Here is a 72,089-nt window from a genome sequence, read left to right as displayed (position 1 = left end):
CAGCATTTGTCTTTTGCTGAATCTTTATAAATAAGATGAATGAGTGATATTGTCATTATTACACTTCAACATGTTGGATAGTTGTTTCCGGAACTGGGAGGATCCAAAGTAGTAGAGCAGGGGATCCAGGAGGCAGTTCAGACTTCCCAAACACAGAAACACCAGATAGAGTGCGTAAGAGCCATCAGGTGCCTCCTGGCTCTTCTCTGTGTTAAGTTGCAGGTAGTGTGCGAGCAGCAGGCAGTTTGTAGGCACGAAACACAGCAAAAATATCACCAGCACAGTCAATATCATCACCACTGCTCTTCTTCTCCTCTGTGATGTTTCTGGAACATCATATTGGAGTCTGCTTAGCGAGCAGATGACTCCAGTGTAGGACACCAATGTGATGAGGAGAGGTAGGAAGAAGAGGAGGGAGCAGAGAGTAACGAAGTATGTCTTTAACCAGATGATCTTATCTGTGGAGTGGACATCATGGCAGGTGGTGATATTCAACTTAGTTAGGTTAAAAGTCTGGTCAAAGGAAACAAGAGGCACAGAGCCAGCAAAGGATAACACCCACATGGTTATGCAGGCTATGACTGTGGTCCGTGAGCTCCTCCAAGCCAGAGAGTCAATGGGATAAACTACAGCAAGCAGACGGTCCACACTGATGCAAGCTATGAGAAGAACAGAACAATACATGTTCCAGTAAAAGGCAGCAGTAACTATACTGCACATGGACGGGCCAAATTTCCAGTTGTTGCCTTCAAAGTGGTAGGAGATCTTGAAGGGGAGCATCAGTGCAAAGAGCAGATCGGCTAAGGCCAGGTTCAGCATATAAATTGCAGCTGGCGTCTTGGGACGGATCCAACAATTGAAGACCATTATGGCAAAGATGTTAATTGGCACACTGATGAAACAGACCAGGGTGTAGAAGGAAGGTAAAAGGATGGTGGACACAGTGCCATTTAGAAACTTCAGTGCCTCTTCTGAAGTAACTCTTTCTTTTGATGATGGTAGGACAGCAAATCCTGCTCCAGTTGGTGTCTTTGTTTTATATTTTTGAGTGCCTAAAAGGAGAAAAAAACACTGTCACTGTGAGCTAAGATATAGATATGGGAGTAGAAGGAACATTAAATCTTATAATAAAGGAGGAACTCCAAAAACTAAATGGGTAAAACACAGAAACATGAATAAAGCAAACACAGAAGACATGGCACAGAAGGAAGAAAGACTAAAGGAGGGATTAAACTAAAGAAACTGAGAGCTATAGAAAATACGCCAAGAATACACAAAACAAATATGCTGAAAATATTAAACAAATCAGAATAGAACATTTAAATCAACAAAACTTGAAATTTAATAATGACCCAGTGCCTTGACAGCATTTTACTGAAAAGTTAGTATCTTGGCTGTTATTCTGAAGTGCCACACTAGCTTGTAACATGAGCCATTACTTTTTGACACTTTTTAGCCTTAGACATTCATGATAGTTATAAGACGTGATCTACAGGCAACTGAAACTCAGCAGGTTGAATGAATGAATTCTTAAAAAATAAACCTGTCGCTAGAATAGACTACTTTCATGTTAATATTTTAAAACATTAGGCACATCCTGAGATTCCTCTCTTTTGTGCACCGACCCCAAATAGGCTGTTGTGGCTGTGTAGGATTATTCCACCCTGAAGTACTGGATTGTTAAAAGAAGATTGGCAGTTAAACAATTTATTCTTTTAACAATGTGTGTTTTTACTTTGACAAATGACATTAAAGAAGAGCAGCATATGCTGTTCACCATCAGCATGAGTACAACCCACATACTCAACTCTGTTGCTCAACCTAAAAATGCATTTTCCTTACAAATGTGGCATTATTTATGTCAGGGGGTTGTGTCATTAACCTTTGGCTGTACGAGTGCGAGTGCGAGTTTCCCTTTGTTTATCGTCACGTCGTCTGGTCTTCTCATGTCACGATCCAAGTTCCCATGTTCAGGTTTTGTTATGTCCTAGTTTCGTGTTCTATGTCCTTAGCATTTAGTATTTGAGTTCTCCCTGTTTAGTTCTCGTTAGTTTTGTCTTACTGTTTTCCTGCCTTTTGTTTTGTATGTTTCACCAGCCTTATTAAGTGACTCACTTTTTGTTAAGAATTTTTGCTTCCATGCATCTGCAGCTGTGGACTACGACAGTTTAGGGGGACAGAAAGAAGTTTTCCAACAGAAATAATATTTATTGGCAAGGAGCATAGTCATCATCAAGAAATAATGAACCAACCACAAATATCTTTATTTTTTCTGCTAAGGTATTATTTTGTGATTGAAATGTGTTGCAGGTAGCTTGACTCTAGATAATTGCATAAATATCTTTAATAAATAAATAAATAAAAAATACTGACTCTGTGTAGGATACTGAGTTTAAAATATTAATAACAACAGGTAACAAAATCTTATTAATATATTAATATTCCCTCTGTATATGAGTAGAGGGCAGAGACTGAACAGTTCAAGACAAAACAGTGTTTTCAAGCTTACCTGAGGTATTTGAGACAGAAATCCAGCAGAAATTAATGAGAAGGAACAACAAGAAATGTGGTGAAGCCATGTCTGTAGCTCTCTTGTTGGGAAATTCTTTGGCTTCCTTAAAGGTTTCCGTCTCCTTAAAATGCCAGCTTCAATGAACACACCCTTAAAAGACACGTTTGTGCTTGCTGTTTGCGTCATATCTGCCTTTGTGATCTGGTTCAGGTTTTTTCTGAGCTCCATTTACTTAGTGGGAAAAAAATTCTCAGTAGCCAGATACATTAAGAACACATACTGAAGAACATTTTACACACTCATGTATGTATCTTATCATGCTGTCAGTGGCAAAAAATAGTGCTTTTATTTTGTTCATAACTAACATAAAACTCTTATTTTCAGTCTCAGTAAATTTGGCATTACTTTCTACATCCAGGAAGAAAAACAATATTCTAAATAAACAAACAGACGATTAATTCAACATGTATTCTGAAGGAAAATTGACACATGCAGCATAATATACCTGTGAGAAAAAAAAACATAAAAAGCTTCTGTTACTGCACGAACTGGTCTAGATAACTAAGAAGAAATATTCCCACCATAAAAGATAAAAGTAGAATTTACTGAAAACATAAGTAATGCTTATAACCTGGGCAAGACTGCTCCTGAACTACTATGAGTTTTTGGGTTGGTGTTAGAGCCCCCTTGTGTTTCTTTTTATTTCTGTGTTTTGTTTTATAAACACTTAAAATGGTTGCCCTGGAACAGAATGGTGACTTGCCCAGGGTTTACCTTGCCACTTGGCAGCTGGGATAGGCTGCAAGAAGGAGACGGTATTCACTTTTAGGACTTCCTGAGCTTTTACAGGTCCAATTGACTGCACAAAGTTGCACAGTGGTGAGACTAGCCTTCAGTGTATCTGATGCTGCATGTGACAAAATGGGTGAGAGTACCACTGGTCCATATTCTTAGTTAACATTCTTGTTTTGATTTAACCATATTTCATTCAAGGGGGAGAATCCTTGTAATTTAATAAAGTTGATTTTAGAGTGTTAGTAGAGAAATTGATTTGTTGTAATATGTATTGACTATACCTTAGAGTTTTATTGCTAGGAAGAGTAGCAGTACAGGTTGGAGTATAGAAATGTTTGCCTTACCTACCTTAATCGATTAGTCCAGGGGTGAATGAACTATTTAAGCAGATGAACGCAGGTGTTCAGGGAGGAAGGATCAGGTCAGTGTAGCTGTGTGCAGTTTGACCTTAATTTCCGTCGATTTAAGTTCAGTTATGTTTATTTGAACTGAGTTAATTATGGAGTTGAGGTTTTTTTTTAAATTTATTTGTGTAAATATTGGTCACAAAATTGGTGAATAAATCACTTGCTCACTGGACAGTATCTGTCTCCTGCACTTCTTTGGCCGCTTAAGTCAAGTCCTACCACACTGCACTATCATATAAATATTTGAAAAATTCTTTTTTTACATTTTGAGAGCTCAAAATTATGTTTGGGTTTTTTTTCTAGTGCTTTCAACACTATCGTAGACATAAATTTGAAAGACAAGCTGGAGTGCATCTCACCACATGGATCCTGGACTATCTTACCAACCGCCCTCAGTGTAAGGATCCAGACCGTGTGTCTAGTAGAGTAGAGTCTCTACCTACACCACTGAACCTAGGTGTTCACATGACTTGACTGGACACACCCTCTTGACCCAGTGGAGGTAGCCAGTTATAGGGGAATGGTGGTCAAACTGTCATCCCTGCTGGAGAACACCTCCCACCCCCAGACAGATCACCCGGACAGCACTGAGCAGTTCCTTCAGTGGCAGGTTGCTGCACTGAGCAGTGAATGTACAGATGTGAAAACACACCACATATGCACAGACTGTGGTCTGTACATATCTTAGTGTGCAATACACAATACCTGCAGCTAATAACAGCCAACCACTGCATTGTGGCACGATCCGTTTTCCTGCTACTAGTAAACCGTATCATTTTATCATATACACAAAAACACATTTAATGTTTATGTACATATATTTAAATTATATTTCTTATACCCTGTATAGTGTATATTTTATTCTATTTTTGCAATTTATTATTGTTGTTAGGTAAGTTGCATCTATTTATTCCTGTCTACTTTGCTGTTGTAAGAACTTCCCCATGTCTTGAGCTTGGGCTATCTTTTATCTCATCTTGTCACTGATAAATTAGTATCACTGGGTTTGGTACTGTTGACTGAGCCAGATGAGTTATTTTGAGGCATAACACTGGGGTGTCTTTTCATTTCTCTCTGAGACATTTTAGCCTGAAACATTGATCATAATGCTAAAAATCATCCACAGGGAACTAAAACCACAACACTGGGTTAAAAATAACTGTTAAAATATATATCCACAATTCTAAAAGAAAATATAAAAATTATGACCCACTGTAAAATGTAAATAACATTAGAATTAAGTCATTTGCAAATCTCATAAACCCATAGTTTATTCACATTGAACAGATATCAAATGTTTAAAATGAGAAAACGTATCTTTGTAAGAAAAAAAAGTCATGTTGAGTTTGACGATAATTCAATTTAATTTTATTTATATATCAGTTTTTCTTTTTTAGCTTCCTTAAAGCCAACAGTGTCTGAAATGTCTGCTAACAGACTTGAAGAACACACCCTAAACCTACCTGTTTGTACTTGCTGTTTCAGGCTTCCTGCCTGGCCTGGTCCCAGGTTTCTTTGGAACACTGTTAACAACAACTCTACTCTAAATAAACAAACATACGACCTAAATTCAACATGCATTCTAAAGAGCATTCCAGGAAGTCTTTAGCAAGCATGATTGTTCTAAACTGAAAAATCCTGTGTGTGAAGAGAGATAGGTTACAATGCACACAACAGTGGGGATTACAAATCCCAGAGATCCCACAATCAGGAAGCAGACTGCTACAGTTTTTTTTATTAGCGGGCCTGGTGACATCATGTGCACAGGCGAGTTTACATCCATATAGTATCATCCATAAAAAGAAGTATAGAGATATTAGGAATTGCTCTGACATCTGCTTTCTCTGTTATATTTTACTTCCTGATTACAAGGGGTCACGACAGCAGGTAACCCCACATGTGGCGACTAAATTTAAAATTTAAATTTAAAAAACAAAACAAGAAACTTCTGATTAGAAACGGTTTATTATGAATAGTACAGATCCCACATATTTATCTAATCAACCTAAATGGTGGCACTTTAATATTACTGCATTAATATTACTGTTGATGATGATAACCCTTTATTTCAGACATATAAAAGTTCAACCAAAGACATGCAAACATGAAACACATAAAGGTTGAGGGAAACTTAAATACAGGGGAAGAAAACACAAGGGGAATCTAATAAAGAAATGAAATTAGCTAACTTAATGAACTTAAACATAAACATCAAAATAAACTAAAACTTAAACGCTGTGTCAACAGACCCAGGAATGTGACATTCTGTTGATTTACCTTATTCATCATTACCTCCACTTCCCCTCAGCACTGGCATACGCTTGTCACAAAGAAAAAAAAAAGAAAGGAAAATCTATCTATAAATGTAGATATAATGATAAATATAATTCAGATCAAAATTAGCAAATGGAACTATGAGGGAAGATGTCTGAGGCTTATTTTTATATGCAGTAGAAAAATCATGTTTATTTTTACGATATGTCCTAGATCTGGATCCGTTTTTAACATATACCAGTTCAAAGGGTTTTTTTACTTAATCTGCACTAACTGGTCTAGATAATTAAAAATAAATATTCATATCTTAAAAGATACAAGTAGAATTTATTGAACACATAAAAACACATCTCACCCGGGTAAGCCTGACTGCTCCTGAACCATCATGAGTTCTCCTATTGAGGATTGGTGTCAGTGTCCCTTTTGGCATCTGTGACTGATCATGTGTGTCTATGAAACAAAGATTTAAAGCTGTTTCTGGTGAGATAGCTGTGGAAGGTATTCCGATCATGAAGAAAGATATGCCCAGAACTCTAAACGCTCCTGCTAGCTACATGCTCATGTTCACAGCTACTGAAATTTCATGACAAATCACTGATGTTATTTCATAACTTTAACAGCTAAGAGTCATTTAAAATATCAGCTCAGAGGAGTAGTGATTTCTTCTTTTGGCTTCTGAGGCTTGATTGAAAAGAACCCCCTCTGGTGGAGATGTTTCTTCCAGACCTGAATCTCCATGAAGAAGTTGATATCTTTGCTCTGTGTAATGCTCTTACACTTGACCATGTTGGATAGTCGTTTCTGGCACTGGGAGGATCCAAAGTAGTAGAACAGAGGAACCAGGAGGCAGTGCAGACTTCCCAAACACAGAAACACCAGATAGAGTGCGTAAGAGCCATCAGGTGCCTCCTGGCTCTTCTCGGTGTTAAATTGCAGGTAGTGTGCAAGCAGCAGACAGTTTGTGGGCATGAAACACAGCAAAAATATCACCAGCACAGTCAATATCATCACCACTGCTCTTCTTCTCCTCTGTGATGTTCCTGGAACATCATGTTGGACTCTGCTCAATGACCAGATTATCTGAGCGTAGGACACCACTGTGATGAGGAGAGGCAGGAAGAAGAGGACACAGCAGATGGTGAGGAAGTATGTCTTTAACCAGATGATCTTATCTGTAAAGTGGACATCGTGGCAGGTAGTGATATTCAACTCACTGACGTAAAATGTCTGGTGGATGGTAAAAAGGGGAATCGAGCCAGCGAAGGATAACATCCACATGATTATGCAGGCTATGACTGCAGCCTGTGGGCTCCTCTAAGTAAGAGACTGCATAGGGTAAACTATAGCAAGTAGACGGTCCACACCAATGCAAGCTATGAGAAGAACAGAACAATACATGTTCCAGTAAAAGGCAGCAGTGACCACGCTGCACATGGACGGGCCAAATTTCCAGTTGTTGCCTTCAAAGTGGTAGGAGATCTTGAAGGGGAGCATCAGTGCAAAGAGCAGATCAGCTAAGGCCAGGTTCACCATATAGATTGCAGCTGGCTTCTTGGGACGGATCCCCCAAGCAAAGACAATCATGGCACAGATGTTAATTGGCACACTGATGAAACAGACCAGGGTGTAGAAGGAAGGTAAAAGGATGGTGGACACAGTGCCATTTAGAAACTTCAGTGCCTCTTCTGAAAGTCCGAAAGATGTTTTATTTGATGAATTATTTGGTGAATTATTATCATTATCATAGTTAAAAACTGCTCCAGATGCTCGAAGCGTTCCTGTTTTAAAAACAAAAAAGACTTGTCAGTGTATTCTAAAAAACAGAAATAAAAGGTTATTTGCTGGATATAAAACTATGATGATAACATTTTCTTAGAGTTTACAAATCAGAAACAAATCTGTTTGTCCGCTGACTTTCCTTTTCAAACAAAAGAATTAAAACACATCTAAAGTCTTCTCTTGTCTAGTTTTGCCCTAAAACTTGCACAAAGCTCAGCGACTGGGATGGTTTTCCAATTAAAGGTCTCTCATCTCAGTTGCCGGCAACTGCAACCAACAAATAAAGCTTATCCATCCATCCATCCATCCATCCATCCAAAATACCATTGATGAGGCTAGTCTTCGGAGGCTGCTGTTTGGTCACAACAACTCAGTCTGACCTTTACGTGTGGACAAATTTGACAGACCCAAGAACATTATCTCAAATATATTTTAAAAGGAAATGCATATCACAGTTTCAATTTCTGAACATGGTGAATATAATCAGATGTAAAATTTGTGTATACCTTTCAACACTAATGTTCCCCTTCAGATGTGCAAGCTGCCAGTGCCATAGCCATCAGTGCAAGACTATACATGCAGGCTTTTGAACTAAGAGCTGATAACATGCCTGATGTTTGCTTTCCTTTTTAGTCTGTACCAAGGTCATTATAGTTAACTAAAACTAAACTAAAATTAAACATGGATGTGAAAAAAAGCATTTTAAATAATTAAGATGAAATAAAAACTACAAATTTGAACAATTATGTGAAGTTGGAAACTAAAATAAAACTAAAACTAAGATAAAATATGGATGAAACATCTTTGCTTTCTGATGATGAATTGATGGAGATGTTTATTCTGATTTTGGATGTTGTGAGATTAGGTTAAAGAACATGACCATCTTCGCAGTATATTTTTCTGGTATGTTAGACAAATGTTCCAGTATATCTTTGGGGATTAAAAGAATGTGACCATCTTTGGGTTCTGTTAGACAGGTGGGCGCCACCATTTATCTGCTGTGAATGTTTTACACTGTTTTCTTGTCATGTCAGACTGCTTAAATCATTTTCTGAGAATGTTGTGTGCAAAGGACCTTGTGCCGATAATAGCAGAAACAGACAACATTCTGTGCCCCCACCCTTGTAGGGGGTAGAACGACAGGGAGCCCGAGGTCATAACTTAGGCGCCATGACAGATAAGAGACTGTGAATGTTTAGGTTTACGACCAGGTGGGGGCCAGTGGAAAGTATAAAAAGCTGTGTAACACATCACCATTTTGAGACTTGCTGTGACCCTCTCATGCATCTCTCCCCATCCGGATGGTTTATGCTCATTGTGTGAAAATTGTATGGAAATAAAGGATTGTTGATTGAGCATTTATACACCGAGTATTGTCCTTCCTTCAGCCTAAAGATTCAAAGAACTGGGAGATTTCAACAACTTGGTGCCGGTGACCCGGATCTTTGGTGTGCTGAGGAGGGGCAGATTTGGCCTGTGGTGAGATCGTGGGGCGAGGCGAACAGAGGACGGTCCAAACATAAAAAGGTAAGCACAGCCTGTTGTATTATAAATACCAAATGTGCATATTGGGCTTTCCAAATTAATCTGTTCGCTGAGTTACACGTATTTTCACATTAAATTGTCGGTGTCTGGTTTTCGGCGCAAGATACTAACAACATAAGTTGAGGCTGAATTCAAGTGTTATAGGAATTTTCTAGCAAGATACTAATAATATTCTATGTTGAGACTAGAAATCAAGTGTGTTATAGGAACTGGCTCTAGCAAGATACTAATCACATTCTACGTTGAGACTAGGGTGCAGCCCACTTTTACCCTAGGGAGACCGGGGATAGTTGTAACGTGGGTCAGTTGTAACACTTCCAATATCTCCAATCAGGGCTAAGTTTCAAATGATGTGACTCATCCTGTGCATGCCCAATTCATTTCTGCTATCACGTGTGAAAAATCAGCACATTTGGTCAAACACAGACAATTTAACATGAAAAAAGTAATTTGTATACCAAAAAGTAAGTTTTTCTACTTTATTTCAATTTCTAATAGCATTATCTGCTTTGCAGTTAAACTCATCAAACTTAAATTATGTTATTTGTATGTCTACCGGGATATATTCTGTGTAGGTCTTTAGTGCTAATGTTTTAGCCGTTGGCTGTAATGTTAGCTAGTTCATGGCTATAGGAGTCTGGGTCAGTTGTAACAGCAACAGTCTGGGTTAGTTGTAACAATAATGCAGATGTTACAACTTACCACACTATTACTTTAACTTATATTAAACAAGTTTGGGCAACGAAATCAGCAGAGAGAGGTTCACTGGTCGCCTTTGTATATGCGGTTAATGCCATTGGCAACACAATTCCTCCACTGTTTGTGTTCCCACACATTCGTTATGCAGACCACTGTGTCAGAGATGGACCAGTAGGAAGTACTGGTAGTGGAAATAAATCAGGATGGGTGCAAGAAACATTTCTCATCTTTCTGAAGCACTTTGCAAACCACACCAAGGTAAGCCATGATAAAAAGTAATGGAATTGCGATGCTGGTGAACAACTACATTTTTTCAGCTTCACTGTTATGTTCATTGGTGCAAGAGTTGTAGGTTATAATGCCCACTGAGCCAATGAGGCCAAACTCAAGGAAGACCAACCAAAATTAATGAAATATTCAGTTGCAGAAAATTCCATAATTTGTCTTTTTTGGGGGGTTGGCATATGTTCAAAAGCTAGATTTCTGCATTCTGTCACACACACACATAGCTACATAAATGGCTCTAAGTGCATTCATGTGTTGAATAAACAAAGATTACATGTTAATGTTTTGTTAGTACCCTTATTTCATTGTGTTACATTTCACCCCAGGATATGTTACAACTAACCCAGACTATGGGGTTAATTGTAACATTTCACTCTTTGTGTTTGAGACCACACCATGCAATGGGTAATTGTGCTGCAGAGAAAATAGCTGCACTATTTAATAGCCGAGACATGTAAATACTTTGCATTACATTTTGAATCCACTACCTTAAAAGAGCTCTAATTTACAGACAGAAATGTCAAAAATGTTACAACTATCCCCGGTCTCCCCTACATAATTAATTTTGTCTATGACTGGCTTCTGTGCAAGAAATGTGGAAAAACTTCCAAAATGCGGCCAAAGTGTAGTATCTGAAATAGAGGTGAAATAGAATCTGGCTTGTGGTGCGCTTGCATTTTCAAAGGTGAGCTCAGAGGTTTCTGTGTGTGTTTCTGCTGGTGAGACGCGCTTGCTGTGTTTCTGTGTATTACTGCTGATGAGACGCGCTTGCTGTGTTTCTGTGTATTACTGCTGATGAGACGCGCTTGCTGTGTTTCTGTGTGAAATATGAACATGGTGACAGTGACGGTTGATGTGTGAATGGGAGGACATTAGTGCAAAGACACATTTTAGGATCAAAGGTTGATGCCTAGTGGACCTGTGGAAATTGGTTTTGTTCATGGTGTGGCAACCCCCCTGCCTGTGGACGCGCAGTCAGGTCCAGCGGCGTCTGGTTTGCTGAGGTGGTGACTTGGGAACTGAGGACTCCCGCATAGCTACAGAATAATACTGAAAACGTTTGTGTAATCACGGGTTTACATTTATTCTGGACTAGAACATAGAACAAGACACATTTTGCGAACAAAGGTTGAGTTCTAAGAATAGTAAGAGAAAAAGGTTAAATAAGGTTAAATAAGGTTAAAAAGGTTGAAAAAGGTTGTATTCCTCGTTTCAGTGGTTGAAATTGTTGTTTGCCTGTCCCCTGACGAGTGTTAAATTAAATAAAGAGGGTATTTGGAGCCACATAGAGATAGACGGGCTAAATTTGGTGTATTACTCTGTGGTGTAAAAAAAAAAAAAAAAAAAAAGGAGAGAGAGAAAGATAGGACGGTGTAGTGTGTGTGAAAGCGCCGTTAGAGTCGGCGTCTCGTCTGAAGTACGGGAGTCAATTAAAGCAACAAAAAGAATTTGTGTCTAAAAGTGTGTTTGTGGTGTGCAGAAATTGCGGCAGGAGGCCGTGTCGCGAATTGTTGCAAACTGTGAAGTCAATTGGGGGGTTTAATTTGGTTTTATTTTTATGGGGAAGAGAAACTGCGGTATCCAGTCCGTGGCGCAGTTTGAATAAATCGTGAGGCAAATGTGGCGCGATCTGAAGATCGTGAGCCTAATTGTCCTAGTTAGGTTAAGGTGTATAAGAGCGGACGGCACCTGCTCTTTGTTCTGATTAGGGCGTTGTCCTGAATCAGTAGAAGTGTCTCGCAGAAAGTTTGTATGGGACTGCGAGAAGTATGAAGTGTGTGTGAGCCAGCCTCGAGGGGCGGGTTCACAGGCGGAACGAACGAAGAGTAAAATGTGCGTGTGTGTGAGAGAGAAAGAAAAGGTGGGGGCGAGTGACCAGCCTGTGAGTGTGTGTGTGAATTCCTTGATAACAAATAGGGAGACAAAGTAGATTAGTTGATTTTCTGTGAAATAATAATAGTCAAGAAATCATAGTGATCAAATAGGAGAAAATGAACTAAAGTAAATAAAGCAAATTAAAAGTGGATTAGCGTTAAAGTAATGAGGAAAACAAAGAAAATAAACGTGTGGAAGTGTGAGTGGGAAATTGTCTCCAACTGGGGGAAGCAGTGACACTACAGGTCACCTTCTTCCCCTGCTGGACACAAAACAAGAATAATTTGGAGTGTTGTGGATGAAAAGAATTAATAACAACATCAAGAAGATTTTTTGTGTTTGCGGTTAAGATCAAATAAAAATTTCATTTTTGGGGTTTGAAGTCAGTAGAGTTCAAACAAAATAAGTAGAGATGTGTTGCTTTAGGAGTGATGAAAACATCTGCAGTCACAGTGAATAATGAAAGTCTCTCAGTCTGTCGTTTACAGGTGGGGAACGGACCTGGATCAATTCTCCACGGGCAGCAGTCGGAAGAAAATTATAGGTTAAAATCATTAGAAAAATAAAATAAAATAGAAACACCCAGCCAGAATTTTTGGCTGAATTGTTTTGCAGCTTCCCGTCCTCATCCTGAACAAGCAAGCTCCAAGGAAGCTAATCTCTCCCTGAAGACACCGAGTGCAGTTCCAGAAAGCACGAGCTTGAACATCAACAGTGGACAGAAGTCCAAGAGACAATACCAGAGTTATGAGCAGAGAGGTCCAGCAGCACTATGGGCAAACGACATCAGAAAGAGAAGATCCACCATCTAGATTGGATGGATGGAGATGCGTTTCCAGCAAGCTGCAACCTCACTGTGTGTGAAGGACTTTTGAGAGGACTGTCTGAGTTTGACATTTGCCATGTTTGGAGCGAGATGGCAATGAAAGAGACAGTGGGACAAAGAGATACACGGGACAAAGCTGAAAAGAACTGACTGCCATTGGACAGAAAAGTGGGAGAGAAGAACGGAGAGAAAGGAGCAGAAGAGAACTGAAGCTGCTGTTTTAGTTTGGGGAATCAAATTGGGTTAAGGAATCCGGGGAGACAAACGACTGCCTGGAAGTGGAGGATTGACATAGTGTCCAGACCACCACAAAAGGGGGAGGAAGACAAGCACTGAGGTATGCAAATGTACTGTTAGAAAAATGAAAAGATAACACCACACATGCACATGATATGCACTAGAGATAACACAAAAGCATACACAAAGTCGCACACATCCAAAGAGGGTACTTTTAGAAGGGGTTAACAACACACAGTGTGGTTGCCGATGGTAACCTGCAAGCATTTGGGGTTTAGCTGTGCCTGACTATGACAGAGTTTTTCATTTAGATGTTTCTGAAACAAAATTTGGAGTGAACAGAGTTTTGTTTCAGAAAAAAGGGGGAAGGTACATAAAAGGATACATAGAAATAGAAAATGTATTAACCCGACTAACATAAACACACACACACACACACACGTAATGAAGCTCATTAGGATCAAAAACAATTTTAAGTAGGTAATACTGTTATTATCATCCTGTCTGGTTTATTGAGTGGGTTGAGAAATGATACATAGACGACTTAATTAGTATTATTTTGGGGAACATGATAGCAGGGGTGAACAGAATCCTGCTGCCAGAGTTTAAAAGAGTGAAACTAGCAGATTTTTTTCTTTTTCTTTTTGTTTTTGTTTTGTTTTTGTTTCTGAAGTATGGGGAACCAAGTTTTAGATTTGGTGTTTTCTCACCTATAAGAGAAAGAAAGAATATTCCATGACAAGTCCTAAGACCGGGCTTCTGTATTTTTATTTACTTTTGTTTTTCAGTTTTATCTGTTATTTTTCATTTTATTTTTATTTTTTAGAACAGTGCACTGATTTTTGTTTGTGAATTTCTTTTCTTTAAGCAGATCTGCACGTCGGGAATTAAAAGAGCTACACGTCGTCGAGAAAATTGTTGCAAGTGAGTTTCTCCACATTAAAATGGGCTCTGGAGAAAGCCACTTATTTGGGACAATTAGAAAATGAGAGTCCCTTCCTAAAAAGGATTCAGCGAGGTAATCCGACCTAAAGTTCTTATTTTTCTTTTTGAAATGACGTCATTTTGCTGAGGGTGGAAATCAAATGCGGCGATGGTTTCCACTATCAGCAAAGAAAGAAAGAATGGATGAATGAATGAATGAATGGAAATAAAAACAAACTGACTGACTGGTAAAAGCTGACAAGACTTGACCACGACTCAAAGTTAACCTCCACCTAGACAGGCCAAAAGGGTGGATGAATTTATATGTTTCTTTTTACAGGAGCAGAAAGATGACAGCAACATCTGAGGTTGCATGACGATTTAACTTGTAAACGCCACTTTCTGTGTTTGTGAATCTACCAGGGGTGTGTTATTCATGGGCTTGTGTTGCTCACAGAGATTACTGTGAGAAAGGGTGTATACATCTGCGCAGCGCTAACATTTGCATTTTCTTTTCTACAGCATTACAGTTCTTCATGTGATTTGATGATGTGATTTATAACAGAACAATTGGTTGATGTTTGCTTCTCTACTACAGGATTGATGATGCTGTTACACTGTGTTGTTGGGAAAATGTTGAAGGTTACTTTGACGATGTGAATAACGTGAGAAATTTCCTGTGTTGAAACCAGTGTCATTCCTTTTACAGCAGGCTTAATTTTATGGCCTTTTACGGCACCTCTGGAACCTATCGACCTGCGCCTGACCACCAGGATTGTCTATGTGTGCTCCTAATGTTTGTTTTTCTTTAAGAGTGGATGTAGAGGATTCAGCAGAAAACAGACAAGTGACATGAGGAAACAAATAAGATGCAGTGTTTATGGAATAGTTGAATATGAACTTATTAGCTAGCCACTACTGAGCTCATAGTGATAAAATGGGTGGAGTGACATTGTTTAAGGGAAGTCACAGATTAAATTGTGGAATAAATTGGGATGATTCATGATTTGGGACAAATTATGGTAACAATAGTGATTTAATGATTGGAGAAAACCTGCACATGATACTTGTCTTTTATGCTGAATACTTTATCACTCTTATGATCTACAGTTGGTTGCAAATGTGAAGTTTGATTTAACCGATTTGTCTTCCAGGATACAGGCTCCAGGTGGAGCTGGGAGTTGAATAAGCTGAACATGTAACTGCTGATTAATGTTTTTACACAGGGTTACAGGTTGGAGTATGGCTGCTCCAAGTGGGAAACCCTGGAGATTGTTTTAAAGAGAATGTGCAACATTCTTGTACATGTCTCATTGGGGAGTTGACACATGGTGGAAGCCATGTGGGGAGAGGAGTGTTATTTTTTAATCTGTAGATGTCGTGAGGTGCCATGACGAGAAGGAGTGGCTGAGAGGATCGTCCACAAGATGGGAGCTGAGGCCAGGAGAGAGGCTTCAGGAGGATCAGAGATCATCTTCAGCACAGCAGACATCACACAGAGAGCTGTGCTGCTGAGCTTCCAGGAGATTGAGAGGAGACTTCCCACAGCAGGATTTTAAATAAAATGAGAGATTCATCGTTGACATTGAGGAAGACAACTAAGGTGTACGACGTGCTCTGCCTTAAATCTTCAGCAGCGTTGGACGTAACAACTCGAGGGATGGAGAGAGCATGCCAAGCTCTAAAAGTGACAGCGCAGAGGAAATGCAGCGATGGAATTGTGTTTCTGTGTGAAGCACAAATACTAGGAGACTGGGAAAGAGTTGACACCACATTGCAACCCTAGAATGTATGTTGTAAGTGATCTCTCTAAAGAGAGATCAAAGGGGGAATTGTGAGATTAGGTTAAAGAACATGACCATCTTCGCAGTATATTTTTGTAGTATGTTAGACAAATGTTCCAGTATATCTTTGGGGATTAAAAGAATGTGACCATCTTTGGGTTCTGTTAGACAGGTGGGCGCCACCATTTATCTGCTGTGAATGTTTTACACTGTTTTCTTGTCATGTCAGACTGCTTAAATCATTTTCTGAGAATGTTGTGTGCAAAGGACCTTGTGCCGATAATAGCAGAAACAGACAACATTCTGTGCCCCCACCCTTGTAGGGGGTAGAAAGACAGGGAGCCCGAGGTCATAACTTAGGCGCCATGACAGATAAGAGACTGTGAATGTTTAGGTTTACGACCAGGTGGGGGCCAGTGGAAAGTATAAAAAGCTGTGTAACACATCACCATTTTGAGACTTGCTGTGACCCTCTCATGCATCTCTCCCCATCCGGATGGTTTATGCTCATTGTGTGAAAATTGTATGGAAATAAAGGATTGTTGATTGAGCATTTATACACCGAGTATTGTCCTTCCTTCAGCCCAAAGATTCAAAGAACTGGGAGATTTCAACAATGTCTAGACCATGAGTCAGTTGCTTTTAAATTATTCCGTGTTTTTACCTGCATTGATTTTCCTAACTTTTGCCTCTGACATATGCCCTCCATCTAGTAATTATAATTTAAAAAACTATAACAAACACTGAAAGCCATTCAAAATAAACTAAAACTTAACATAAAAATTGAAACTAAAACAAAAATAATCCCCCTCTCGACACTAACTGACACTAAACAAAACGTTTAAAAGAAATCTTTAAAAAAATCATTAGAAAATATAAAAATATAACTCTTGTCTGGAGGATGCAGTATTTTGTTGTTGTTTTTTTAAAGATTTTGAAAGCTTGAATTGTCTCACCACAAAACAGTTTTGTCCATTTTAAAATCTAACATTTATGTTTAGGTTATGTCAGGATTTCTATTGAAAATTATTGCAGTCACCAAAACATTTTTTGAATTAGTCCTGTATTTGTTCTAACACAGATAACAATAAGTAATTTATTTGGATTTTATGAGTAGAGACCAACCAATTCAAGACATCACAGTGTTTTCAAACTTACCTGAAGTGTTCGCGGCAGAAATACAGCAGAAAAAAACCAGAAGTAACAACAACTGTGTTAAAGCCATGTTTGCTTCTCGCTCTCTTTCCTTTTTGGCTTCCTTTAATTCAACAGTGTCTTAAATGTCTGTTTTAGAGAAGAAGAAGAACAAGAACATGCCCTTCATGTACTTGTTTGTACCTGCTGGCTTTCTGCCTGGCATGATTCCAGGTTTCCTTGGAACTCTTACACAAATATCCAAATATCCTTAGGCAATATACTAACCATAAGTTGCCCTCTGATGTGTTCATCGGAGTATTAATGTGTGTGTAGTTTAATTTGCACTTGAGTTTAGAAGTGCTTGTATGAGTGGGTGTGAATGAGGCATGTTGTATAGAGCGCTTTGAGTACTCTGGGAGAGTAGAAAAGCGCTATAAAAGAATCAGTCCATTTACATAAATAAGGTTAAAGAGATAAAGAATAAGCCAAATTTCCTGACATTTCTCATTTTTGTGGGCAGACTGTTCTTAAAGTCCTCCCCTGGAAGTTGTTTAATTTAGTCAATTATTAAAGGTTTACAGATAATTAAAACTTGCTCCATTTACTTGTCTGAAAAGGGTGGGGGAAAAAGTGTCAGTGTGGTCTAATATATAGAATAAAAGGTTCATTGCTGAAAATAATAGTTGAATACATAATCATCAGAAAGATGAGTATTTTCATTGTGAATCAAACATTTAATAAATCAAACATGGTTTCAAATGCATGGGGTTATATACTAAAATTAACTTCAGCATTTTTTTCATGTTTATAGCTTATAGCTCCAAACCCTATAAAAACACGGTTTTTTGAGTCAATTTTTACAACATTTACAACAATATTGGTAACTTTTTATATTAAAATCTAAATGTTAAGAATAATGTTTAGCTAATATGCACATTTATCCTGCTGGTCAGAGGAAATACAAAAATAATGACAGTCAGTCAGGCCAGTAATTTCTTGTTTGGCTTGTCCTTTTTTGGCTTTTGAGGCTTGCTTGGAAAGAACCTGCTCTGGTAACTGAGGTCTTGATTCTGGACTTTTCTGTTTGACTGGATTTCAGCATTTGTCTTTTGCTGAATCTTCATAAATAAGATGGTGAATGAGTGATATTGTCATTATTACACTTCAACATGTTGGATAGTTGTTTCCGGAACTGGGAGGATCCAAAGTAGTAGAGCAGGGGATCCAGGAGGCAGTTCAGACTTCCCAAACACAGAAACACCAGATAGAGTGCGTAAGAGCCATCAGGTGCCTCCTGGCTCTTCTCTGTGTTAAGTTGCAGGTAGTGTGCGAGCAGCAGGCAGTTTGTAGGCACGAAACACAGCAAAAATATCACCAGCACAGTCAATATCATCACTACTGCTCTTCTTTTCCTGTGTGATGTTTCTGGAATATCATATTGGAGTCTGCTTAGCGAGCAGATGACTCCAGTGTAGGACACCAATGTGATGAGGAGAGGTAGGAAGAAGAGGAGGGAGCAGAGAGTAACGAAGTATGTCTTTAACCAGATGATCTTATCTGTGGAGTGGACATCATGGCAGATGGTGATATTCAACTTAGTTAGGTTAAAAGTCTGGTCAGACAAAACAAGAGGCACAGAGCCAGCAAAGGATAACACCCACATGGTTATGCAGGCTATGACTGTGGTCCGTGAGCTCCTCCAAGCCAGAGAGTCAATGGGATAAACTACAGCAAGCAGACGGTCCACACTGATGCAAGCTATGAGAAGAACAGAACAATACATGTTCCAGTAAAAGGCAGCAGTAACTATACTGCACATGGACGGGCCAAATTTCCAGTTGTTGCCTTCAAAGTGGTAGGAGATCTTGAAGGGGAGCATCAGTGCAAAGAGCAGATCAGCTAAGGCCAGGTTCACCATATAGATTGCAGCTGGCATCTTGGGACGGATCCCCCAAGCAAAGACAATCATGGCACAGATGTTAATTGGCACACTGATGAAACAGACCAGGGTGTAGAAGGAAGGTAAAAGGATGGTGGACACAGTGCCATTTAGAAACTTCAGTGCCTCTTCTGAAAGTCCGAAAGATGTTTTATTTGATGAATTATTTGGTGAATTATCATAGTTAAAACCTGCTCCAGATGCTCCAAGCGTTCCTGTTTTAAAAACAAAAAAGACTTGTCAGTGTATTCTAAAAAACAGAAATGTAAGGTTATTTGCTGGATATAAAACTATGATGATAACATTTTCTTAGAGTTTACAAATCAGAAACAAATCTGTTTGTCCGCTGACTTTCCTTTTCAAACAAAAGAATTAAAACACATCCAAAGTCTTCTCTTGTCTAGTTTTGCCCTAAAACTTGCACAAAGCTCAGCGACTGGGATGGTTTTCCAATTAAAGGTCTCTCATCTCAGTTGCCGGCAACTGCAACCAACAAATAAAGCTTATCCATCCATCCATCCATCCATCCAAAATACCATTGATGAGGCTAGTCTTCGGAGGCTGCTGTTTGGTCACAACAACTCAGTCTGACCTTTACGTGTGCACAAATTTGACAGACCCAAGAACATTATCTCAAATATATTTTAAAAGGAAATGCATATCACAGTTTCAATTTCTGAACATGGTGAATATAATCAGATGTAAAATTTGTGTATACCTTTCAACACTAATGTTCCCCTTCAGATGTGCAAGCTGCCAGTGCCATAGCCATCAGTGCAAGACTATACATGCAGGCTTTTGAACTAAGAGCTGATAACATGCCTGATGTTTGCTTTCCTTTTTAGTCTGTACCAAGGTCATTATAGTTAACTAAAACTAAACTAAAATTAAACATGGATGTGAAAAAAAGCATTTTAAATAATTAAGATGAAATAAAAACTACAAATTTGAACAATTATGTGAAGTTGGAAACTAAAATAAAACTAAAACTAAGATAAAATATGGATGAAACATCTTTGCTTTCTGATGATGAATTGATGGAGATGGAGAAAAAAACACTGTCACTGTGAGCTAAGATATAGATATGGGAGTAGAAGGAACATTAAATCTTATAATAAAGGAGGAACTCCAAAAACTAAATGGATAAAACACAGAAACATGAATAAAGCAAACACAGAAGACATGGCACAGAAGGAAGAAAGACTAAAGGAGGGATTAAACTAAAGAAACTGAGAGCTATAGAAAATACGCCAAGAATACACAAAACAAATATGCTGAAAATATTAAACAAATCAGAATAGAACATTTAAATCAACAAAACTTGAAATTTAATAATGACCCAGTGCCTTGACAGCATTTTACTGAAAAGTTAGTATCTTGGCTGTTATTCTGAAGTGCCACACTAGCTTGTAACATGAGCCATTACTTTTTGACACTTTTTAGCCTTAGACATTCATGATAGTTATAAGACGTGATCTACAGGCAACTGAAACTCAGCAGGTTGAATGAATGAATTCTTAAAAAATAAACCTGTCGCTAGAATAGACTACTTTCATGTTAATATTTTAAAACATTAGGCACATCCTGAGATTCCTCTCTTTTGTGCACCGACCCCAAATAGGCTGTTGTGGCTGTGTAGGATTATTCCACCCTGAAGTACTGGATTGTTAAAAGAAGATTGGCAGTTAAACAATTTATTCTTTTAACAATGTGTGTTTTTACTTTGACAAATGACATTAAAGAAGAGCAGCATATGCTGTTCACCATCAGCACGAGTACAACCCACATACTCAACTCTGTTGCTCAACCTAAAAATGCATTTTCCTTACAAATGTGGCATTATTTATGTCAGGGGGTTGTGTCATTAACCTTTGGCTGTACGAGTGCGAGTTTCCCTTTGTTCATCGTCACGTCGTCTGGTCTTCTCATGTCACGATCCAAGTTCCCATGTTCAGGTTTTGTTATGTCCTAGTTTCGTGTTCTATGTCCTTAGCATTTAGTATTTGAGTTCTCCCTGTTTAGTTCTCGTTAGTTTTGTCTTACTGTTTTCCTGCCTTTTGTTTTGTATGTTTCACCAGCCTTATTAAGTGACTCACTTTTTGTTAAGAATTTTTGCTTCCATGCATCTGCAGCTGTGGACTACGACAGTTTAGGGGGACAGAAAGAAGTTTTCCAACAGAAATAATATTTATTGGCAAGGAGCATAGTCATCATCAAGAAATAATGAACCAACCACAAATATCTTTATTTTTTCTGCTAAGGTATTATTTTGTGATTGAAATGTGTTGCAGGTAGCTTGACTCTAGATAATTGCATAAATATCTTTAATAAATAAATAAATAAAAAATACTGACTCTGTGTAGGATACTGAGTTTAAAATATTAATAACAACAGGTAACAAAACTGTCATGTTTCGGCTGTGTCCAGGCAGGAAAAGGACCCAAACGCAAAACTCACCACACCGGAATTAAACTCAAAAAGCTGCTTTACTGCAGGATTGCATGGAAAACTAAACTGGGACATGGGTAAACTAAAACGCAAGGAAACACAGCCATGAGGGAGACTACGACACTGACAAAGAGAAACACAGGGCTTAAATACACAGAGGGATAACGAGGGAATGAGACACAGAAGGAGAGCACAGCTGGGAGTAATCAGGCTGGACGAGACAAGGGAAGCAAAACTAGAAACACTCACATGAGACATGGACCTTCAAAGTAAAACAGGAAACACACTGACTGAACTCAAAACATGTAAACTTAACACCAACTGAGACAGAACATAGGGAGCTGAAACATGGGACAGAAAGGCAAGGTAGACACAACATGAACATAACGACGCCCACAGGGAAAGAGCAAAACAGACCACCGAAGCATAGGACCTCTTTCAAAATAAAATAGGAAACAATGAAACACTGACATGACTACATGGACTTGACAACATAAGAAACAGACATGAAACACATGAAGGATAAGGGAGACTTAACGCAAGGGTTGAAAACACAAGGGGAATATAATAAGCAAATGAACATAGAAATCTAATGAGCTTAAACATGCACTATAAACATCAAAATGAACTAAAACTCAAAACGCTGGGTCATAAGATCCAGGACCGTGACAAAAATCTTATTAATATATTAATATTCCCTCTGTATATGAGTAGAGGGCAGAGACTGAACAGTTCAAGACAAAACAGTGTTTTCAAGCTTACCTGAGGTATTTGAGACAGAAATGCAGCAGAAATTAATGAGAAGGAACAACAAGAAATGTGGTGAAGCCATGTCTGTAGCTCTCTTGTTGGGAAATTCTTTGGCTTCCTTAAAGCTTTCCGTCTCCTTAAAATGCCAGCTTCAATGAACACACCCTTAAATGACACGTTTGTGCCTGCTGTTTGCGTCATATCTGCCTTTGTGATCTGGTTCAGGTTTTTTCTGAGCTCCATTTACTCAGAGGGAAAAAAAAATTTCGGTAGCCAGATACATTAAGAACACATACTGAAGAACATTTTACACACTCATGTATGTATCTTATCATGCTGTCAGTGGCAAAAAATAGTGCTTTTATTTTGTTCATAACTAACATGAAACTCTTATTTTCAGTCTCAGTAAATTTGGCATTACTTTCTTCAGTTTATTTATCATTTATTCATGTTTATTTTTTAATAAATGTTTATTTGTGATCTCACTTCTTAAATTAAATAAATTAAGCATGTAAGCATTGTCAGTAATTTAATAAAGTTGATTTTAGAGTGTTAGTAGAGAAATTGATTTGTTGTAATATGTATTGACCAGGGCCGTGCAGAGAGGTTTAAAGGGGCGGGTGCTCAAAGTTAAAAAGGGGCACATTGAGCCAGGCTGAATAACAACAACACACATTCATCAAGAATCTAATATGGGAAGGGCAGGGCTGTGTTGATCTGAGACTGTAGACATTAAAAAGTCCATAGGAGAGATGGTAGCTGATTAAACAAGTGTCATGAGATAATAACAAAATGCAAAGATTGGTGACAGCGCTTGGAACCATAAGGCAACAAAAACTGTGAGAAATAAATTAGGCTCTGCCTGTGAATCACTCTTTGCTTCTCTTCTTCCTTCCATCCCATCATTTCATATATCACTCTCCACTTGCTGTCTATCTGAGAACAAGGCACAACTTGCTATTGCAATAAACTATTTAATAATTTAATTATCCACACCTAACAACTCTTGCACTTAATCTATAATAAAATGATGACAGAAAAATGTTATAGCACTGCCTTTAGTAGCCTCACACAGCTCTACTGTTTCCTCCTCATGTCCTTACCAGCCATGTCTGGACAATGTTATATCATGAGTAATAATTTAAAAAAATCCATCTAAATAAAACACACACATGCACACACAGTGACGTTTTAGACCTTCTTCAGAATACTGTATATACTATGGGCATCACGGTGCTGATCCAGAATCCTTACATTATTATTTATTACTAGAGCTACAATAATAAAGCAATGAGGAGGGGGAAGTAATAAATATGAAATAATGTATTTATGATGATTCCATTTGTTTCAGTATCCACTCTGTGCAGGGGCAAAGCTTATTACATTTTTAAACTGTAGAGATACAATAATTTTAATGCTGTAAAATCCAAATTTTGTCTTATTTAAAATATAAATCTAATATAATCTGCTTCTTAATGTATGTTCTTTAAAATACAGCGTGTGTTTTTTAAAATATTATAATAATGCATAATTATGTGGACATGCATATTAGATCGTTTTTTAGTGAAATATAATCCCTCCAGAAAGGCAGGAAAAGCTCTGTAACTTACTTTAAAATTAAATGTGTTCCCTAAAACGGTGACAGAGCTGCAGACCCATGACAGCCTTACACAGGTAACCAGCAGCTATGACCAGCACTACCTGTGCAGTTAATAAAAGGACAGGTAATGTTTGTCACGCTGTTGCACACACAGCACGCTCGTTTGTTTTAACATACCAACGTGTACGTAATAAGCTAACACTCCTGTGTGCTATAGACTACAGTGTACGCTGTACACCTACTTACTGGTTTTGTCGCATCAGTCTGTGTCTCTGAGTTAACTTGTGTTTCTCTTACAGCTCCGGACCGCAAAAAATGCGCGTGCTCTTTGTGAGCTCGTTCCCGGCTCGTAACCAGCGCGTTCTGCCGTCAAGGGCGATCATTGGTTAAATGTGATCATGTGACTGATGCAAGCCAGATCCTTTTATTTAGCAAAACTGTGATTAATAGTTAAATATTATTGTTGAGGGGCACAGACAGGACTCCGCATGCACACACACATAAAAAAAAAAAAAAAAAAAAAAAATTTAAAAAGTTGCCTCAACAAAAGGGCACTTTGGGCACCCATCAGGAAAGGGGCGGGTGCTCAAGCCCCTCCAGCCCCCCCCTCTGCACGTGCCTGGTATTGACTATACCTTAGAGTTTTATTGCTAGGAAGAGTAGCAGTACAGGTTGGAGTATAGAAATGTTTGCCTTACCTACCTTAATCGATTAGTCCAGGGGTGAATGAACTATTTAAGCAGATGAACGCAGGTGTTCAGGGAGGAAGGATCAGGTCAGTGTAGCTGTGTGCATTTTGACCTTAATTTCCGTCGATTTAAGTTCAGTTATGTTTATTTGAACTGAGTTAATTATGGAGTTGAGGTTTTTTTTTAAATTTATTTGTGTAAATATTGGTCACAAAATTGGTGAATAAATCACTTGCTCACTGGACAGTATCTGTCTCCTGCACTTCTTTGGCCGCTTAAGTCAAGTCCTACCACACTGCACTATCATATAAATATTTGAAAAATTCTTTTTTTACATTTTGAGAGCTCAAAATTATGTTTGGGTTTTTTTTCTAGTGCTTTCAACACTATCGTAGATATAAATTTGAAAGACAAGCTGGAGTGCATCTCACCACATGGATCCTGGACTATCTTACCAACCGCCCTCAGTGTAAGGATCCAGACCGTGTGTCTAGTAGAGTAGAGTCTCTACCTACACCACTGAACCTAGGTGTTCACATGACTTGACTGGACACACCCTCTTGACCCAGTGGAGGTAGCCAGTTATAGGGGAATGGTGGTCAAACTGTCATCCCTGCTGGAGAACACCTCCCACCCCCAGACAGATCACCCGGACAGCACTGAGCAGTTCCTTCAGTGGCAGGTTGCTGCACTGAGCAGTGAATGTACAGATGTGAAAACACACCACATATGCACAGACTGTGGTCTGTACATATCTTAGTGTGCAATACACAATACCTGCAGCTAATAACAGCCAACCACTGCATTGTGACACGATCCGTTTTCCTGCTACTAGTAAACCGTATCATTTTATCATATACACAAAAACACATTTAATGTTTATGTACATATATTTAAATTATATTTCTTCTACCCTGTATAGTGTATATTTTATTCTATTTTTGCAATATATTATTGTTGTTAGGTAAGTTGCATCTATTTATTCCTGTTTACTTTGCTGTTGTAAGAACTTCCCCATGTCTTGGGCTTGGGCTATCTTTTATCTCATCTTGTCACTGATAAATTAGTATCACTGGGTTTGGTACTGTTGACTGAGCCAGATGAGTTATTTTGAGGCATAACACTGGGGTGTCTTTTCATTTCTCTCTGAGACATTTTAGCCTGAAACATTGATCATAATGCTAAAAATCATCCACAGGGAACTGAAACCACAACACTTGGTTAAAAATAACTGTTAAAATATATATCCACAATTCTAAAAGAAAATATAAAAATTATGACCCACTGTAAAATGTAAATAACATTAGAATTAAGTCATTTGCAAATCTCATAAACCCATAGTTTATTCACATTGAACAGATATCAAATGTTTAAAATGAGAAAACGTATCTTTGTAAGAAAAAAAAGTCATGTTGAGTTTGACGATAATTCAATTTAATTTTATTTATATATCAGTTTTTCTTTTTTAGCTTCCTTAAAGCAACAGTGTCTGAAATGTCTGCTAACAGACTTGAAGAACACACCCTAAACCTACCTGTTTGTACTTGCTGTTTCAGGCTTCCTGCCTGGCCTGGTCCCAGGTTTCTTTGGAACACTGTTAACAACAACTCTACTCTAAATAAACAAACATACGACCTAAATTCAACATGCATTCTAAAGAGCATTCCAGGAAGTCTTTAGCAAGCATGATTGTTCTAAACTGAAAAATCCTGTGTGTGAAGAGAGATAGGTTACGATGCACACAACAGTGGGGATTACAAATCCCAGAGATCCCACAATCAGGAAGCAGACTGCTACAGTTTTTTTTATTAGCGGGCGTGGTGACATCATGTGCACAGGCGAGTTTACATCCATATAGTATCATCCATAAAAAGAAGTATAGAGATATTAGGAATTGCTCTGACATCTGCTTTCTCTGTTATATTTTACTTCCTGATTACAAGGGGTCACGACAGCAGGTAACCCCACATGTGGCGACTAAATTTAAAATTTAAATTTAAAAAACAAAACAAGAAACTTCTGATTAGAAACGGTTTATTATGAATAGTACAGATCCCACATATTTATCTAATCAACCTAAATGGTGGCACTTTAATATTACTGCATTAATATTACTGTTGATGATGATAACCCTTTATTTCAGACATATAAAAGTTCAACCAAAGACATGCAAACATGAAACACATAAAGGTTGAGGGAAACTTAAATACAGGGCCTTAGGCAATATACTAACCATAAGTTGCCCTCCGATGTGTTCATCGGAGTATTAATGTGTGTGTAGTTTAATTTGCACTTGAGTTTAGAAGTGCTTGTATGAGTGGGGGTGAATGAGGCATGTTGTATAGAGCGCTTTGAGTACTCCGGGAGAGTAGAAAAGCGCTATAAAAGAATCAGTCCATTTACATAAATAAGGTTAAAGAGATAAAGAATAAGCCAAATTTCCTGACATTTCTCATTGTTGTGGGCGGACTGTTCTTAAAGTCCTCCCCTGGAAGTTATTTAATTTAGTCAATTATTAAAGGTTTACAGATAATTAAAACTTGCTCCATTTACTTGTCTGAAAAGGGTGGGGGAAAAAGTGTCAGTGTGGTCTAATATATAGAATAAAAGGTTCATTGCTGAAAATAATAGTTGAATACATAATCATCAGAAAGATGAGTATTTTCATTGTGAATCAAACATTTAATAAATCAAACATGGTTTCAAATGCATGGGGTTATATACTAAAATTAATTTCAGCATTTTTTTCATGTTTATAGCTTATAGCTCCAAACCCTATAAAAACACGGGTTTTTTGAGTCAATTTTTACAACATTTACAACAATATTGGTAACTTTTTATATTAAAATCTAAATGTTAAGAATAATGTTTAGCTAATATGCACATTTATCCTGCTGGTCAGAGGAAATACCAAAATAATGACAGTCAGTCAGGCCAGTAATTTCTTGTTTGGCTTGTCCCTTTTTGGCTTTTGAGGCTTGCTTGGAAAGAACCTGCACTGGTAACTGAGGTCTTGATTCTGGACTTTTCTGTTTGACTGGATTTCAGCATTTGTCTTTTGCTGAATCTTCATAAATAAGATGGTGAATGAGTGATATTGTCATTATTACACTTCAACATGTTGGATAGTTGTTTCCGGAACTGGGAGGATCCAAAGTAGTAGAGCAGGGGATCCAGGAGGCAGTTCAGACTTCCCAAACACAGAAACACCAGATAGAGTGCGTAAGAGCCATCAGGTGCCTCCTGGCTCTTCTCTGTGTTAAGTTGCAGGTAGTGTGCAAGCAGCAGGCAGTTTGTAGGCACGAAACACAGCAAAAATATCACCAGCACAGTCAATATCATCACCACTGCTCTTCTTCTCCTCTGTGATGTTTCTGGAACATCATATTGGAGTCTGCTTAGCGAGCAGATGACTCCAGTGTAGGACACCAATGTGATGAGGAGAGGTAGGAAGAAGAGGAGGGAGCAGAGAGTAACGAAGTATGTCTTTAACCAGATGATCTTATCTGTAAAGTGGACATCGTGGCAGGTAGTGATATTCAACTCACTGACGTAAAATGTCTGGTGGATGGTAAAAAGGGGAATTGAGCCAGCAAAGGATAACATCCACATGATTATGCAGGCTATGACTGCAGCCTGTGGGCTCCTCTAAGTAAGAGACTGCATAGGGTAAACTATAGCAAGTAGACGGTCCACACCAATGCAAGCTATGAGAAGAACAGAACAATACATGTTCCAGTAAATGGCAGCAGTGACCACGCTGCACATGGACGGGCCAAATTTCCAGTTGTTGCCTTCAAAGTGGTAGGAGATCTTGAAGGGGAGCATCAGTGCAAAGAGCAGATCAGCTAAGGCCAGGTTCACCATATAGATTGCAGCTGGCTTCTTGGGACAGATCCCCCAAGCAAAGACAATCATGGCACAGATGTTAATTGGCACACTGATGAAACAGACCAGGGTGTAGAAGGAAGGTAAAAGGATGGTGGACACAGTGCCATTTAGAAACTTCAGTGCCTCTTCTGAAAGTCCGAAAGATGTTTTATTTGATGAATTATTTGGTGAATTATTATCATTATCATAGTTAAAAACTGCTCCAGATGCTCGAAGCGTTCCTGTTTTAAAAACAAAAAAGACTTGTCAGTGTATTCTAAAAAACAGAAATGAAAGGTTATTTGCTGGATATAAAACTATGATGATAACATTTTCTTAGAGTTTACAAATCAGAAACAAATCTGTTTGTCCGCTGACTTTCCTTTTCAAACAAAAGAATTAAAACACATCCAAAGTCTTCTCTTGTCTAGTTTTGCCCTAAAACTTGCACAAAGCTCAGCGACTGGGATGGTTTTCCAATTAAAGGTCTCTCATCTCAGTTGCAGGCAACTGCAACCAACAAATAAAGCTTATAAAGCAAACACTGAAAGCCATTCAAAATAAACTAAAACTTAACATAAAAAATTGAAACTAAAACAAAAATAATCCCCCTCTCGACACTAACTGACACTAAACAAAACGTTTAAAAGAAATCTTTAAAAAAATCATTAGAAAATATAAAAATATAACTCTTGTCTGGAGGATGCAGTATTTTGTTGTTGTTTTTTTAAAGATTTTGAAAGCTTGAATTGTCTCACCACAAAACAGTTTTGTCCATTTTAAAATCTAACATTTATGTTTAGGTTATGTCAGGATTTCTATTGAAAATTATTGCAGTCACCAAAACATTTTTTGAATTAGTCCTGCATTTGTTCTAACACAGATAACAATAAGTAATTTATTTGGATTTTATGAGTAGAGACCAACCAATTCAAGACATCACAGTGTTTTCAAACTTACCTGAAGTGTTCGCGGCAGAAATACAGCAGAAAAAAACCAGAAGTAACAACAACTGTGTTAAAGCCATGTTTGCTTCTCGCTCTCTTTCCTTTTTGGCTTCCTTTAATTCAACAGTGTCTTAAATGTCTGTTTTAGAGAAGAAGAAGAACAAGAACATGCCCTTCATGTACTTGTTTGTACCTGCTGGCTTTCTGCCTGGCATGATTCCAGGTTTCCTTGGAACTCTTACACAAATATCCAAATATCCTTAGGCAATATACTAACCATAAGTTGCCCTCCGATGTGTTCATCGGAGTATTAATGTGTGTGTAGTTTAATTTGCACTTGAGTTTAGAAGTGCTTGTATGAGTGGGGGTGAATGAGGCATGTTGTATAGAGCGCTTTGAGTACTCCGGGAGAGTAGAAAAGCGCTATAAAAGAATCAGTCCATTTACATAAATAAGGTTAAAGAGATAAAGAATAAGCCAAATTTCCTGACATTTCTCATTGTTGTGGGCGGACTGTTCTTAAAGTCCTCCCCTGGAAGTTGTTTAATTTAGTCAATTATTAAAGGTTTACAGATAATTAAAACTTGCTCCATTTACTTGTCTGAAAAGGGTGGGGGAAAAAGTGTCAGTGTGGTCTAATATATAGAATAAAAGGTTCATTGCTGAAAATAATAGTTGAATACATAATCATCAGAAAGATGAGTATTTTCATTGTGAATCAAACATTTAATAAATCAAACATGGTTTCAAATGCATGGGGTTATATACTAAAATTAACTTCAGCATTTTTTTCATGTTTATAGCTTATAGCTCCAAACCCTATAAAAACACGTTTTTTTTTGAGTCAATTTTTACAACATTTACAACAATATTGGTAACTTTTTATATTAAAATCTAAATGTTAAGAATAATGTTTAGCTAATATGCACATTTATCCTGCTGGTCAGAGGAAATACCAAAATAAAAGCTTTATGAAAACCGTGCCTGTAGTGGGGAGGATGTGTGACTGTGGTCCCCTAACGGTTACTTCTAACCGCCATATGTTGCTTCAGTTATTTTCTTCAAGCATTTCTGGTAACTTAACTGAAAACATCAGAAGAGCCATTTTGGTGGTCTTTCAGCAGTAGTGCAATTTTAGTGGATGCAGTCTCCACAATCACCAAAGCACTTGGTGAGTTTATTGTATAGCCTGGTGTACGGGTTGCAGTGTTAGCTAAACTAGCATTGCTAAGTTACTTCGCTAGCCATCAGCATGCAGAAAGCAGTTTGTTTTGTGTTTTGTAGTGTGAGATTATTATATTATCTTATGCCACGTTAGACCCCTAATTAAAGATTGTCTCTTTGTGACACAGCCAACACAACATCATTTTCCTGTTCGTCTGTTTTTGTTTTGTTTTTTCTCTTTATGTTTAATTACAGGCTGCTTTGCTGGCCCTGGAAGCCAAGGCTGACCTGGACTCCTGCTCTGCCCTCTACCATCACTGACGAGACCCTGACCAAACGCTGCAGCAGCTGGACCCACAACAACAACCTGAAAATGTTAACAGTGCTGCAGGAAAGCGATCTCATGCAGTGGAGATGGAGAGCGCTAAATCCAAGGCCCATTTCACTACACGGGGGAAAATTCCCAGACAGCTTCAGCTGACAGAGCTCTGACGAGTAGTGATGGGATTTCCGGCTCTTTATAGAGAACCGGCTCTTTCGGCTCGACTCACTAAAAAGAATGTAACTACCGCCCCTTCCCCTCCTTCCCAGCGCAAAGCACAAGGCTGGCGTGTGGAGTAAAGCGGAAAAAAGTGCGAGAGAGAGGGTGAGAGAAAAAACAACAACAACAAAAAAAAAACCCACGGCTCGTGATAAGGAGCCGGCTCGCATCGTTCACGTCAAAGGTCCGGCTCTAAGAGCCATTTCGTTCACGACTGACACATCACTAGTGAGGAGACGCCCATTAAGCCCAGATGAAAAGTGAGGCCGATATAGAACATAATGCTGACCTTGATAACTCTGCATTAACACTGTGCAGGACAGTGACGGACCAACAGCAGGGCAGCAGAAGAAAGGGCGTGACCGAGACAGAAGGAGCTACTGAGGTCAAAAGCCACCTCAGAACGGACAAAACACAAAAGAAGATGCAGGTTTCACTTGCGGTGAACATGGACACTGGAGAAAGGACTGCCCCAATTGGGGTCAGAACCAGGGTGGACTCAACTTTGAACAGTAGCAGCAATGGTCGCAAACAGACTGAAAAGGGCAGGACCCCAGGGCAGGACCCCAGGGCACGCTTCATGGCGTGGTTTACCCAAAACGCCAGAACAGGAAAGTGATGAACACACACACACACATCTGCACACACTGACTCAGAATGAAGAGAAACACACACCTGAACACATGTGCACTCGTTGATTGAGTGAGAAAGGACACACACACACACCTAAATCGAAATGCTAATTCACTGAGAAGTGATCCACACACAAATACACATGCGCTTGTGCAATGAAGAGTGACGCACACATGCACACACACACATGCTGATGCAATGAAGAATGCTTTGCTAACAAATGCTTATGCTGATATGAAAAATGGTGCACACAAACATCCAAATATAGAATTGTTACAAGAAGCCATTGATTACTTAGTCACCCAGAGGGCATTTATGTAGATTTAAGGAACAAGGTCTAAAATTGTCTGGTTATGAAAACAATGTCTGTGCGTGATGTCTGTGTATGGTTGCTCAAGGCCTTGACTGAATTGTTTGCTGTGCTTCACACAGCCTGATGAGGAGTAGTGGTACAGAGTGAACTAACGGTGTAAGTTTTATTTCGGAGCGCCGCATTTTCTGTGATTAAGATTTAATTCAAGGAGGAACCAAAGGTGTTATGGTCCCTGAGGTTCTCATTCCCACACAATATTGTCCATGCAGGAAGCAAAACTTTCCTGTGAATTTCTGGTTGATTTTTGGGTTTTGCTTAGCACTAGATTAATTTTATCAGTGAGGTTTGGATTGTTTTCTTTCTCTAAGAGAGAGAGAGATGGTTTTATGCTTGGACATGTCTGCAACGGGCCCTAGTATGAGTTATTTTATTAGTATTTTTTTTGGTTATGTTTGTTTTTGCTTTTGTTACAGTGCACTGAGATAAGAAATCTGAGAGGTGTGATCCACCGGTGGTGATATTTTGTGAGTTCATGATTTAACAATCAGCTCTTTAAACCAGGCCTAAAAGAGTGAAATTTAAAGCACTATGAAATATTCTTACTGGAAACAGTTGCAAAGTGTGTTTCTCCATGATTATAATGGGCTTGGGAGAAATTCACTTATATGGGACACTGATTACATGAGATGCTATTCCTGAGTCTAAAAGGATTGCAGCGAGTCAATCCAATCCAAAAAACAAGGAATTGTTTTCCTTTTAAAATGATGACGTCATCTTGCTGGTGATGGATGTTCGAATAGGTTGCGCGTGAGACTCCATTATCAACAAAATCTGGTATGAATGTGTGTGAATGGATGCGTGTGACTGGACTGTGATGGACTGACTTGATACTGAGACAAAAATGACATCGACCTTAGGATTAGTAAATGTTGAGCAACAATTCACCCAGCCTGCAACAGACGGGTGGATGCTTTGTTTTGTCTTGCTTTGTTTTTGCAGGAGCAAGAGGATGAGAGAGACTGGAGGGGGAGACTGTAGCTTCACATAAGAGTGTGGAACTGCAGACTTAACCCTTGGGTTGCTAATTTTGAGTTACTGATGTTTGCATTAAGATAATTCTGTTTTATTAGCTGTGTTTTGATTAAGGTATCACATTATATTGTTGGGAATGCCAAATGTTACAGTGGAGAAAACTTTTGATATCACTCATGACTGGAATATGTTACTACTAACCATAACAGGCCACTGTAAAAAGTCAATTAAAGTTTATAGAGGAAAATAGCCAAAACTTTAACAATATTTATGAATAGGGATGGGTATCCTTTAGGTTTTATCCGATACCGGTGCCAAACCGGTACTTTTGAAATGGTGCCGGTGCTTAAACTGTGCTCAAACCGGTGCTTAAAGAATGGAGAACACAAAATTGGTCCAAAAACCTCTCATGTTCAGCTGTTTTTTTGTAAAAAGATAACAATGTTAGCCTTTTCTGCAGCTATGGGGCATATATGGTATCACTCTTGGCTGGAAGCAGTGCTTAAACAATGGAAAAAACACAAACTTTGTCCAAAAATGTTTAACTGTTTTCCACTTTTTCTTTGGTCATTTTAGCCTTTTTGGCCAGGGTGAAGGGAGTATCTGCCATCAAACAAGAAGACAGCCGCATGTAGCTATGGTGATGTTTGCTAGTTCACCTTACATGCATTAATTTAATAACGTGGTTAGCCTATTCAACGTAAATTACACACGAACAACATTAAGCTGCTCACGCAGAGAAGAACGGCTGCTGCTGCCGTCATCATCCGTCATCATTTCTGCTACACTGGCAGGGCTAGGGGCCAGGACTCTACTCTTCGGGTTTTTGGGGGATGTTGCTAACTCCGGGTCCGATAACAGGCACCACACCCGCAGTAGATGTGCTCGGTGTGAGGTCTCGCAGCAAGCTATCAAATACGGCGCACTTCTCGGCTTTTAAAAAAAACGCTATGCGTCGCCAGGTGTTTCATCGGATTTCAGGTGTTACCTCCTTTGACAGTAACCTTAAAGCACTTGTTGCAGGCTGCTGAGTTTGCATATTTTGCTGTAAAGTACAGCCAGACTTTTGACTGCTTCGCTTTTGGGCATTTTTCATCTGTAGCTCTGCTCTAAAAGAACGTACGTACCTGGACCCACCTACTATCCTCGGAAACGTAAAATGATTGGCTAGAATCTAAAGTGTATCACAGCTCAGGAAAAAAAAGCACCGAAATAAAGCACCGAAATGTGCGCAGCTTTTCAGTCTGGTTACTACCGTTTATGTCAGAACCACCGGTATCCATCCCTATTTATGAATAACAGGGGAAGGGTAGACTTGTCACATTCAAAATAGAGATATGGAATAACAAACACTGGTCCACATGATTTAGGTTCTCCCTTGAAATAGTCAATAATTTAAAAAAGTAGAATATAACCGACAAGGGCATGTGATAGGATGTGGTACTGCAAAAGAGCAAAGTAAAGAAAGAAAAACCTATTGTGTTTAGTTTTGATAAATTCTAATTAAAATGTACCATTACACTCAGAGGATCAATATGAAATCATAAAATATGCAACTTCTGTATGAAGCACATGACTGATAACTGTTCTGTCCTGAGCTTTTTGTTTCCTATAGCACCCGCTTGACCACACCACCACGCCTAAGGAGGGTAATTGCAAATATTTGAGGGAGGAATATCACCAAAAGTGGGAAAGGTAAGCCCCGATGGGGCTTTTACTAAACTAAGGGGTTATCATTAATTTCATACACATATGCAAATGTGCTCATAATGAGTTGGCACTCAGTCTTTAGAAGGTCGTAAGCTTCGTTTGGCGATGAGTTGGCACTCAGTCTTTAGAAGGTCATTAGCTTCATTCGGCGTGATGTCCGGACTGATATATTGTAGATATTGACTTTGAGTGCAGAGGATGCAAACATGCTTACACATATAGATTATGGTTAGAATAAGTCTCTGGGTCAGAGAGTCCTGAACATGATATTCAAAACCAAATTTGCATCACTAGAAGAACAATGGATAACAACATTAGATTATCAAGGCTAGGGAGAGAGGTGTTTTGGTTTTCCGCCTTACAAAGAAAGGAAGTAGACACCAGACGAGGGCACGGAGATACGAGGATCCTTCGCAGCAGAGACAGACACAGAGACTGCCAAGACAGCAATTGGGAGGATGGATCCCATAAACACAGCAATAACCATGAAGGGGTTGGCAGAAATCCGGGAACACCAGACCAACGAGGTTCGAGAGGCTCTTGGTAAAAAGGGGGACACGGCTGTGACCCCAGAATACACAGATCGTTGTTTGAAAATTGGCGCAGAATAATCCCCTGATCTGTGCAACGACTGAAGGGTGGTCTAACCCCTAAGGTCGAAGAAAGAAGAGGAGCAGAGAATATCTCGACTGGAAGACACTGGTAGCTGCAGCAATAAAATAAAGGTTAAAAGCTCCTTAGACAGAGGTTCTAGTCTGAGTACGTTTGAAAGGTACAAGGTAGCACCAGGATGAGGTTGGGAAAATGGGAGCACCAAAATAAAGCTGTGGGAGAACTGGAGAGTGATGGGAGTGTCATCTGTAACTACTGTTGTTCTTGTTGTAATCATAGTTTTTCTTGCATCTGAACTGCGCAAACACAGAGGTCATCTCATATATGCTCCACCCGTTAAAGGGGGGCAGAGGGCCTTAGGGGTAAGAAGAAAGAGAGACCCCTAATTAAAGATTGTGAAAATCATTATGTAGTTTTAGTTTGCATTATTCTCCTGACTTAGAAGAAGGTGATAACTATTACACTTATTAAACTGATTTGTATTACATTAGACTGCTGATTCATTGTGAATGAATGATATTGTTTTATGATGCATTATACTGCTGAGGTATAAGAAATACTGTTTTCAGAGAGTCATCACCTTATTTGTCTGATTAGAAAAAAACAGAACATACTGCACAGGAAGCCAAGGTCATAACTTAGGCTCACTGAGAGAGAGAAAGAATGTGAATGTTTAGGTTTTATGACTAGGTGGAGGAGGGGTGGCTGAAGCTATAAGAATGTGAGGAACACTCAGACACTTCGAGATCAGGCGGACACCCTCCCGCGCTCATCTCCCCTCCGGATGGTTTATGCTCATAAAGTGTTGAATTGTATGGAATAAAAGATTGTTGATTGAGCATTTATACACCGAGTGTTGTCCTTCCTTCAGCCCAAAGATCAAAAGAATTGGTAGTTGGTAGTTGGTCCAGCAATGCATCTGGACCAACTACATAGACCTACTACCACCACAATATCATAGCGCTTGGTAGGCTTAATTACTCATGTAAATTAGCTGGCAGAATTTTATATTTCCGTGGTATAATATTGCAGTTGATTCATTTTAAACTTGCATTTTATTATTCTGGTTTATTTTGGTTTACACATTTTATTATTATTATAATTGTCAAAGTAGTAATTCTGATTCAGTATACATTTTTAACTTCTTGCAGCTCTAGCATGAGCAGTGTCACATCAGCACCAACAACATTAATCCCACTCACGTGCTCGCCTAAAATACAAATCTCTAGCTAATCTGTCACAGTTTAATTACTTTGAATTGCCCATCTTTTGTGACAGAACTATGCTTATTGGCATAATATTTGCTGTGTTCTAGGATGGTTACCAAGCAAACCAGGCATCAAATTTCCAACGTTTCAAAATGTTAACTCCCTGAAAACATCTGTTACTGAAGCAACATCTTGTCATGGTCAGGGTGAGTGCAGTGTTTTTCCATAGAGCTGGGGCTCCACCTCAGGCCAGAGTCTCCATTAAGCCATCTCACCTGTCTGCAATCAAGCTACCCATATTTAAGACCAGCATACTCAGAAGTTTTCCACCAGATCTAAAGCTAACCAGTGTTAGTGTTAGGCTGCCAAGCTCACTGGTGATTTCCTCAGTATTCTCGCTTATTGTGTTTTTTCTTTTCTAGTAATCTGGCTGGTCATCACGTTGCTTTTTTGAACAATACTCAGCTTCATTTTGGACGCCGGTCTTCCTCCAATCACACAGTCTGGTTACACTCACTTCCCCGCTGCACTCCTGCCTACCTCCCTGCCACAGCTTCTGGAACAGTACATTTTGGGTTCACTCAGGACTGAAACCTTACTCAAACCTTTGGACTGCCCTCCTTCCACGCCGTACCTCACCTGCAACGTGTACTTACCGTTAATCATTGGAACCTAGCAGACTCCCCGTTTACTCTCATTCTAGTGACTCTGCACTTCTCCGCCCGTGCCACAGCCCCTTCTTCCCCCATTGGATCACTTTCATGGACTTTTGAATTTAACATTTGTTCACAAATTACGCTTCTCGTTTCTGGTTTAGTCTCATAGTTCACAGTTCATCGTCGATACCTTAAAACTACAGTCATAGTTTACAGTTTATAGGTGTCACCTTAAAGTCTTGTCTCACTTTGTAAATAAAGCACTGTTTTCACATCTACTTGTGCCTCAGTCTGTGTCTGCTCTTTAAGTCCTTGCACCTAGTCTGACCTCTCAGTCATGACATGTCTATCCTTTCCAACTTTCTAAGAGTTACTGCAAGACTATAATATCTGTGTCAAGTGACAATAATTTGGATCAGACAGTGTTCAAGATAAAAACTGAAAATCCAAATGATAGAGAGGTGATGCTGAGGCGACGTCTGTGTTCTAAAAACATAGTGGTTCAAAGACAGCATGTAAGAGAGTCATTGTGGAGGGTGTTCTATCTGCAGAAAATCTGCAATAGTGAGTTTATTCTGTGCCTCATCCAAATTTCATATTGCACGTAGATGGACATCACAAGCTGATTTGTTGAATGTTTGCTGTTCACGGTACATGGCTATAGTATGTTTCTTCGGTGCTCCAACAATAATCAAGCTGAAACCATTTACTGCAATTGTTGGAAAATTTGGCAGACCCCTGCACATCAGGACTGATCACAGAGGAGAGAACCCTCAGATATGGCAGAACATGTGAGCAAGCAGGGGTGAAGGCTCGGTCTTAATAGGAAGTTCTGTGCACAACTCGGATCGAGCATTTTAACCAACACTTAAACAGCAACTGCAGCCATATTTATGTGCCTGTATTTTATGAATTTGAATAGCTTGGTATCCTCAGATTTTCCTTCACTTTTACCAGGAAGAAACTTCTTGACAGAACCAGGCTCAGGGAGTGGCAGCCATCTGCTGTGACTGGTTTAGTTAATTTACCTCTAACATAAAGCGTTTGTAACTGGTGTTTGTATTGCCAGATTATGATGACAGGAGCCTAATTAACATGCTTGTGCAGGCATGGTACCAAACAAGCTATCCTGATTTTTGAGCCTGGGAAAAATCGTGTGATTTGTGAATGAAAAACACATTAGGACCTTTGAAGAGCCAACCACCACTCACTTTTTTTCTGGCCCTGGCTCATGGGCTGTGATAATTAAAATGTTCATTTGTTTTCAAATACAAATGTTTGTATGATCATGTATGTTGAATTATTAATAGTATTGCTGCAATTGAGCCAAGTAACTTGATGACTGACAAAAAAATAAATAAATAAAATATAGTTGTGTATTCTTCTTTTTCTTCCAGGCAGCAGTTTATGTGAAGAGATGCAGTTGAGGCTTCTTTGCCTTCTTTGGAAAAAGCTTTCCTGCGTCAAACAGAAAGATTCATTGTCAGCGAACACCGGGGCCCTGTGGGCCCTGCGTCTGTGAATGGGCAAGAAGACCTCTATTATGAGCATACATTGCAGTTAATAAAATTGCTGGCTTATCCCGTTCACCTTAACATGTGTTGTGCGTGGAAAATACATTTTATTAGTAAATTATAGTCAGGAATATAAAATACATTTTTCACATTCATTTGGATAACGTCAGTCTAATTTGAAAAATTTTATGTTCACCATTACTCACCATTAATCATTGCCATTATTCATTTATTTGACATAAGGCATGATTTTTGCTTTAAATTCATGTATAACAATAGTTTTTCATGTTTTCATGGTAGTAAAGTGGAAATAAAATCATCACATCAAAAATGAAAAAGAAGTGGCAGTTGCAATGGGAAGAGCCAAAATAAAGACACCTGAATACTAGAGAAAACATGGAGTCAGAACGAGTCAAAAGGGAACATCTGTTTATTTTCTTGCGAGAGAATAACTCACAGGTTTAAATACAACCATGCATTTAATAGGAAAGCACCAAGCAAGCCATTTAGATAAGACACATTTTAACTGATATTTTCCTTTTTTATCTACATCAAGGCTTTTATTACATATTTGCTGTGATTGTTATGCCCCATACTGCCAGTAGCTGTTGAGCTTGAATAACTATGCTGTAACTCGTCAAAGCTTTTGAGGTTTTCATGCAAATGTAAGAAGGATAAATGGGATGAAAGAATAACATCCTTTTATGTTAGTTATTTATTTTTTAAGACTTTTTGGGTGTCTAGAAATGTCATATATCATTTGATGGTATCCCAACGTCTAGGTTTCAGTATAAGGGTGTGGTTTGATGGTTGTACAAACAAAAACAGCTAAGGAATTGCAAGAGAAGATAACTCTATTTGCTGCTCTTTCTCACAGAAAACACTAAATATCCATAACAAATACTCATTACTTGCAGCCCAGCACAGACGTAAGAGCTTCTCTGTAAGATTAAGAGCTTACACAAATAGGCAACCTCACTTATGATACTATACTTTTACATATTGACATATCTGTTAGCATTATTTTGATGCTCATATTCATACATTCTGTTATTCCAAATAAATCAATTCATAAAATAAAGAAGCTTGAATTAAATATACAATAATTAATGTAAAGTTTGCACCAGCAGGGGGAAGCATAAAACAAACTATGAGGGCAGATATTTCACTCCATCTCAGTACTTCGAGTTCATTAACAGTTTAATCAATAAACATGCATTCAGAAAGAAAATCATTAAAGAATAGAAAAATGTTTTTACAATGAACTTTAACTTTAAATAAACTTTAAAATTAGACATAAGAGTTAATTAAAATGTCAGCACAGTGTGAGAGTTAGTCAGACTAGTAGTTTCTTGTTTCGGTTGTTGAAGTTGGAAAGAGTCCACTGATGTGTTTAATTCAGAGTGTTTGGTATTTTGCAGGTTTCTGGGTTTCAGCATTGTTCTTGCGCTTAATCTCCAGGAATCAGTTGTTGAATGAGTGATATCTCTGCTCTCTGTCACCTTGTTACACTTCAGCATATTGGATAGTTGTTTCTGGCACTGCGAGGATCCAAAGTAGTAGAGCAGGGGATCCAGGAGGCAGTTCAGACTTCCCAAACACAGAAACACCAGATAGAGTGCGTAAGAGCCATCAGGTGCCTCCTGGCTCTTCTCTGTGTTAAATTGCAGGTAGTGTGCAAGCAGCAGACAGTTTGTGGGCATGAAACACAGCAAAAATATCACCAGCACAGTCAACGTCATCACCATTGCTCTTCTTCTCCTCTGTGATGATCCTGGAACATCACGTTGGACTCTGCTCAATGACCAGATTATCTGAGCGTAGGACACCACTGTGATGAGCAGAGGTAGGAAGAAAAAAATGCAACAGAGGGTGAGGAAGTATGTCTTTAACCAGGTGATCTTATCTGTGGAGTGGACATCATGGCAGGTGGTGATGTTCAACTCACTGACGTTAAAAGTCTGGTCAGAAGAAACAAGAGGCACAGAGCCAGCGAAAGATAACACCCACATGGTTATGCAGGCTATGACTGTGGTCCGCGAGCTCCTCCAAGCCAGAGCATCGATTGGATAAACTACAGCAAGCAGACGGTCCACACTGATGCAAGCTATGAGAAGAACAGAACAATACATGTTCCAGTAAAAGGCAGCAGTGACCACACGGCACATGGACGGGCCAAATTTCCAGTCGTTGCCTTCAAAGTGGTAGGAGATCTTGAAGGGGAGCATCAGTGCAAAGAGAAGATCGGCTAAGGACAGGTTCAGCATATAGATTGCAGCTGGCTTCTTAGGACGGATCCCCCGAGCAAAAGCCAGCAGGGCACAGATGTTAATTGGCACACTGATGGAGCAGACCAGGGTGTAGAAGGAAGGTAAAAGGATGGTGGACACAGGGCCAGTTAGAAACGTCAGTGCCTGTTCTGAAAGTCCATCTTTTAAAAATGTTTCATTGGATTTATTAACTGTGGTCTGATATGTTAAACCTGCTCCAGATGCTCCTTCCGCTCCTGTATTGTTTGAAGTGCCTAAAAGGGAGAGAGAGATTTAAAAAAAAAAAAAAGTGTCACTTTAACATATGTCAACTATGTAGCTTTAATATGGAAAGTAAAGCTACATCATTGAGATTATTGGATAAAAGCTCTGTTAACAGAAGGTAAGAATGTTATTATGAATCTAGTGATTTAACAAATGAAATACAGATAATTTACTGGCTGATTTCAGGTGTAAATATCTGAATATTTATTATTATTTTATTTTTGTATTAATCCTTTATTTTTCCAGGTAAAAATCGAATTTCCAAGACAGACCTGGCATCATGGCAGGAAAAGTTTAAACATTGCAAATTTAACAACTGGTCACAAATGAAGGACTTTCATTCTACAACTTATAAACAGGTTGTTAAGTGCGCTCTAAGTTGAACATATGATGAGTTAAATATTTCTTATCATTATTGCCTGCAGGAAAGATACACATGGTTAGTGTGTAAATACTTCTTTTTGCCTCTTTTTATATTACTCAATAGCCTTAATTTAGAAAATTGCTTATAAAAACTATGATAGTTGATCTTTATAATTTTTTTCACAGGTTACATGACAAATAAATTAGTTGAAGCTCTGAATCAGTAAAAAAGAAACATGCCAAATATTCTGTTTTGAACTTGTTGAACAAGATTTTAATGTTGCATATTTAACAATTAATGAAAATAGAGAGAACTGGGAGAACAAAATGAGAGACTGACAGATAAAAACAAATTGTTTGTGTTATTTTTTAATGGTTAACACATGCAGTAAAAAGTAAGTCCATCACAACTAGAAACACAAAACTCACTTACCAGGAACGTTTGTTTGTTTTTTATTTTATTATTACTATTATTATTGTTATTTTCTTGCTATTTTCTTCTTAAATATAACTGCACACTTTCTATAGGCTCATGTAAAGCTGAGGAACACGAGCCAATGAATTTAATTATGGGTAAATGTGGCTACACTGTTTATCTGTATATGACAATAAAACTTGAACCGTGAAACTATTATTTCTGCTTGATAATAATATTATGTAGATTGACAAAATTATAAAATAGTCTGATTTCATCTCTAACATATCCATCAATTGTTTACTAAAAGTGCCTGTGTTAATTTAACATTAAATAACTCAAAGCTTTCTTACCATTGTTGCCTGCAGGGAAGGCACATGCACACAACAGAACCCACAGAAAATGTTTCCGAGACACTAAAACCATGGCCATTAGGACAATGGTGTTAAATTCAATTAATCTTCGTTCACGTTCCTACTGCTGAATGTTCAAGTAAATGGGTTCTGCCCAAAGTCCAACCAGTCTATTCCAAACGCGCTCCTCCACCAGTCAAAGCAAACTACACTTAGAGACACTGTATGCCTTTTCTCATTTCACAATCTGTACATCCTCGATATTCTCAGTGAGACTTCCCTCTTCACGTCCCTCCCTTTTAACAGCAAGAAACCTCTAGCTGAACCAGGCTCAGGGAGGGGCAGCCATTTGCCATGACCAGTAATTTCCTCATAAATGATCATTTACTGATCAATTATAATGCACTCATGAATCACAATTTACTCATAAGAGTGAGACCTTCATTGGAAAGACACACACACACACAAACTGCAAAAACACAAAATTAATATCATATCACAGTAAGAGGTCGAGGAAATGGAAATGTTTATTTAAATATTTATTATACTTACAGTATGAAGTCATACCATCTTCTTGATAGGCCAATTTAAACGCACTTAGCCTTGCTAAAGTTAGGACAACTGTAATGTCTCTCTAATATGGTACAAATGAGAGAGGTCAATGAGCAAGGGGTCATTGTACCAAACAATTTTTTAATTACAGTGCTTTTTCCAATTCTTCATTTAGTATTTCGTTGTGACTCAAACAAATTTTGTCTTTTGGTAGTGGTAATGGCTTCCTTTAAATGCTTAATTTAGTAGTTTTGTGACTATTTTACAGTCATCTTGAGTTTCCACTTGGTGAATGTATATATATTTTTCATTGTCTTTGTGACCAAGAACAGAGTAAAGGTTTCTCTAGCAGGCAACTGTGAGTTAATTATATACATGTAAAAAAGAATTCCCCTCCCACCCCTGCTAGCGGTCTATCCTCCAAGCTTGGGTCCTCTATCGGTGGCCTGGGAGCTTGAGGTTCCTGCACAGTATCTTAGCTGTTCCCAGGACTGCACTCTTCTGGACAGAGATGTCCGATGTTGTTCCTGGGATCTGCTGGAGCCACTCGCCTAGCTTGGGAGTCACTGCATCTAGTGCTCTGATTACCACTGGGACCACCATTACCTTCACCCTCCACATCTCCTCGAGGTCTTATTTGAGCCCTTGGTATTTCTCAAGCTTCTCGTGTTCCTTCTTCCTGATTTTGCTGTCATTCAGTATCGCTATGTCGATCACTACGGCTGTCTTCTTCCACTTGTCTACCAACACTATATCCGGTTGGTTAGCCGCCACTATTTTGTCCATCTGTATCTGCAAATCCCACAGGATGTTAGCTTAGTCATTCTCCACCACCTTAGAGAGCATCTCCCATTTTGACCTCGGGACTTCCAGGCCATACTCAGCACAGATATTTCTGCATACTATGCCAGCCACTTGGTTATGGCGTTCCATGTATGCTAGCATCTTGCACCCTGCTGTTATGTGTTGGGTTGTCTCAGGTGCATCTTTACACAGCCTGCACCTGGGGTCTTTTGTCTGGTGTGGTAGACTCCAGCCTCTATGGATCTTGTACTCAGAGCTTGTTCCTGTGCTGCCATGATTAGTGCCTCTGTGCTGCCTTTCAGTCCAGCTTTGTACAGCCACTGGTAGGATTTCTGAATGTCAGCCACTTCCTCAATCTGCCAATGGTACATACCACGAAGGGGCTTGTCCTTCCATGATGGTTCCTCCTCTTCCTTCTTTTTCTTGGGTTTCTGCTGTCCGAGGTAACAGAAATTCTGATAATCCACCTAATCCTGTCAGTGCCAAGAATTACTTCCTGGAACCATGTCGCACAATCATGTCCATGCCACTCAAGTTCATGTAACCTGTGCTAATTAGGCATAGATCCCAGCTCTCGTTCATGTGTATAGTTTCGTTTAGTTTTAGTTTCTACATCTATAAATAGTATTGCCACACTGTTGTATATAGCCCCATCACTCACTCCCCTGTAAATAGCTCCACTCCCATCTCATTAGTGTCTGTGTTCTCTCATCACTGTAAATAAATTAATTAACGTCACACTTCTATAGTACTTGTGTGTTGTATCTGCCCTTTTAGTCCACTCTGCCTGACGGCCACCGGCATTGACAACAAGACTGGAATGAAACTCAAAGTCTCAAAGTTGGTTCTGTTCAACTTTTGTTTTCTGAAAACGCTACATCCAGATGAACCGAAGCAACTTTTGGAGATTCACTTACCTGGATGATTGCGCATGCATCAAGACGAAACTCAAAGTGTTGATCTACGTGATGGAGAACTGGTTAAGCAATAATGGAAAATAGGGATGGGTACCGGTATCCGGTGCCATTATGGTTCTGACATAAATGGTAGTAACCAGACCGAAAAGCAGCGCACATTTCGGTGCTTTATTTCGGTGCTTTTTTTTTTCCTGAGATGTCATACACTTTGGATTCTAGCCAATCATTTTACCTTTGCGAGCATAGTAGGCGGGCCCAGGTACGTACATTCTTTTAGAGCAGAGCTACAGATTAAAAATGCCCAAAGCGAAGCGGTCAAAGTCTGGCTGTACTTCACAGCAAAAGATGCAAACTCAGCAGCCTGCAACAAGTGCTTTAAGGTGATACTGTGCAAAGGAGGTAACTCCTCGAATCTGATGAAACACCTGGAGACGTATAGCATTTTGTTAAAAGCCGAGAAATGCGCCGTATTTGATAGCTTGCTGCGAGACCTCACACCGAGCACATCTACGGCACGTGGGTTGTCTGTTATCTAGGGATGGGTATCGTTTAGGTTTTATCCGATACCAGTACCAAACCGGTTCTTTTGAAACAGTGCCGGTGCTTAAACGGTGCTCGAACCGGTGCTTAAAGAATGAAGAACACAAAATTGGTCCAAAAACCTCTCATGTTCAGCTGTTTTTTTGTAAAAAGATAACAATGTTAGCCTTTTCTGCAGCTATAGGGATTTATGGCATCACTCTTGGCTGGAAGCAATGCTTAAACCATGGAAAAAACAAACTTTGTCCAAAAACCTCTCATGTTTAGCTGTTTCCCACTTTTTCTTTGGTCATTTTAGCCTTTTTGGCCAGGGTGAAGAGAGTATCTGCCATCAAACAAGAAGACAGCTGCATGTAACTACGACGGTGTACTGTGCAAAGGAGGTAACTCCTCGAATCTGATGAAACACCTGGCGACGTATAGCATTTTGTTAAAAGCTGAGAAATGCGCCGTATTTGATAACTTGCTGCGAGACCTCACACCGAGCACATCTACTGCGCATGGGTTGCCTGTTATCTGACCCAGAGCAACATCCCCCAAAAACCCAAAGAGTAGAGTCCTGGCCCCTAGCCCTGCCAGTGTAGCAGAAATGATGACGGATGATGACGGCAGCAGCAGCCGTTCTTCTCTGCGTGAGTAGCTTAATGTTGTTCGTGTGTAATTCACGTTGAGTAGGCTAACCACGTTATTAAATTAATGCATGTAAGGTGAACTAGCAAACACAGTCGTAGTTACATGCAGCTGTCTTCTTGTTTGATGGCAGATACTCCCTTCACCCTGGCCAAAAAGGCTAAAATTACCAAAGAAAAAGTGGAAAACAGCTAAACATGAGAGGTTTTTGGACAAAGTAAGTAAGTAAGTAAGTAAAATTTTATTTATATAGCACATTTCTAGATAAAAGATCACAAAGTGCTTTACAAGGTAAAAAAAAACAAAAACAGTCAAAAGTTAACAAAATGCAATTTTAAAAAGATGTGTTTTTAGCTATTTTTTAAAAGTAATCACTGAGTCTGCAGATCTTAAGTTCTGAGGAAGAGAATTCCACAGTCTGGCGGCCACAGTAGCAAAAGCTCTATCACCCTTGGTTTTCAGTCTTGTATACTGAATAACAAGTAGGCCCTGATCACAAGACCTCAGGGACCTACTAGGGGCATAGGGCTGTAAAAGTTCGATGATGTACGCTGGTGCTTGTTCTTGAAGAGCCTTAAATGTCAGAACCAGAATCTTAAAATGGACTCTGAATTCAACGGGGAGCCAGTGCAGCTGTATAAGCAATGGTGTCACATGAGAGTACTTAGATGTTTTTGTCAGAAGCCTTGCTGCAGCATTTTGGACAATCTGCAGTTTGTTTTTTCCATTGTTTAAGCACTGCTTCCAGCCAAGAGTGATGCCATAAACCCCCTATAGCTGCAGAAAAGGCTAACATTGTTATCTTTTTACAAAAAAACAGCTGAACATGAGAGGTTTTTGGACCAATTTTGTGTTCTCCATTCTTTAAGCACCAGTTCGAGCACCGTTTAACCACCGGCACCGTTTCAAAAGTACCAGTTTGGTACTGATCAGATAAAACCTAAACGATACCCATCCCTAATGGAAAACAGGAAACTAGAACCCTAGAAAAGAAGTCTCCTGAGCATCTGAACCATTAGCCAGGCAATTATGGTAATTTGCCAAGAATTCCTTTGAGTCCATGTTTGTTGACATTTATGGGTAAGTTTTATATTACAGACTAAATTTTCCTGAAAACTATAAACAAACAATGGTGTAATGGTGAAATAATGGCTAAATGGCTTTGATAACCACATTCAATCACTCCCAGGCCAGTTTGGTACTAATCTGCAACCTTATGAACAGACAACGTCTGTTGTCCTGCTCGCGAGATAATTTCATATATCAATTCTTAATGACCTGTGGGAGACAGATCTTCAGCCCTGCTGAGAATCCAGTCATTGGGTGGGACTTTATTTTTATGGGCACACCATAGGTCAATCACATTGTGTGAAAGAAGGAAGGGGGGAGACCTTTCGGAGTGTAGTGGTATAGGGCAGGTACCCAGAGAGGTGGGGAACACCCTTGATTTAAATACAAGTGTTTCAGGAAAAAGTGAAATAAAAGAGCAGCACCTGGCTGAATTCCAATGATATTGGAGACAGAAAAGCTGAGTGCCAAATTTAAAAAAATTAGGAGCTTTCTAAAGTGATACCTGTTTCTATTTTCAGCCATTTTCCATTGTGGGGGACAAAAGGTTTCAAACTTGTCCAGGCCTTAAACCTAATATCTGTATATATTACTAATAAATGCATAAAAATAAGGCTCTTTTGAAAACACTGAATAAAAAAATTGCTTCCTTGAACAAGACTAAATTTGCAGTCCTGCATTGAATATTGCATAAAATAAACTATATACAATGTGTCTTTGAATGGCTGAGATGCAGAAATTTCTGCAAGTGGCACAGAGTCATGGCTCTGTTTCTGAGTGTCTGCATGAATCTCACAAGCCTGAATGTGCGTTTTTAAACCATTTATAGTTCTTATGTCACAGTTTGTGGGGCAAGCTGTGTGGTGTTGTGAGAAAAGGACCCAAGATGCAGGCAAAGGCTTGATGCGAGTGAGCTTTATTAACAGTGAGTGATAACGAACAAAAGCGAGGATGGCGAGGCCAGAACTAAGACATAACCTAAACTGGGAAAATAATAAACAAACCTGGAACCATAACATTCAGGGAGAAACACGGGGTGGGAAGCAGAGAGATGCAGCGAACACCATGAAACACAGATGGACCGACAACCAGCATAGACAAACACACACTATATATACACATTGATGGAAAGAAGGAAGGGCAAAAGAGGAGGGAGGCACTGCTGATCATAATTAGAACTAGAAAAATTTGCATTTCCTGCGAAAATGCTCTGTAAATGCTGTAAAGCTGAAGTTGTCTGCTGAAAACAGCTGAAAATAGCTGAAGAAGCTTAAGTCAGTGTTTGAAAAGTAGGTGAACTTGTAATCATTTTGCTCAAGCATAGAAACTTAGCAAAAATATAATAACTTGGCAGAAATGGTACAACACAGCAGAAGAATTGTAATTCAGAAGAAATGTTAATATTTAGCACAAACATAACAGCTTGGAAGACATGGTGTAACAGTATAATAGTATAACTTTGCAGAAATGTAATATAGTAGCAGAAATAGTATAATTTTGTGGAAAAGTAACTTAAGCAGAAATATCGGAAAAGAAAACTGGCCAGCTGAAAAAAGCTGAAGTTTTCTCAAAACTACTTATTTTTCAACTGTGAAAAATTGGCAGAAACATTAGAAAAGCAAGAAGGAACAGCCAGCAGATACACAAAATTACAAATATGGGCACACATGCACACAGAGGCTCACACAAACACAGACATGGAGCACGGAAATGCAAAAATGACATGCCTAACAATGTTTACAAATATGGACACACACACACAGAAACACAGTGACACATAACCCACATCCAGAAAGCAATATTTACAAACATGGATGCAAACATAAACACAGACATAGAAACATACACACACAAGGGCACACACAGACACACAGAGCATGGAGTGTCCTGTGTGTTTCTATGCCAGTCAACAGTGTTGGGGAGTAACGGAATACATGTACCGCCATTACGTATTTAAAATACAAAATATGAGTAACTGTATTCCGTTACAGTTACTGTTTAAAGGGGTGGTATTTAGAATACAGTTACTTTGTTGAAATAAATGGATTACACGGCGGTATTTTCCTGTTTCATATTGTGGCGGGTCAGGACTACTTGGGCTTTGTTTGACAGCTACGTTCTGTTGTTCCAGGCGGCAGCATTACGGTTGCCATGGTTACAGGGCGATGCGCTCTCTCTGCGACTGTGTGTTTCCTGGGTGAGAGAGCTGTCGCTTTAATAAATGCGAGATTCTAGCTCTACATGAGTGTCCGCTGCAGTCAATAAGTAATATACAGATCAAAAAAGAGGTGAAGTATCTGGGCATTGTAATTTGCAAGGATACGATATCAACAGAAAATAAGAATATCTGTGCCAATATAGAAAAGTGTAAGTGTCAATGGAAAATTGTACTTAGTAGTCAGTATAATCTTTTAATGATATAATTTTGTATATGGTAGAATACTGCATGTAACCATTTGTGTTTATTGAAAGGATGTCTCATCCTAGGAAGTCTGTAACATTCCAGGGTGTTCTGGCTTTCACCCCCACATCCCAGGAGCATGAGAAAGTTCGTACCTTGTTTTATTGTTTTACGGTAGGATTAACGTAGTTATATCTGTTTCCAGTCTAAGTGGTTTTGGTTTGATGAACTGCTGGACTTTCCAGACCAGCAGTTTTAGGGAAGTCTTTATGGGATCACACTCTGACCCCTCCTCACACACACACACCACACACACACCACACAAGCACCCACTGAAGTGTATAAATAAAGGACCAGGGCAAGTCCTCAGCGCGAGTCTCTGAGTCTCACTCTAGGCTGCCCTTGCTAGCAAGAAATTCTGTGTGTTTCTCCTCTCTGATTCTCTGCTGAAGAAGTGTTTTAGAATATATCTCTTAACATTATTTGGTCCTTCGTAGCCGGAGCAGAAAATATCAGAACTGTTATCTGTGACTCTGTTCCAAGATCCAGCACTGATTCCTGACGCCGTGGGAAACCAGCACTGAAGCCTGTGCACAGCCCTCTTAGACAAGGAGAGAGCCCCAGGACTTGAATTCGGGTCTGGGCCGGTGGCCTGGTCCACGGCGCTGGGATTCAGTCTGATGATCCGAATCACCAGTGAGATGTCGGAGGGTGAGAAACACTATTTTGGTATATAAAACGGCCGCAAAGGTTTAAAGTCACGTGATAAATTAGGTTGAGTTCGCCGAAAGGAACTGAATTAAATTTAGGTTTTAAAAGTAGTCGTAATTACTTCGTAAAAAGATAAAATAGGTTGAGTTCGCCAAAAGGAACTGTGTTTAGACTAGTTTTAGAGGTAGCTGAAATTACTTCGTGACAAATTAGGTTTAAGTTCGCCAAAAGGAACTGTGTTTAGACTGGGTTTAGAGGTAGCCGTGAAATACTTCGTGACAAATTAGCGCGCAAATGTCTATATGTGTGTGTGTCTGGAAGTAAGTTGATCTTACAGCACAATATGCTGCTGAACTACTTCCATTTTTGTTTTCTTTGCTGAGGCTCAAGTACTGGTGACAAAGGAGAACGGTTGAGTTTCATCTCATAAAACTGATACCGCTTCACCGTTAGGGTGAAGTTGAAGGCCGTATCAGTAAACCACTCTGAAGTCAAGCGTGCCAGCGACGGCCCAGCAAAATCTTTGAAAATGGAAAATAAACAAAAGGCTAAATTACAACTTATCTTTAATGTATTCATACTAATAATAGCAAGGATAACAACCTGTAAACTGGTGTTAATGATGAAATAATATTAATATGAAGAGGCACCTCAGTCAGTCATGATGTGAGGTGGATAATTGTTGAAAGTAATCTGCATTAAGCTTAGGGTTGCTCAAATTCAGTACAATGACATATGAAGTAGAATAGGTAAATACTTTAACTAATTACGTGTATAGAGACACTTGACCTGTTTGAAAAACTGTCATCCTAATATGAGCCATTGTTGAGATATAGAGCACACCTATGAAAACAACTAATATGCTGAACCCTGTATGACACAGCTGAAAACTACATGATGGAGAAGCTGAATTGAATATGAAAGTGCAAGTCTTTGCCACTGTGGGGCAAAGCACGCAACCACTGTGTGAGGTTGCGATGTGGTCTCTTCTGAGCTGATGAGCAAGCTACACATTATCAGATTGAGATCTGGCTAAGAACTCTTCAAAGAGAGGGAAATAGAACTATGATAACTATGATAACTGGACTGTGAAGCGTTTCCGTGAGCAGTTTTCCTGCATCTTGACTCATGTGTGTAGAGTGTTCATAGCATCAGCATCATGTTTTTGTTTATTTGTTTTGGTGGGTTGAAAAATAATTCAATAAATTTGTGATCATATTTATGGATCACAATGGCACATGCCATTGGCCAAGTGATTTATTTACGCAGATGAAAAAAGTGAGTGTGAATGTGTCTGACGTCACAGTGTTTTTGTGCGCTGTGTAAAAGTAATTGCATCTGATTGTGAGAGCGGTGATTCTGCAGGTCACCAGCTATTAAAAAAAAAAAAAAAAAAAAAAAAGAGTGAAAAAGAGACAAAAGTTACATTGTAGATGAAAAATAATCACAGGAAAAAGGTTTTGTGTTGATCAGCCAAGAACAACTACAATCTTATTTTCTGCTTTTAAGAAAGGACTGTTCACAAAAACAGAGAGAGAGAGAGAGTTGTGTGTGTTGGTTAAGCAGTGATAATAATAATGAAAATGTCTTAGTTTGTCACTTTCAGGTGACAAGCAGACCTGAATCAATTTTCCACATGCAGCGGTCGGAATAAAGTTATAGTTTAACATCATTAGAAACATTCAGGCCAAGTTTCTGGCTAACTTATTTTACAGCACCATGTGTCTCTCAAACTCACAAGCGAGCTCTCACTCCTCCCTGAAGACAAGGAATGCAGCTCCAAAGAGCAATGACATGGCAGATAAAGAGACAGCAGCAGAGTCCTGAGCAAAGACTCCCGAGCAAAGACTCCCAGCAAGCAGCAGCAGTGTGGACAAACAGCATCAGAGAAGAAGAGCAAACCCATCATCCTGCCTGATTGGATGAATGGTACTGTGTTCCCAACAAGCTGCAAATTCACTGTGCATGTGACAAGAACATTTGAGGAGAACTGAGGAGACTGTTGGAGTTTGACATTTGCCACTTTTGGAGAAAATGGCAAGAAGAGACAGTGAAACACAGGACAAAGCTGAAGGAGAACTACCTGCTATTGGACTGTTGAAGTGGGAGAGGACAACAGAGTGAGATGGGTGGTGAGAACACATAGGAATTTTGTTTTCAATATGGGAAATCAAAATTTGGGTTAGCAAACCTGGGAAAAAGAAAACTGACTGCTTAAGTGGGAAATTGTGAAGGAGTCTGAAACATTGCAAAAAGAAACATACAAAATCACACACACAAGCAGAACATGCATTAACCCTACTAACACTTCTAAACACAAGAGAGCTCATGAAGATTAGACAACATCTTGAGCATGTGAGTCTGTTTGCCATCTTGTCCAAGTCACTTAGTGTGACGAGAAGTGATGCAAAGATCAATGGGCTCATAGCACATTAGTTACAAAATGATTAAATAATCGCAGAGAAATGTGTAGGAAAGGCAGTTTTAAGAACATGTTCTGCTGGAGATGCAGCTCCACAGACATGCATTAAACCTGCCTAATAACACAAACACACATGCAATGAAGATCAGCTTGTTATCTCTTATCAGTGTTAAAATAGTGTGAATTTAACAGACACTTGTTATCAAATGCTGAATTTATCCAATGCAAAATTGACTCTCTAGGTTGCAGGACAACAGTTTAACTTTTGTGGGAAAAAAGGATTCTGGTTTGACCAACCAGAAATCAGACAATAAATTTAGTTGTTAATATAGTAAATTGGGAGATGCTTCCTGCTTGATTGATGCAGAACAAATAATTTACTGTATGAGGGAAATTCTATTTTTGTGATTACATTTTGAACATGCATTTCTGTTGTCCTGTCATCTTAGTGGGTTAATAGCTGATATGCAAATTAGTTGATCGTTCTTAGATTAATGAAAGGTGACTGAATCTTAGCACGAGTGAATGAGATGTGTTGGAGTTTGTTAGAGTGGAGACTCTAAAACACTGAGTTTCCTGTTTTGATGTGTGAGTGAATCCTGTACCTAGATACTGTACCTCTGAATAAATAAGAACAAACATTTTTTGTGAAATAGCTGATGACATGTCACACGTTTTATGATGACGGGAAAAAAGAAAAACTGGATAATATGGATCTGTGGCCCAAATGAGTGAAAGGCACAGACTTGGGGATTAAACTCATAACATATTAGGGTTATGTTGTGTGTTGTGCAGCTGATGGTTGGTTCGGAGTGAATCTAGCTGATGATTTTTCTTTTGTTGTGAAGTTGAGCCTGCCAATTAGTATGATGGTATGATAAACCATGCTAATGGTATGATTTACCCTCCTGAGATGAGGAGCATATGTCATGACTTAACAAGGCCTTTTTATTTTTGTTACTTTCACCGTGCACTGAAAGTTTTGTTCGATAATCTCTGTTTGAGCAGATCTGCACGATTAGAACAGAAAGCGCTGTACGACACGTCGTCGAGAAAATTGTTACAAGTGAGTTTCTCCACATTAAAATGGGCTCTGGAGAAAGCCACTTATTTGGGACAATTAGAAAATGAGAGTCCCTGCCTAAAAAGGATTCAGCGATGTAATCCGATCTAAAGTTCTTCTTTTTCTTTTTGAAATGATGTCATTTTGCTGAGAGTGGAAACGTAATGCGACGATCGATTCCACTATTAGCAAAGAAAGAAAGAATGAATGTATGAATGAATGAGTGAAAGAAAAAAAAAACCTGGTTGGTAAAAGCTGACAAGGCTTGGCCACTACTCAAGGTTAACCTCCACCTAGACAGGCCAAAAGGGTGGATGAATTTATGTGTTTCTTTTTACAGGAGCAGAAAGATGACAACAACATTCGAGGTTGCGTGACGATTTAACCTTTTAAATGCCACTTTCTGTGTCTGTGCATCTACCAGGGGTGTTATTCACCACCTTGTGTTGCTCACAGAGGAAACTGTGAGAAAGAGTGTATACATCTGCGCAGCGCTAACATTTGCATTTTCTTTTCTACAGCATTACAGTTCTTCATGTGAATTGATCATGTGATTTATACCAGGACAGCTGGTTGATGTTTTTTCCTACTACAGGATTTCTGGGTTTATGTGTGAATAAAACTGTGTTTACAGGTTATGAGTGGTGATGCTGTTACACTGTGTTTTTGGGAAAATGTGAAGGTTACTTTGACAATGTGAATGACACGTGAGAAATTTCCTGTGTTGAAAACTAGTGTCACTTCTTTCCACAGCTATGGATGGTTAACTTTATGGTCTTTTTATAGCACCTCTGGAACCTGTCGACCTGCGCCTGGTCACCAGGATGATCTTTGTGTGTTGCTAATGTTTGTTTTTCTAAGAGTACATGTAGAGGATTCAGCAGAAGCGGACAAGTGACATGAGAAAAACAAATAAGAGATGCAGTGTTTATGGAATAGTTGAACATGGAGCTCATTAACTGGCCATTTTTGAGCTCCTAGTGATACATGAGTGGAGTGACTTTGCTTAAGGGAAGTCACCGATTACATTAATGTTGACTGAGTACATGGGATGATCCATGTCTGAGGCAAATTATGGTAATAATTGTAGTTTACTGATTTGAGAAAACCTGCACATGACACTTGTCTTGCTGATGTTGAATACTTTATTACTCTTATGATATAATTGTTTACAAGTGTGAAGTTTGATTTCACTTCCAGATCTTGTTTTCCAGGCCATTATGGTATGTATGCAGGCTCCTGGCGGAGCCAGTTTTTAAGCAAACTTAATATGCAAAACACACTAACATCTTTTATTGCAGGATTATAGGTCCGGGGTGGTGCTGCTCCAGAGGAGGAGATGCCCTGATGTTGCCTGGGACGTGATCTAGCTAACCTTTTTCTTTAGGACAGGAATCTGGTTTTGATGAGTTGACTCATGGGAGTGTCCATGCGTCAAGAGGAGGGGTCCAGGATTAACATGAACAATGAATTAACATTAAACTATATTAAACTATATTTTAAATGATTTTTGCAGCGATTTGTGTGATTAACAGTTCATTCAACGGGTATCAAACCTATGCAAGTGGTGCATCCATGCTCAGATGAGGTTTTGATGGCCTATAAGTGAAGTTCACTGAACTAAAGAATGTGGTTTGATGATTGTTGACATGCTCTCCAAATAGAAGTTTTTCCTCCTAGCAAGGAAATACAGGTGCAGCAGTCATCTCCTGAGAAATCTTCAGAGGCCCAGTGATAAACAAGAACCATTCCAGGCATGGCTGACAGCCCAGGCAGTGGTTGAGGTCAAAGGTCAAGCTGGTTGGGGCCCATCATGAGATTAGACTTTGGAGCCACAGCAAGGACCACGAAACTGCGTTGGAATGAGAGCTGTGCCAAGGGGGATTTCCAGAGGCCAACAGAGGAGATTTTGGACAACAGACGGGCACCTGAAGGATGAGGGGAGCGTGCCAAGCTCCATCGACAGCACAGGGGGAGTCCGAGGATGACATCATGATTCTGTGAAAAGCACATGAACCAGAAGCTATGGTGGTGATGACAGCAGTTTCCTATGAACATCACCTAATGCTGTGTCACTGTACTGTGCATATGATGACACTCTGAAGACTGCTGGGATCATAACAGCAGTAAGATAACTGGACCCAGTACCCTTTCCACAAGAGGGGTTTTTCTGCAGAGGATGGACAATAGAAGAGTCATAAATATTCCTATCGCAGGACGAAGGCCTAAAGCAAGGTGATGGGGGTTGATAGAGGCCATTTCAAGTGCTTCTGACCACTCCAACTGCCTGCAAAATAGCGGAGAGACCCTCCTGGATACATCAGAGCCACTGCAAAAAGGTTGAGGTCCCAGAGGATTCCACTTCCTCCACAGAAATCAACTAGTAGAGGAAAGTTTCACCCTCACTTGGTTGCTTCAGTGGCGAGGGGGAAGTGCTGATTGGGCGCCCGTAGGGAATTGCTCGCACTTCAACCTCCAGCCATTGGCCAACTCTAGAGTAACCAAGTAGTAGGGTGTGACGGACCTGTACGTAGCCATGGGAAGGTGGACCCTCCTGGTTACCTTGACTACGACGCTCACCTTTACAGGACAAAGACAGAATCGGCAAATACAGACTATTATGTCTGCTCTCATATGCCCAGCACGCCTTTGAGACAAATCCAGCAGGCCCAAAATCAGGACTATGTAAGCGATACAAGTGACTGGTTTTCTTGGCTTCACATTAGCTCCTGGTTACAGGTGCTAAAAAGACTACTCATCAGAGTTGGGATATTTCTACTTTTATTTTGTGTCTTTGTAACGTGTATACTGCCATGTTTAAAACTCTTGATTAACCGCATAATATTTTCCACTGTTGCTGATTACATAGCCGTGACAAGTGATGATAATGACTCCGACCTGTTGGAACATGAAGACTTTGTGTGACCAATGACGATGTGACAGAAAATGTACAACAAGATGTTACATACTGATATCTCATTTAAATGTATACTGACAACAGGAGGGAATGTCAATGGAAAATTGTACTTAGTAGTCAGTATAATCTTTTAATGATATAATTTTGTATATGGTAGAATACTGCATGTAACCATTTGTGTTTATTGAAAGGATGTCTCATCCTAGGAAGTCTGTAACATTCCAGGGTGTTCTGGCTTTCACCCCCACATCCCAGGAGCATGAGAAAGTTCGTACCTTGTTTTATTGTTTTACGGTAGGATTAACGTAGTTATATCTGTTTCCAGTCTAAGTGGTTTTGGTTTGATGAACTGCTGGACTTTCCAGACCAGCAGTTTTAGGGAAGTCTTTATGGGATCACACTCTGACCCCTCCTCACACACACACACCACACACACACCACACAAGCACCCACTGAAGTGTATAAATAAAGGACCAGGGCAAGTCCTCAGCGCGAGTCTCTGAGTCTCACTCTAGGCTGCCCTTGCTAGCAAGAAATTCTGTGTGTTTCTCCTCTCTGATTCTCTGCTGAAGAAGTGTTTTAGAATATATCTCTTAACAGTAAGTCAATTTTAAACAGGTGGCTGCAGAGGGACATAACTTTGTTTGGGAGAATCTTGCTAACCAAAATGGACAGTCTATCCAGACTAATCTATCCAGCCTTTTCTCTGCCCATATCTCCAAAACTAATTAAATCTATAAATAATCTTAATTTTAGGTTCATATGGAAGAACAAATGTCATTATATAAAGAAAAATGATATGATTAAAAATAATGAAGAGGGTGGGGCTAATGCCATTGACTTTGATGTTATGAATGGTGTACTAAAATTGAAATGGTTAAGATCTTTCATTAGGAACAAAAATTCCTTTTGGAACATTATTCCCAATGTGATTTTTGGCAAAATGGGTGGAATAGACTTTTTGTTATGTTGTGACTTTGATTGCAGTTCGTTACCTGTTAAACTCTCAGCTTTCCATCAGCAGGTCCTTCTCTATTGGAAATTAATCTATAAACATAACTTTACTCACAAAAAACTCACAATATCCCTATATGGAACAACAGGTATCCGTTTGTGTAGGAAATCTGTGTACATGGATGAATGGAGATCTAAAGGGATTTGGGCTGTAGCTCATTTTATGGACGAGAATGGGGTCTTATTAAAACATGAGATGTTTTGTGAGAAATTTTATGTAAGATGTACTGCTAAGTAGGGCTGGGCTATATCATACCGTTCATGGTAATACCGGTGTAATGTTGGGCAACGACAGGAAAATGAAATATCGCGATAAAATATGGGTAAAACGCGCATGCGCAGTGCCTTTGTTTACATACGCACATGGCGGCAATGCAGGATGAGAAGAGTGAAAGGGGATCGTTAAATGAAACGGATGAACCAGAATTGGTTTGTAAAAATGCTGCAACTTCAGTGGTGTGGAACTGGTTTAGCTTTCGTCCGTCAGATACACAACAAAGCACTATTTTTGGTAGAGCATGCTAGCGGGCCGTCGTTATTACCGTGTTTTTTGAAAAATACGGCACACTTAAAATCAATCCTTTCATTTTTCTGAAAATCGACAGTACCCCTTATAATCCCGTGTGCCTTATGTATGAATTCTGGTTGTGTTTACTGACCTCGAAACGATGTTATGTGGTACACGGTGCTCGAAAATCTGTCAAATGTTTTAGTGCGACTTTGCTAAGCTACGAAGCCGCACGGCTTGATGGATTGTCGAAGCATTACGGCTATTGTAGGCAGGAGCCTCGCGGAGTGATACGTACTGTGCTTCAACATAATATTACCGTATTGTGTGTGTATAACCTCTTCTTAAGTTTTGTGGATATTATACATGGTTATGCTGAGGATATGTCAGCCAATTTCCACTGGAAATGCCTTTTGGTTAAACTGTCAGCAAGGAATTTGCATTTGCACTGTTAATTTTTTATATAACTTTAATGCACTTAAAAAAGCTGCTTGTTTAAGTGAAAATACATTGATGTCTGGGGGTTTTTTTTTGCACTAATAAAGTTGTTGAGTTGTAAAGTATTTTGTCTAGTGTCAATTATATCGTCAGTTATATCGTTATCGCAAATTTTCAAATGTATATCGTGATAAATATTTTTGGTCATATCGCCCTGCTCTACTGCTAAGAGATATAAATCCCTAATAAAAGCCATCCCAGTCCCTTTGAGATCAATGATAAAAGAAGATATTGTGCACTCTAAAATTTCTCCTGGACTGAGACAGCTCTGCATAGCTGGAGTTGAATTTGGTGACAGCAGGTTTACAAACAAGGTGATCAGGAATATTTTGATAAATGAAATTTGCCCTAATCCAGTTAAAAGAAATTATATTCTTAAAGAATTCGAGACCATGGAGGTTAAGGCAATAAGAAGAAAGTATATCTCACTTCCTCTTTCCCCTAAAGTAAAAGAGGTTAACTTTAAAATTATAAATGAGGTTTATCCAACCAATGAATTCTTAAGACGGAAATTTAACTTAGATGTGAACGCCTGCACATTTTGTGAAAATGATACTGAAAGTCTGGATCACTTGTTTTTCTACTGTGAATCAGTGCACTCCTTCTGGACTGACATGTGGAGCTGGCTACAGTCCAGGAGAATTCAGTTATTTGACGGTGACAGTAATAAAATTTGGAATACTTGCTGAGAATGCAGATTTTGACTTGATGATTAGGACGGTTTTGTTACTGGGAAAAAAATCTATTCACAAATGCAGATACTTTAAAGCTAAACCATGTATAAACAGATGGCTGAATGACTTTAAACTCTGGGCTAAGTCGCTGAAACTTGTGAATAACAAGAAAGCTCAGAAACCTGTTATATTATTTAACAAGTTTGATCTATGTTAAAAAGAAACCTCCCTATTTAATGATCATGATTGCCCCTTTCTTTGTTCATATTCCTTTTTTTGCCTCTGGTTTCAAATCCTTCAATGACTGTTCTTTCTTTTTTTTGTTAACTCTTTTTGGCTTTGTGTTTATTGTTTTGTTTTTGCATTTTTCTTTTCTCGTTGTAACGCTCAACCGAGGATATAACATATTCAGATTAATGATGGTACCTTGTATGTTATACTGTTGTTTATAAATAAAGTTCACAAAAAAAAAAAAGAGAGAGAGCTGTCACTACCCGATCCGTACCGGAAACGGTACTACAGAAAATGCATTTTATATACCAGTTTCAGTTACTGTTAACAGACTAAGTTCAAATTGTAATATGTTATGTTACTGGACTACACTTACTGGACTTGTGGAAGTATTTTGAGAACCATAAGAGACTCTTACAAATGTTTGAAAGAAAAGATTTTGTAATATAGATGGAGACTCATGTAGAAATATGAAGCAATATGAGTTTATAAAATTAGATTTCTGTCATGGTGTGCTGTGACAGGCAGGTTGTAGGACCCAAACTCAGGACTCTTACGTAGAATGAAACTTAAATCAGCAGCTTTTATTGCTGGAAAAACATTTTCATTAGAGATAAACGTCACAAAAAACAAACCAAAAACTCAAAACTCATATGACTGGACTCAAGAAACTAAAAACTAAGAAAAAAGAACTAGGAAAACAAATCAGGAACTATGAACAAGAATTAACTAAAGAACACGAAGGGAAAAGCAAAACACCCAGCCCACTGAAAACTAATGAAACCAAAACATGAACAACAATCATCAAGGAACATATTTACATATTTACAGTTACTGGAACATCAATACTGGATCGCAGACCCAGTACGGTGACAATTTCAGTTTCAGTGTCAGTCAGTGTCTTTTGGTCTGCAATATTGCAGACCAATAAAAAAAAGTCATTTGAAGAAGCCCTTTTTCTTCTTCCTCTTATTGATCTGAAGGTCTTTGGACTTCATACTGGATTCAGGTTCAGGAAAAAGTTCCTCACAGGGAACATCAGGCTCTGGCACACTTTCTGAAAGAGGTCCTTCGATCTTAAGGTCTTGAGAACTCAGACTTGATGCCCTTTCAGCAAGAAGTTCCTCACAGAGAACGTCAGGCGCTGGAACACTTTCTGGAAAAGATCCTTCAGCTGGTGGAACATTTGCCATTGAAAGACCGTCAGAGGAGGGTTCTTCATTTGTGTTCTTTACAACAGGAAGAGTTGAAGGAGGCTCAAACATTTCAGATATCTGGATCATTGCTACATCAGCAATGGTCTTCAGCAACACTGGCGCAAAGTTTGCAATTTCGATAGACAGAATTTCTTGAGGAAATTTCTGTCTGATCTCCATCAGGATGCTGTCGACCATATTGTCTCGGATGGAGTGGGTGAAGATGACCTGTGTTTCCATTGCCGTGAGACACGATCCAAAGTGGCCTTGGTGACACTCGTGGAGAGGATGCTTAGATTCTGGGAGGCCATTTTTAGGAGTGGACAAGGAGGAAGCTCCCAGAAGCCATGGAGAACGCGGGGAACTTCCTCGATCACTACCTCCTGCGCGTTCAGCAGTTTGGTGTTATGCTGTTCCAGCTGCCTCTTTTTCAGGATTTCAGTGTAGTCCTTCACCATGCTGAGGAGTTTAGTTGTTCTGTAGTTGTTCTGTAGAAAATCATTATAAGATATATATTATCTTTTAAACATATTCAAAGCATCACTTAAATATTGAAACACTGTAGCTGGACTGTTAACCCTATAATGCCCTTTGTATCATACTTGATACATGAGTTTCTGAGACCTCTGTCTCATCAACATGATCAATACTTGCCATAATTTCAAAATGTTATGGACAAAACTCTTTTTTTTGTCTAAAGTTAACATTGTTGTTAACAAAAAGTTGCTAAAAACATCCGATGCATCAAATGCAATACAAAAAATATAATAAATACATAATAAAAGTATATCATACACAACATGACATAGCAAAAAACAAATTTGTGTATTTTGTTTAAAGGGTTAATAAACATCTCAGTTCCCCTCTCTGGAGGGAAGAGGGAGGGGAAACAGGAGGACAAAGGAGGGGGGGGACAACTAAGCTGTAGTGTCATGGTCCCTGTGTCTTGCTGGCCGACCCAGTTTGTTTGTGGTTTTTTACTCTCTCCCCCTCTCTCTCTCTCTCGCCGCAGCGACGCTCATTGTGGGCTCTCGCTGCTGGCCCACACACCTGCTCTCATCACCACACCGGCCGCTGATCTCAGCTGATTACTGCACTACTTAAGATGGCGAGTCTGCGCTAGTCTTCGCTGAGACTGATCGTTGAGCTATCAGCGTCAGTCAAAGTTGTGTATCTGCCAACCTGAATCTTGAAAGCCCTTTGTTATTATCCCGCTAATCTGACCTTTTGTGTTTAGATCGTTTTTGGAACCGGATTCTGAGAGGAGTGACTGGAGAGGAGGAGGAGGAGCTCTTTGTACAGAAAGTGTGGAGCACCTTTTCCCCTAACCCTGTTTCCCACGGACCCTGGCGACCCGGACCCCTTTCCCCCCTGCACGTTCTATATAGCCACTTGGTGATTGTGTTCACTGTAAATAAACGCACTGTTCTTCGCTTAAAGGAATACCCTGGCCTGCGCCTGAGTCTCTTTTGGAAACCTTATCATGTAGTCCCTTTTCACTGTGCAATACTTTTTGCTAATATTCAACGGTCTAATAGACTTCAATAATTGATATGTGCAATTCCCTTGTATTCTTATTCCTATTTATTTTATTTATCCCTTTGGTATAATCTTTATTTATATATGTCTCTGTATTTATATATGTGTACATATAGTATTCTGCTCACATTCTGTAACTTCTGTCGGTGCTGTGCTATTTGGAAACCGAATTTCGCAGAGGAACCCACCCGAGGGATTAATAAAGTTTTATCTAATCTAATCTAATCGCAATCTAAAAATAAAAGGAGACATTTATTCACCACCACTCTCAGGTCCTTAGAAATTACCTGATATTTTCTGTCAGCTTTGGTTTGCATGAATCCGGGTCTTACCTGAGTCCTGTAGCCAGGAAGATGCCAACAGATCTTTACAACTGTTTCATAAATCGAATCGGTGTGTTGAACAGCATCTGTCAAAGAAATAGCAATTTAGTCATTGTTACTTAAAATGATTTTTAAGTTTGTCAACTTTTAAAACTACATTAAATTCTTCAAATTATTGAAATGCAGTAAAAATGAAAACTGTTACATACCCTGATAGGTGTATACAGGGTGGGCCATTTATATGGATACACCGTAATAACATGGGAATGGTTGGTGATATTGAAGTCCTGTTTGTGGCGATCGTGGCTCAAGAGTTGGGAGTTCGCCTTGTAATCGGAAGGTTGCTGGCTCGAGCCCCAGCTCGGACAGTCTCGGTCGTTGTGTCCTTGGGCAAGACACTTCACCTACTGCCTACTGGTGTTGGCCAGAAGGGCCGATGGCGCGATATGGCAGCCTCGCTTCTGTCAGCCTGCCCCAGGGCAGCTGTGGCTACAACTGTAGCTTGCCTCCACCAGTGTGTGAATGTGTGTGTGAATGGGTGGATGACTGGGTGTGTAAAGCGCTTTGGGGTCCTTAAGGGGGACTAGCAAAAGCGCTATACAAATACAGGCCATTTACCATTTACCATTAGTATATGTGAGGGAGCAAACTCCTCAAGATGGGTGGTGACCATGGTGGCCTTTTCGAAGTCGGCCATCTTGGATACAACTTTTTTTTTTTCAATAGGAAGAGGTGACATGTGACATATCAAACTTATTGGTAATGTCACAAGAAAAACAATTGTGTGCTTAGTTTCAACGTAACTTTATTCTTTTATGAGTTATTTACAAGTTTCTCTTTGTTCACAGCCATTGGCATGTCGAAGAGGTTAACACGTGAGGAGCGGATCAAAATTGTGTTGATATCTGGTGAACGCAGTAACCGGGTCATTGCAGCAGATTTCAATGCAAGACACCCTACGAGACCACCCATCTCCCATGCTACAGTTAGCAAACTGCTTGCTAAGTTTTGTGAAACTGGTTCAGTGTTGGATTTGCCAAAATGTGGACGCAAGAAAACTGTCATGAAGAAACATCAGTGGCTGTCCTAGCTTCATTCAGCAACCAGCATAGCAGTCGCCACATGTCACTGGAGAGTGGCATTAGTCGAACATCCCTTCAGCGGATATTAGCTACTCACAAATGACACCCTTACAAACTCCAGCTACTGCAGCATCTCAACGAGGATGACCCAGATCGGCGCACAGAATTTGGAGAATGGGCAAAACAAAAATTGAAACAGGACCCTCAGTTCACGCAGAAGATTTTGTTCAGGGATGAGGCAAACTTTTATGTGAATGGTGAAGTTAACAAACAAAGCCACCGCTATTGGTCTGACACTAACCCACATTGGATGGATCCCTCCAAGACTGTTGGAACAACAAAAGTGATGGTTTGGTGTGGTATATGGGGTACAACGATAGTGGGTCCATTCTTCATCAATGGAAACATCAAGTCCACTGGATATTTGAAATTGCTACATGATGATGTGTTTCCCTCTTTATGCACTGAAGCTGGCACGTTCCCTGAGTTTTTCCAGCAAGATGGTGCACCACCACATTATGAGTGCCAGGTCCGAGCATTCCTAGATGAACAGTTTCCTGGAAAGTGGATTGGTCGTCGTGGGCCAGTTGAATGGCCCCCAAGGTGTCCTGATCTGACCCCCTTAGACTTTTATCTTTGGGGTCATCTGAAGGCAATTGTCTATGGTGTGAAGATACGAGATGTGCAGCACCTGAAACTACGGATACTGGATCCCTGTGCTGGCATTTCTCCTGTGGTGTTACTATCGGTGTGTGAAGAGTGGGAGAAGAGGGTTGCATTGACAATCCAACACAATGGGGAGCACATTGAACACATTTTATAAGTGGTCAGAAACTTGTAAATAACTCATGAAAGAATAAAGTTACGTTGAAACCAAGCACACCATTGTTTTTCCTTCTGACATGACAATAATACCCAAAATAATTAAGTCATTAATTACTAGGGTGCCTACTGACATGTTTCCTTAGTTACTCATATTTAGAGAGGCCACATTCGTCATGCTTCACAGGAGTTTAGGATCAAAGTGATGCTACATTAGAGTCTGTCTCTGGACTGGTTGTTTGCTGCTCTATGAGTTCAGCAGGAGGAGGTGAACCCAAAGCTGGGAGCGGTTCCCTAGTGGGCGGGAGGATCATACTTCAGGTTCAATATTATACTTATGTTCATCCTGGTCTAAACCTGGTCAGAAGAACTGACTTCACTTTTGAAAATTCAATACTAGTCTGACATTATAAAAGGTAACCCCAAACTGTCGACAACGACAGTTTGGAGGAACAAAACAAAAGCAGTGCACAGGAAACACCGGAGCCCAAGAAAGAAGCCCAAACACAGGTCAGTTCAGGGGGCTGGCCGTGAAGATGGCAACAGAGAAACAGTTCGGGGGGCCAACCCGGAGGTCGCCGGCACAAGAGTTCACAAGTCAAACGGTCAGGGGGCCGACCAGGTGGGTGGCACAGGTGACAGAGCCGGTGTGGAGGCCGGCTGTGCGGAAAGCAACGGCGGCGACTCAGGCGACAGGGTTCAGGGGGCCGACTGTGCGGACAGCAATGTCGGCGACTCAGGCCAAGGCGGTCTGGGAGCCGCCCGCGAAGACGGTCTGGGGGCCACCCACGACGGCGATGACGTCCGGCTAGAGGCCCAGAAACTGGCCGACGATGCCGACGTGCTGGACGTACCTTGGACGGGGGTGTAACAACCCCCGGACCAGGCGTGGAGGACAAAGGCTCGGAGGCCGGACCAGGCGTGGAGGACGCAGAAGCTGATGCTGCAGGCGCTGGAGCCGGTGGTGGCTGAACGGTCTCGTCAGAACCGTCAGCAGACATGAGGATGTGCTGGCTGGGTCCTCCCGGACCCCCAGCTGACGAGACAGGTGGCTGGACGGGCCCCTCGGGCCCTCCAGCGGAGACAGGTGGCTGGACGGGCTCACCAGAACTCCCAGCGGACGAGGCGGGTGGCGGCGTGGGAGCCGCGGAGTGCTGGATGGACTCATCCGAGCTTCCAGCAGGGGCTGATGTAGAGCCAGAGGGTATTGGAACCCCTGGCTGAATGTTAAGCTGACCAGAAGACTGAACTGCTACCGGGGACTGGGCTAATGGTTCAGGTGCGAGCTGAGCTACTGGAGACACGGGGAGCTGGGCTACTAATGGTGGTGAAGTAGACGACTGCACGGGAGACTGATTTGAGGGAGTCTGCACTGGGGACACTGGAGACTGCACTGGGGACACTGGAGACTGCACTGGGGACACTGGAGACTGCACTGGGGAAAGCTGAGCTGCAGGGGACTGAACTGGAGACTGCAGTGACGGTTGTGGTGGAGGTGTAACGGGTGGTAGTGTGGATGATGGAGCTAAGGGCAACTGAACCGGTGGTGATGCAGGAGACTGAGCTCGGAATTGAATAGGCACATGAGCAAAGGACTGAACGGGTAATTGAGCTATGGATTGGACAAGTGGCCTAACTAAGGGTTGAATCGAACAATGAATAGCAGACTGGGCTAAAGGCAACGTAGGAGGCTGGGCAGCTGACCGAGCTTCAGGAGGCTGGGCAGCTGACCGAGCTTCAGGAGGCTGGGCAGCTGACCGAGCTTCAGGAGGCTGGGCAGCTGACCGAGCTTCAGGAGACTGAGCAGCTGACCGAGCTTCAGGAGGCTGGGCAGCTGACCGAGCTTCAGGAGGCTGGGCAGCTGACCGAGCTTCAGGTGGCTGGGCAGCTGACCGGCAGCTAAGTGGAAACAAACGGCTCTGGAATAAACAGTCTCAAATCCAGGGAACTCTTGTGTATTGTCTCTTTCTTTTACCACAGCTGGTAACTCAGAGGACTCGGGGTCTGGTCAAACCTACTACCTTTAGGTGACTGAATGACATAAGACAGCAACGTTCTGGTATTTGTAATTTTTCTGTGACCTCTGTCGCAATGTGTGTTTTGGTACTGTGAAAAATTTACACATGTACTCTGCATACTGCAACAGAGCACTGATCTTTCCTGCTATTTCACATTTATTGTTCTTAGAGTGCAATATAAGATTTTCCATTTATAATATTTTCCATACTTAACCTTTTTGGATACTTTTATGTTGTTTGGCAGGATAATGCCATCACATTGAATTTTAGGTTTTAAAAATACACAGTGACTGATTTTCATGTCAACAAATAAATAAATATTCTGATGAAGAGCCACTAAAGGAAGTTTTTGGAGTAACTCTCAGCAGTAATTTGGATGTTTTGGATGTTATTAACCCTATGAGAAAAATCTTTAGTTCTATTCAGGTAGAACAGGCCACACTCTTAATGAACATGGGCTATTAAGAGTGTGGCCTGTGTGTATCTATGACAAACAGCCTGGAACTGCTCAATTTCAGTCCACGAATCAGAGAGGCTAGTTCTGTCTGTTCCTCAGGCTGTGCACTTTTTCCTGTCAATACAGCTGCACCCCTAACACACACAGACACAGACAGAGGCTTTCTGCAATGTATTTCTGACATGGAGCATTAACATAACGTCTTAACAAAAATATTGTGACTTAACAGAAACATAATAACTTGTCACAAATACTAAATTTGGTGAGGAAACAGGAAACACATGGGGAACACGGCTGGGGCTAGCAACACAACTAGACAGAACACGCAAAACTGAGCATAACACATCAAACAAGAAACCTTTAACCTCTGTTGGTGTAGCGTTCACGTAGCTGCTCTGCTCTGTGTTGGTACAGGGCATTGAAGATTATAACAGTGGGTGGATTATATTCTTAAACTTAGTTACAGCATTTTCAGAATGATATCTACTGTGATAAAGTCTATAATCAATTGTTGTAAATTTAAATGTTATCAGGAAATGATCAGAGAAGAAAGGGTTTTCAGGAAACACTGTTAAATGTTCAGTTTCTATGCCATATAGTGTGACTGAAGTGGTGGGTGGGTTCTTTCACATTTTGAGAGAAGCCAATTGAGCCTAACAACAGATAAAATGCTTTGTTGAGGCTGTCATTTTTACCATCTACATGCATGTTAAAATCACCCACAATAATTATTTTATCTGAGTTGAGCACTAAATCAGATAAAAAGTCTGAGAAATTAGAAACTCTGCGAAAGGCCCAGTTGGATGATAGATGATCACAAATAAGACTGTTTTTTAAGTTTTGCAGCTAGGATGGACAAGTCTAAGCATCAAGCTTTCAAATGAATGAAAAGTCTGTCTTGGTCTTTGGTTGATTAATAGGCAGGTGTAGAAAATTGCTGCCACACTGCCGCCTCCACCTGTGCTTCGAGCAAGGGCGTAGATTTGACATGTCCCCACCAATATCCAGCGATTATTGAATTATCCCCACCAATAATTTGATCTGTTCGAGTAAAGAAAAACAAAACTGATAGGAAGGAAAAAAAAAAGATCTGTCAACGTTTCATTCACATCGCGGTGCAAAAAGAGTTAAATTACGTTCTCTAGTGGAGTCCTACCTCGTGATAAATATGGCCAATGTGATTGGCTGTGCCTTTCAGGGAGCTCTGTTTAATTTTAGCAGTGGCAAGCCTGCTGCACTACGAGGACCCGCAAGGAGGAGAGGAGGACGGCAGCAAAAAAGAAGAACCTGGATATAAGAAAGTATTTTTCAAAGAAACCTGTAAGTCACTTAAAGTCAAGTTCACTCATAAAATGTGTCCGTCATAATAATATTACACGCTATGCTACGCTACGCTACGCTACGCTATACATGCCAATCCTCCCAATTTTTTCCGGGAGAATCCCGAATTTCAGTGCCCCTCCCGATAATCTCCCGGAGCCACCATTCTCCCGAATTTCTTCCGTTTCTTCTGGACAACAAAATTGAAAAACCATGTCTCAGATTGGCTCAGCTAATTCCAGTTTCCAACAATTGCTAACATCACTGCAGCTCCTTAGTTTTAGTATTACTCTTACTCTTTCTGTGTCGCAAAATAAACATTTAACATATTTTCAGGCGAGAATGTAGCTGTGTAAACTTTAAATATCTGAGCCGGGGAGAACAGCAAGCTCCCGGCACATCGTTTTAGGCTTTGGCCCACATCAGTCTAAAATTGTATGTAACCATGCATAACGTGTTGCTATGTCCACCAGGAGAGGACATGTCAAAAAAATATGCCAGCAGTTTATCTCAGTTAACGAGAGGAGAAGGCATGTGTTTGGCTCCTTCACATAGTGGACATTGGTTGTTGTGTGGGGCACCAGTAGTCCATGTCTGTTGCTGTAACAGTGGTTCATGTTTAGAATAAAAAAATCCCAGCTCACTGATTTGATCGGGGCAATAGTGCCTAAAATGTTGCATAATTTTGCTGAGAGATCTTTTACTTTGTGGTAATCTTAGATGAGTAGTTTTATGGACAAAAATCACCAGGTCATTCAGTTTTCCCTTTGTGCTAATGTATAAGAGATGTTGGTGTCCTATAACTGAAGTAATGTTGTTAAGTCCTTAAAGTCATATTCTTTTATTGTCATGACTGTATTTGAAGCTATTTTTATTTTTGTTTGATACCTGATTTATATGGAATATGGCTGAAGTAAACTAAAGTCTAAAATGCTTATTCATTATGTTTAATAGTAATTTAACATTATATAATTCACATATAAGACTATGAATTGTAATTTTAAATGGTTTAAAAGCATGTAGAATAGCATATGTAGGCAAGTATATTTCTCCTTTTTTTATCAAGAAGCAAAGACAAAAAGGAAAAAAAAAGAAACAGGGCAGGGTTCGGTGGTTGAATCATCCATCCCCACCAATGCCAAAACCAAATCTACGCCCTTGGCTTCGAGTATCCTGATAGTTTGAATGACTCGGGGGAGTTGATTCATTTAAACTAACATAATCATCCTGCTGTAATCAGGTTTCTGTAAGGCAGAGTAAATTGATTTTTTGAGCAATTATTAAGTCATGTACTAACAGAGACTTGGAAGAGAGGGACCTAATCTTTAATGAACCACATTTCACATTGTTTTGCTCTTTGGTGCTGTTTAGAATACTCTATTGATGTGATTTTTTTTTTTTGTTTAAGTCATCTTTTGCTGATGTTTAGTTTGTTTTTTGTCAGTTTGGGAGCTGACACTCTCTCCCTAGCTGGTGTCTGATCTTTTCTGTGCATCTTTGCTGATTTGATGAAAGCCCAATTAGGATAACAATATGTTTTATGCATGCGCATTGAAGGGAATGGAAACCTCAACACTGAAGTTTACCGGAAGCCAACACACACAGACTAATACCTACTCTTTGACTCCCACCACCCTCTGGAACACAAACTTGGAGTAATCAGTAACCTACAACATGCCTGTTACCCACCAGCTGATCGCATAGATGGACTGGCCATTGGGCATACCGGGCATTTGCCTGGTGGGCCGATGGTGATTTTTCATTTTTATGTTTGTTTGTTTGTTTTTGTAACAGTATAAACACTGAAAGGTGGTGGATTCCAATGCCTTCGATGCTTGTTGCCTCCTGGGAACACGAGGCGGGTCTGGGCCCGCGCTGGAGAGTCGGTGCAGTGGCAGGATGGCTGCTGTGTTGCCTGGGATTACTCCTTATCCCCTACCCAACCCTGTTGCTGGTCACGTGCTCTATAATGTTGTACTGTGGACATTTATGTGCTTTCTGTGCAGAGGAGTTTTTTTGTTTCCTGTTCTCATGCTGTCCTCCTGTAGCCCAGCATAAGTAGAGGTCTCTTTTTTACCTCTTGTACTTTCCCATTGTAGTGTACATTTCAGTGGCTTTTCTGTAATGCAACCGTTCTCTGACTTGTATCCCCATGTGATGTCTGTGTTGTGTGTGTAAGGTCGGGGGGCGGGTTCATTCCACTGCAGGGCAACCTGCCACTGCAAATAAAATTTGAACTGAACTGAACTGATTAGCCAATTGGTCATGATCAACTCTGGGCTGAACCAATTACAATAAATCCGTATTCAAGGGAAAAGGGAAAAAAAAGGATTCGTGACTTCAGCTAGAATGAAAAAAAAGACACAAAACTGGAGTTATTCTGTGTTTTTGCTGCACAACTGCCTCTTCTTCTCTCATTCTCTCCCTCCCGTCACCTGTTGCTACTTTAATCATGAAACTGATCAATGATCAGCTGATCGGCTTGTCTGCCACAAGTCCCGTCTCACTTGTTTGTTTATCGCCCACTTTGCGCCAGAAAGAGGAAACCAGTGGATGTTGCGTTAAACAACAGCAGCACGTTCCAGCTTGATCAGCTGTTGTTAGAATTTATTTAATATTACTTTCTAGTATCAGCTGATGTTTGCTGGAGCCACAGCTGTAAAAGCTGCTGGTCATGATGTCGGTTTGGATATGTGGTGAGAGGGAAACATGAAGGTGATACAAATCATACATATATACCAACAAGACAGTGTACATCACTGTCACAACAGCGGTTGTTTTAGTTCAAAGGCTTTATGGTTTTTCCTATAATACCTGGTGGTGTAGTCGGCCGATTTTTTGTCAGTTCAACCTTATATATTATGATTAACCCGAGTGACCACCCGATCAGCTGGTGGGTAACAGGCATCTCCGAAAACATTAGAGCACTTATGCAAATATGTGATGTCTTGATAAATCGAGCAGTTATTTGAAGTTCACACAGCACCATTCTCTCCTGAAAATATCTTAAAAGTTTATTTTGTGACCCATAAAGAGTAATATTTCAAACTCCGCCACTCTGTGTTCCTCCGCCACTGCCTCGTTTGAGTTTTGGACGAAATGGATTCTGGGATATTGCATTACGTCACTTCGAGCTGATTGGAGACCAAAACAGCCAATCAGATTTTTTTGCATCCAAGTCTGTGATTGGCTGGTTTTGTGGCACAACTATAACGGTGTACAGAAAGAGTTGAGCGGAATGTTGAATGTTGAGAGCACAAGCAACACATTGCGAGCAAGCGCAAATGCAAAAACTGAGCGACAGCGGCTGCTATTGTGTGTGTGTGTGGATAATAGCAAACACTGAAATACAGTTTTTGCACGCACTCAAATTTAGCTTTTCTTCGCTCAAAATAAATTTCTCCTCAAAATGCAACACTTGCACCTGCAAATTTTTTTTTACGTGCGCTCAGAACAGTGGCACAAAAATAACGCCATATAATTGGGCTTTCATCAAGTCAGCAAAGATGCACAGAAAAGAAGATCAGACACCAACTAGGAAGAATCAGAAATACAAACGCAACAATATAGTCATCCCCTGTGGGACTGGTTTATCAGAAAAAACTCAGGAGAGTCTCCAAGGACAACATGCCAGTGTACTTCAGACCCAGCCACACACTCAGACAAAAACTGTTTTATCCCAAAGACAAAACTCCTGAACACAAACTTAAGAACATAGTGTATCCTGTACAGTGCAGCAAGGAATGCTCAGACATCTACATTCGAGAGACAAAACAGCTACTTGATAAATGCATGGCACAACGTAGAAGAGCCACCTCCACGGGATAAGACTCGGCTGTCCATCTGCATTTAAAGGACAAAGGTCAATGTTCACATTTTGGACAGAGAAGACAGATGGTTTGAAAGAGGAGTGAAAGAAGCCATCTAAGTTCACTGTGAACAACAGTCTTTGAACAGAGGCGGTGGCTTACGAGACCAACTGTCTGGCACCCATAATCCAGTTTTGATATCC

General features: G+C 39.9%; 3 protein-coding genes, 1 long non-coding RNA gene and 3 pseudogenes across 5 annotated transcripts in view; 1 reads left to right on the top strand and 6 right to left on the bottom strand.

The window, feature by feature from the left end:
* The window catches only part of LOC146513935 (proteinase-activated receptor 1-like), a 3,241-nt gene extending 381 nt beyond the window's left edge, over positions 1 to 2,860 (bottom strand). The window contains exons 1-2 of the mRNA XM_085167075.1: positions 2,510 to 2,860; positions 1 to 1,052 (exon numbers count right to left, since the gene is read on the bottom strand). The exon at positions 1 to 1,052 is cut by the window's left edge and continues 381 nt beyond it. Coding sequence (XP_085023201.1) covers positions 25 to 1,052; positions 2,510 to 2,579 — 1,098 coding nt within the window. The 5' untranslated portion in view covers positions 2,580 to 2,860 and the 3' untranslated portion in view covers positions 1 to 24. The remainder of the gene's footprint in view (positions 1,053 to 2,509) is intronic.
* Positions 2,861 to 4,544: 1,684 nt separating this feature from the next.
* On the bottom strand, positions 4,545 to 8,184 carry LOC146513934 (proteinase-activated receptor 1 pseudogene; annotated as a pseudogene).
* Positions 8,185 to 12,077: 3,893 nt separating this feature from the next.
* Positions 12,078 to 22,698, bottom strand: LOC146513933 (proteinase-activated receptor 1-like). Its single transcript, XM_085167074.1, has 2 exons — positions 22,229 to 22,698; positions 12,078 to 19,233 (listed from the first exon to the last, which is right to left on the bottom strand). Exons 1-2 carry the CDS (start codon positions 22,296 to 22,298, stop codon positions 18,200 to 18,202), a joined length of 1,104 nt encoding a protein of 367 aa, XP_085023200.1. The 5' UTR covers positions 22,299 to 22,698; the 3' UTR covers positions 12,078 to 18,199.
* A 3,280-nt stretch (positions 22,699 to 25,978) lies between these two features.
* Positions 25,979 to 30,305, bottom strand: LOC146513932 (proteinase-activated receptor 1-like; annotated as a pseudogene). Its single transcript, XR_014875168.1, has 2 exons — positions 29,336 to 30,305; positions 25,979 to 28,617 (listed from the first exon to the last, which is right to left on the bottom strand). The product of XR_014875168.1 is annotated as a proteinase-activated receptor 1-like (transcript).
* Positions 30,306 to 39,997: 9,692 nt separating this feature from the next.
* Positions 39,998 to 42,646, bottom strand: LOC146513931 (proteinase-activated receptor 1-like). Its single transcript, XM_085167906.1, has 2 exons — positions 42,371 to 42,646; positions 39,998 to 41,229 (listed from the first exon to the last, which is right to left on the bottom strand). Exons 1-2 carry the CDS (start codon positions 42,447 to 42,449, stop codon positions 40,013 to 40,015), a joined length of 1,296 nt encoding a protein of 431 aa, XP_085024032.1. The 5' UTR covers positions 42,450 to 42,646; the 3' UTR covers positions 39,998 to 40,012.
* A 6,610-nt stretch (positions 42,647 to 49,256) lies between these two features.
* On the top strand, positions 49,257 to 54,091 carry LOC146513930 (uncharacterized). Its single transcript, XR_014875269.1, has 2 exons — positions 49,257 to 50,056; positions 50,135 to 54,091. It is a non-coding gene; the product is annotated as an uncharacterized LOC146513930 (long non-coding RNA).
* Positions 54,092 to 57,503: 3,412 nt separating this feature from the next.
* LOC146513929 (uncharacterized) lies at positions 57,504 to 61,157 on the bottom strand (annotated as a pseudogene).
* Between the last annotated feature and the right edge of the window lie 10,932 nt (positions 61,158 to 72,089).

This window comes from Neolamprologus multifasciatus, chromosome 7, assembly GCF_963576455.1.
Source record: "Neolamprologus multifasciatus chromosome 7, fNeoMul1.2, whole genome shotgun sequence".
In the NCBI taxonomy this organism is placed as follows: Eukaryota; Metazoa; Chordata; class Actinopteri; order Cichliformes; family Cichlidae; genus Neolamprologus; species Neolamprologus multifasciatus.
Note: the sequence above shows the minus strand (reverse complement) of the source record. Positions and strands in the feature narration are given on the sequence as shown.

Coding starts and splice junctions, on each gene's coding strand:
- LOC146513933 (XM_085167074.1), bottom strand. CDS start 22,298: ATGGCTTCACCACATTTCTTGTTGTTCCTTCTCATTAATTTCTGCTGC. Junction 19,234..22,228: donor TTCTGTCTCAAATACCTCAG/GTAAGCTTGAAA, acceptor TTTTTAAAACAG/GAACGCTTGGAGCATCTGGA.
- LOC146513931 (XM_085167906.1), bottom strand. CDS start 42,449: ATGGCCATGGTTTTAGTGTCTCGGAAACATTTTCTGTGGGTTCTGTTG. Junction 41,230..42,370: donor CTTCCCTGCAGGCAACAATG/GTAAGAAAGCTT, acceptor TCTCCCTTTTAG/GCACTTCAAACAATACAGGA.